At 51.9% G+C, this 65,715-nt stretch overlaps 2 protein-coding genes across 5 annotated transcripts; one reads left to right on the top strand and one right to left on the bottom strand.

Annotated features, from left to right (window-relative positions):
* Positions 1–3,202: 3,202 nt before the first annotated feature.
* On the bottom strand, positions 3,203–16,087 carry PIF1 (PIF1 5'-to-3' DNA helicase). 4 transcript variants are annotated; one of them, XM_032297176.1, is made up of 13 exons: positions 15,468–16,087; positions 10,719–11,295; positions 9,444–9,576; positions 9,232–9,357; positions 8,643–8,796; positions 8,443–8,557; positions 8,256–8,362; positions 7,001–7,140; positions 6,620–6,726; positions 5,754–5,841; positions 5,443–5,588; positions 4,152–4,343; positions 3,203–3,938 (listed from the first exon to the last, which is right to left on the bottom strand). In XM_032297176.1, exons 2-13 carry the CDS (start codon positions 11,274–11,276, stop codon positions 3,879–3,881), a joined length of 1,926 nt encoding a protein of 641 aa, XP_032153067.1. In that variant the 5' UTR covers positions 11,277–11,295; positions 15,468–16,087; the 3' UTR covers positions 3,203–3,878. The 4 variants fall into 4 exon arrangements, with proteins under 4 accessions (XP_032153067.1, XP_032153066.1, XP_032153065.1 ...); XM_032297175.1 differs by lacking the exon at positions 15,468–16,087 and adding an exon at positions 12,318–12,994; XM_032297174.1 differs by lacking the exon at positions 15,468–16,087 and adding an exon at positions 12,375–12,994.
* Positions 16,088–21,606: 5,519 nt separating this feature from the next.
* Positions 21,607–49,526, top strand: PLEKHO2 (pleckstrin homology domain containing O2). The gene is made up of 6 exons (XM_032297172.1): positions 21,607–21,746; positions 28,490–28,639; positions 35,851–35,967; positions 41,406–41,510; positions 43,282–43,380; positions 46,477–49,526. The coding sequence occupies exons 1-6, from the start codon at positions 21,735–21,737 to the stop codon at positions 47,464–47,466; spliced, it is 1,473 nt and encodes a 490-aa protein (XP_032153063.1). The 5' UTR covers positions 21,607–21,734; the 3' UTR covers positions 47,467–49,526.
* The last annotated feature ends 16,189 nt before the right edge of the window (positions 49,527–65,715 follow it).

Here is a 65,715-nt window from a genome sequence, read left to right as displayed (position 1 = left end):
CCAGGATGGTCTCGATCTCTTGACCTCGTGATCCACCTGCCTGGGCCTCCCACAGTGCTGGGATTACAGGCTTGAGCCACCGCGCCCGGCCTTTTTTCTTTTTTTGAGACAGAGTTTCACTCTTGTTACCCAGGCTGGAGTGCAATGGCGCGATCTCGGCTCACCGCAACTTCTGCCTCCTGGGTTCAGGCAATTCTCCTGCCTCAACCTCCTGGGATTACAGGCACGCGCCACCATGCCCAGCTAATGTTTTGTATTTATAGTAGAGACGGGGTTTCACCATGTTGACCAGATGGTCTCGATCTCTTGACCTCGTGATCCACCCGCCTCTGCCTCCCAAAGTGCTGGGATTACAGGCTTGAGCCACTGCGCCCGGCCAATTCTGAGTCTTAATCCAATTTTTTGAGGCCCTCTTTCTGTGGGGCAGATTAAAAATAAATAAATAAAAAATAAACAGCCACGTTGTTCACACACACACACACACACACACACACACACACACACACGCTGCCTTTATTCACTGAAGTATTGCTTGTAAGAGCAAATACTGAAAACAACTGAAGTGCACATGTATAAGGAACTGATTCAATAAAATAGGAGGCAGCCATAAAAAAATAAAAATAAATAATAAAAAAATAAAGAAAAACCAGGTCTATCTCCTGAGCCATAAACATTGGTTGAATTTTTCACAGGCTTTTGCCCTGCCTCCTCCTCCATGAAGCCCACAGTGAAGGTCTGAGCCCTGTGGTCCCACCACAGCACAGAGCCCCTGTGGTCTCTACCATTTAATCAGAAATTCCCTGAGCCCTCCCTCCCTATGCACCGAGGCCTTTGCTGGCTTTTGGGAGACTGGGATGAGCCTCTGAGCACCTAGATTTTGTCCCACAGCAAGGAGCATGATTTTATTATTCTCAATAATTGGTGATTTTACATTACCATTGCTCTCTTTTTTTTTTTTTCTTACACATTGCTACAAAGACGTGTCCAATCTCTCTCTCTCTTTTTTTTTTTTTTTTTTTTTTTTGAGAGGGAGTTTTTCTCTTGTTACCCAGGCTGGAGTGCAGAAAGCATGATCTCGGCTCACCGCAACCTCCGCCTCCTGGGCTCAGGCAATTCTCCTGCCTCAGCCTCGTGAGTAGCTGGGATTACAGGCACGCACCACCATGCCCAGCTAATTTTTTGTATTTTTAGTAGAGACGGGGTTTCACTATGTTGACCAGGATGGTCTCGATCTCTTGACCTCGTGATCCACCCGCCTCGGCCTCCCAAAGTGCTGGGATTACAGGCTTGAGCCACCGCGCCCGGCACCTCCCAGGTTTAAGCAGTTCTCCTGCCTCAGCCTCCTGGGTAGCTGGGATTACAGGTGCCTGCCACCACACCTGGCTAATTTTTGTATTTTTGTTAGAGAGGGGGCTTCGCCATGTTGGCCAGGCTGGTCTCGAACTCCTGACCTCATGATCCGCCCACCTCAGCCTCCCAAAGTGCTAGCATTACAGGTGTGAGCCAACCCCTCCTTAGCTGATTTTTTGTATTTTTACAAAAAGTAGTAGAGACGGGCTTTTCTGTATTGGCCAGGCTGGTCTCAATATCCTGGCCTCAAGTGATCTGGCTGCCTTGGCCTCTCAAAGTGCTGGGATTACAGACATCAGTCACTATGACTGGCCCTCTTTTTGATTTTTTTTTTTTTTTTTTGAGCCAGAGTCTGCCTTTATCACCCAGCCTGGAACGCAGTGGCACAATCTCACTGCAACCTCTACCTCCTGGGTTCAAGCGATTTTCCTGCCTTAGTCTCCTTACTAGCTGGGATTACAGGCACTCACCATCACACCCAGCTAGTTTTTGTATTTTTAGTGTAGATGGGGTTTCACCATGTTGGCCAGGCTGGTCTTGAACTCCTGACCTCAAGTGATCTGCCCACTACTTCCTCCCAAAGTACTTGGATTATAGGCATGAGTCACTGCACCAATTTTAGTATATGTGCTGCCAAAGCAAGCACTTTTATATATGTGCATACACACATATATACACACACATGTGTATGTGTGTGTGTATGTGAGAGAGAGAGAGAGAGACAGAGAGAGAGAAAGAGACAGTCTCCCTCTGTCGCCCAAGCTGGAGTACAATGGCACGATCTTGGCTCACTGCAACCTCTGCCTCCTGGGCTCGAGTGATCCTCCCATCTCAGCCTCCCAAGTAGTTGGAACTACGAGTAGGCCACTGTGCCCAGCAAATTTTTGTTTTTTGGAAGAGACAGGGCTTCACCATGTTGCCCAGGGTGGTCTTGAATTCCTAGGTTCAAGCAATCCACCTGCCTTGGCCTCCCAACATGCTGAGATTACAGGTGTGAGCTACCATATCCGGGCATCTTTTTTATTAATCTGACACCAGTAGTTGCCAATGCATGCCTCCACCATAACCTGTATTTACCACCCAGAACTGATACCTTTTCACTCACAAAAAGAGGGTCTTAGTTTTAGCTAGCCTATGAAGACCCCTGGGCAATTTCCATCAGGCATTTTGAAAAACTGAAGTTTGTTTGTTGATGATCAGAAAGTTCAAGCTGGGGAGACCAGCAAGGCTCAAACTGAGAAATTTCAACCAAGGCTCCTAGCAAATGGAGCAACGCACAGCTGCCCTGTTTGTTTCCCACCATGTGAATTCTCTAGTATGTCCTTGTCTGACTATTGGGTGATAGTAACTCACCTTCACCAAATGACAAAGTAATTTCATTGCTAGTCAGCAACATCAGATAACTCAGTTTTTCAAATGACCAGTGATACTTTTTTTTTTTTTAAGAGATGGGGTTTCAAAAATAAAAAAGTTAAAAAAAAAAGGCCAGGCATGGTGTCTCACACCTGTTATCCCAGCACTTTGGGAGGCGAGATGGGTGGATCATCTGAGGTCAGGAGTTCGAGACCAGCCTGGCCAACATGTGACACCCCATCTCTATTTAAAAAAAAAAAAATAGAGATGGGGTTTCACTATGTTGGCCAAGCTGGTCTCGAACTCCTGACCTTGTGATCCGCCTGCCTCGGTCTCCCAAAGTGCTGGGATTACAGGCGTGTGTCACCGCGCCCAGCCTATGAGCAGTGATACTAACCACCTCACAGAAGGGTGCTGTGATCTCAGCCATTGTGGTCTAAACAAACACCTGTGTGCACGTGCACAAGTGAGAGGGAGAGAGAGGAGGCAGGAAGCACAGTTCTTACCAATTCACTGGTTTATTTGTCCAAAATAAATACAATCTGAGAACACCCATTTCAATGTCCCCAAACACTATTCATCCCCTGAAAAAGCAGCTTAAAATATAGGTGCACATTTTGCAGCTTATGTTCTCAGGTTAGGCTCGGAAGGGTGTTTGCTCTGGGCTGGGCTGGGCTGGGCTAGGCTGGGCTGGGCCTACCTGTGGAGATGCACCTAAGTTCCATTCTCTGTTTGGAGGCTGTATCCAGCCTGAGTGCTCCCCAGGTCCCCTCCAAGAGAGGCGTGATTCTACTTCTGGAGCACTCGTTTTCACTACCTCTCCCTTCTGCAGCCTAAAAGGAGGGGTGTTCAGGACTCTGCAGCTCTGTGTCCAGCCCTTACAGAGAGCTTTGTCCTCTGACACCAGCTACCACACAGGCTCATTCTCAACTGGCACAGAAAGGGTTACTTCTGACCCTGAAGCAGCTCACCCAGGGAAAAGAGAGAGAAACTGAAACACAGCTGGCACATGGGTGGAAAGCACTCTCCATTTAACCCTGCCAGGAAACTGAGAGCCCCTAAAAAATACAGAAGGGGACACTGGCTGCCTCCTCCAGTTACTCCCTGGGGCCCTGGCCCACTAGGGAGCAGGAGGTCGGGGAAGCCACCCTTTGTCTTCTCTTTGCAGGTGAGGCTCAGAGGTTTGGGTCCACGTTCTCCTGGTCTGAGGCTGCCTCGTCACCATCTGGGGACTCCTGGATCAGAGCCAGAGAAGCCCAGTCATAGGCTTGTGCTATTCTCCAGGGCCACAGCCTCGGGGCCAGCATCTCTTTCCTTTTGCCCTCAACCTCAAAGGAGCCAGCAGAGGGCTCCCCTGCCCCCACCCCAGGTCCCACTGGGCCCTCCCTCTGTCCTTGTTCCCAGCCAGCCCATGGTCACAGAGCTTAAATTAGATAACTCCCTCTCACCAGACTGAGGCCCCTGCCTCGCTGCAGGGTGGCATAGAAGTGCAGCACACGGGGGTCACAGCGAACTGCCATGGGGTCAAAGTCCAGCACACGTAGGCCCTGCAGGCTGCGGGCCCGGGAAAGTGCCACGTAGGCCTGGCCACTGGCAAACACTCGGCCCAGAGAAATCTCCACACAATCCAGGGTCATGCCCTGGGGGATGCAGAGACAAATGGAGCCAGCTCAGCCTGAAGTCCCTTGCCCCATAGGGCCTGACCCCCTGTTTTTTTTTTTGAGATGGAGTGGCTCTGTTATCCAGGCTGGAGTGCAGTGGCGCCATCTCAGCTCACTGCACCCTCCACCTGCCAGGTGCAAGTGATTCCTGCCTCAGCTTCCCAAGTACAGTAGCTGGGACTACAGGCGGTCATCACCATACCCAGCTAATTTTTGTGTTTTTAGTAGAGATGGAGTTTCACCATGTTGGCCAGAATCCCAGCCAGGCCTGACCGTTTACCAGCCCTGCTCCTGCCCCTGTATCTCCTAGTCCAGAGTCTCTAGACAGAGGGGGAGCATGACAGCAGGTGACTGTCTGAGTAGGAGGGGACCAGGAGACATAGATCCAGGTAAGAGTTGAAGGAAAGAGCTCAGGCTGTGAGTCAGACAGGTATGGAGCTGGATCCAGGCTGCCATTCACTAACTGTGTGACCTGGGACATGTTCCTTAACCTCTCTAAGCCCTGATTTATTTCTGTGTAAAATAGGATTGATTCTTCATTATATCTATACTTTATACAATGGTTGTATACAATTTATACAATCTAACTTATCTAGTAGTGGCTTAGAAAATGGTAGGGGAGGAGTTGGCAGAGGCAAAGTGAATGTGTCCAGGAAAGGGAGAGGAGGTAGGCTGGGAAACTCACTAAAAAAAGGTTTATTCTGGGCTGGGATGCAGTGGATCAGACCTGTAATCCCAGCACTTTGGGAGGCCGAGGCGGGTGGATCATGAGGTCAGGAGATCAAGACCATCCTGGCCAACATGGTGAAACCCCGTGTCTACTAAAAATACAAGAAATAAGCTGGGCATGGTGGCATGTGCCTATAGTCCCAGGTACTCAGGAGGCTGAGACAGGGGAATCGCTTGAAACCAGGAGGTGGAGGTTGAAATGAGCTGAGATTGTGCCACTGCACTTTAGCCTGGGTGACAGAGCAAGACTCTGTCTCAAAAGAAAAAAAAAAAAAAAAAGACACATAGGCCCCAATATGCCTGTCCTCCCTCTGCCCGCCCTGTCCCCACCCCCTATACCGGTGCTCACTTGGCTCTTGTGGATGGACATCGCCCAAGCCAGCTGGAGGGGCAGCTGCTGCCGGCTAAGGAGCTGGCTCCCGGTGACCTGAACTGTCCAGCGGTCAGCACGGATGACCTCAGTGACTCCACACAGGAACCGCACCTGGGGTAGGCCTAAGGAGGGCGCAGAGCAGTCTGACTTCAGCTCTGCTTCAGGGCTCCGAGGTGAGGAGCAGGGCCCTTTGGAGCTTTCCTTCCTAACCTTTTTCTCCCTTACCATTCCCCAGGGCCATGCTGCAAAGCCCCACAGTTGGACTGCCACTTCCTCCCAACACTTACCTCTCCCTTCAGCCTCAAACCCGACTACCACCCCTCGGGCACCATTCACCAGACCCCGAGACACCGATAAATTTTTCACCAGCATCACCTGCAAGGGAGAGAGAGGAATGGACAGCAGCCCACCTACCCATGCCTCGCCTTAGCTTAGACATCGCTGTTCTGAGGCTGAGGGCAGGGAGCTGTCATGGGGACACTGAATCCCAATCTTTAGCTCTGCCACTGGCTGCCTGTGACCCCTGGGACAAGTTGCCTTATCTTCCTCGGTCCCAATTTTCCCTTATGTCAAAGAGGAATAACAGTTGCTCAATTTGCCTCAGAAGGAGGTGGTAAGGGATCAATAAGGCAACATCTATCATAGGGCTTTGAAAATGATCAACTCTGTTATAGGTACATCTGTCGACCACAAATCTTGAGGGATGGGCTCTAGGTCTTGCCACCCCTCTCAGATATGCTGTGCTTCCATTTTCCCTTTGGGTGCCCTTTGGCACCTACAGGAAATCTTCTACCCACCTCCAACATTGTGGGAAGAATCAGGACTCTCTACCACCTATGAAGTATACCACAGAAGACAGCTGCGTGGGGTAGGTATTTCATTCCCATGGTTAGGGATGAGGGGACAGAGCTTCAGCAAGGGAAAGAAACTTGCCCAAAGTAACACTGCTTGGAGGACCTCCAGGTGTAGGAAGAGGAGAACAATGGAAAGCTGAAGATGGGAAGGCGGGTGGGAACAGGAGGGAGGGAGGTTTTCAATGTGGTCAAAGCTGGGCTCATTGGCTGCAGAGTTGTCTGGGCAGAGGGGTAAGGATCAGGAAGGCCCATGCAGGACAGCCCAAGCTCCCAGGTGTTAGGCTCTGCTTCCCACTCACCTGGGCTCCCAGCTTTAGCTGAAGGAGCTGGTTAACGGGACACTGGGCATCCAGGGTACTGGCTAGCTCAGGGTTGCTGTCCACAGCCTCAAATCTGTGTACCTTACCTGGAGAAAAAGAGCAACAGATCACAAATCGCTGACTTGTGGCTCAGTGTCCAGAAAAAAACTATCAGACCAGAGCACAGGGGTATGGAGTAGAGGCTGCACAGGCCTGGGGGGCTGTGGAATTTAGTGCATCACACCTCTCAAAGTCACAATTGCATTTGCAAATATAAGAGCCTTTATGGCCATGGAGGTTGGGGGCCTAGGTCCCAGGGGGCCACATCTGCTTATAATACCCCTCCTAGCTGGCCTTGCCCAGCCCAGGTTCCCTGCTCACCTGGCAACTCCTGCAGCCGCCTCTGGTTGGTGAGGGCCACATCATCCTGGTGGGTGCAGAGCCTCGTGGCCACAATCCCATCTCGCCCCACCTTGTGGGCAGCTGTGGCCCGGAGCTGGTGGGTCACCTCATCTGAGCACCTGTGGGGGCTGGGCTGTCAGGGCAGAGCCCACCTATACGGCAGGGAAAGTGGGGAACATGGGCAGGATGGCTCAAGCAGCAGGCCATGGGTCAGGCCTTGGGAATGGAAGAGGGTACCAGGGAAGAGCTGCTGCCCCCCAAGCTGGCCAACCTGTGCCTTCCATACTTGGACCCCAAACATGGGGAATAAGCACGGGCAGGATACTGAGCTTTGATCATGGGTGAGCACGCTTCCCCGTGCTGCCCCCAGGTCAGAGCTGGCCACCCTCCCGCCCCATAATGCTCCTGGGGACGTTGGCTATGATGAGTGCGCACAGACTAGAGATCTGCAGGACCCAGACTGGCTGCCAGGGTACAATCTTCTAGCCACTTGCCTGCTACCTCGGGTGAAAAATCTAGCTTGTGTTTCTAATTTCCCCAGTATCAAGCCTTCCTCCACCGGGAAGCCTGGGTGCAGCACCAACTCAAGTGGGAGGATGGAACAGCTTGGAGCCATCTCTGCCTGTTCTGCCACTCAGCCTTGCTCTTGCCCTCCATGCATGCCAGTGTGGGCTCTTCCCCTTCCTGTCTGCCTTTACATTTCAACCTTTTGCTCTAGCTGGAGAGAGATCATGTCTGCAACCTCCCCTCCTCCACTCTGGGGTTCCACAAGCTCTAAGAGCAGAAGGAACTTGAGTTTTGGAGTCAGCCCTGGGTACAAATTCCAACCACTTACTGGCCATGACTTCAGGTGAGTCACTTCACCTCTTTGAGCCCTAGTTTTCGCATCTGTGAAATGGGCTGTTAACATCTCTGAATTCCTCCTGTGTCTGTCCTCCTTCCTTCCCTGACACCTACTTTGTGCCAGCACTTGTACTAGGTGACAGGGACCCAACCCTGAGGGAGGCTGGGTCCCAGCACTCACAGAGCGACCACCTCCTATGGGGCCATGAAGCTCTTGACTACGGTCTATCCTGAATTGCCCCGTGCCCTGCCCAAGGCTCCTTTTCCTGCATGGAGTGCCTGCTCCTGAGGGCAAGCATTCTCCCCCTTCCCTGGATGCCTCCCTGTGTTCCACTCTGGCCCATGCCTGGATCCTCATCCCATGGCCCCTTCCCCATCCAGCAGAGCTCACCTGCCCAGCCTCACGGCCTGCAGTAGGGAAATGAAGGTCTGGTCTGCCTGCCTCCACACCTTGGTCAGCTCCAGGGTCACTGGCACACACCTCTTCCAGCTCTTGGCCTGGTGGGGGCAGGGTGGGGTGGGTCGAGGAGCAGAGCAGACCCCGTCCATGGAGAGCAGGGCTAGGAGGTGAGTGGTACCTGGAAGCAGAACCTTGGGGGCTGGGAGCCCTTCGTCACAGGTGGCAGCTGCAGAAAGTCCCCACAGATGATGAGCTGGATCCCTCCAAATGGCTTGTTCTGCTGCCGGACAGCTCTGGAGAGGAGTGTGGGGTGCTTTAGGGGCACACAGAAGACCACCAGGTCCCAGTAATTACCTGGTGCCCATTGAACATACTGACCTGGCCACGGCCTCCAGTTTGTCAAACAGGTCTGCCTCCACCATTGAGATCTCGTCAATGACCAACCTCTGGCAGTTCAGCCAGCCCTGCCGCACACCCGGCCTTTGGGCCAGGGCCACACACTGGGCGAGAGGAGCCTGGCCTGAGCCGATGCCTGTGAGTGACACTATTCAGCCTGGGCTAATATCCAAACCCTCTTTCCTTTTTTTTTTTTTTCAAAACAAGGTCTATCTCTGTCACCCAGGCTGAAGTGCAGTGGCATGATCTTGGCTCACTATAACCTTGGCCTCAAGGCCTCAAGCAATCCTCCCACCTCAACCTCCATAGTAGCTGAGACTATAGGCACACACCATCATGCTCAGCTAATTTTAAAATTCTTTGTAGAGATGCGGTCTCACTATGTTGCCCAGGCTGGTCTCAAACTCCTGGGCTCAAGCAATCCTCCCACCTTGGCCTCCTAAAAGTTCTGGGATTATAGGCGTGAGTCACTGTGCCCGGCCCCCAAAACCCTCTTAATGTAGACCTCCCCTCTCTCACTTCCCAGAAGGTGGACTTGCTCTTAGCTCAAGCCCCAGGGGTTCCCACTTACCTGCAAAGGCATGAAGGGTGGTACCCCCGATGTGGCAGGCTGCTACCCCAGTGCTGGCAGTGGCCACAGTGCCTGTGGGGGGCAGTAAGCCCAGTATTCGCTTCAGCAGATATGACTTCCCTGTTCCTGGATGGGGGCAAAGTTAGATAGGGCTCCCTGTTCCTCCATCCCACCCCACCACTGTCCCCCTCCCCCCTCTCTGCCCCTACTACCTGCACTCCCAGTGAAGAAAATGCTCTGGCCTTTCAGGACGGCCCTCAGCACAGCAGCCTGTTCCTCAGAAAGCTGTGGCTTGGTGGACGGTAAGCTCAGCCTCTTCACAGGCTGGGGCCACCTTGGGGCTTCCTGGGGGGAACAGAGGTATCTCAGAGCATCTTCCCACCAGCTAAGCATTGGCCCCACCCTTCTTGGCCCATGTGCAATGCTGGGCCTGGTAGCCCTTTGTCCTCTGCTGCCTTCATTTCTTGGAGCTCTTGGGTTTGCCTGGAGAGCCTGTCAGCAACTACTGGGGTCCAGGTCTCTCTTTGTGCCCTGAAGACCTCCACTGTCCAGTCCTGGGCAGACCACCCCGTGTGGTCCAGACCCTTCCTCAATTCCTTCCCCTCGGTTCCCTAACCCTTCTCATCCTGTCATCTAAGTTTCCTTCCAGTCACCTCAGTTTCTCTTCCTATAATAAACCTGTTTCTCACCTCAAAACACCCAAGCAAAACCCTGCCTAGCCAGGGCCGCTTCTTGTCCTATCTCTGTCCTCTTGCCAGCTTAGTCAGTGTCTTACCCTAGTGGTGTATGATTCACCTACCCCAGCCCACAAAAACTGTCAAACCTGCCAGTCTTTGTTCCCCTCATCTGGCTGCCCGGGACATGAATGACCACTTTATTCTCTCCAAAAACTCCTCTCCTCTTGGCCTACGACCCTCTCCTAGCATTCTTCTGGAGTCTCCTTTCAGGTCTCCTCTGCTTTCTCTCTCTTTTTTTAGGAAGAGTCTTGCTCTGTCGCCCAGCCTGGAGTGCAGTGGCACAATCTCAGTTCACTGCAACCTTTGCCTCCCAGGTTCAAGCGATTCTCCTGCCTCAGCCTCCTGAGTAGCTGGGATTACAGGTGCCTGCCTCCATGCCCAGTTAATTTTCGTATTTTTAGTTTCACCATGTTGGCCACGTGCTGGTCTCGAACTCCTGACCTCAGGTGATCTGCCTGCCTTGGCCTCCCAAAGTGCTGGGATTACAGGCACGAGCCACCGCGCCCGGCCTCTGCTTTCTCTTTTAATGTAGCCAGATCCTATTTCCTGTTATGTGTTAGTCCGTCTCAGGTATTACACTGTAATGACCACAGGCACCGTTTCCACACCCCTGTCATACTCAGATGTCCCATGGGTATCTAAGACAACCAGCCGCGCCCTCAAATACCCACACCGGCTTCCCCCCAAACTTGGGCCTCTAGGTCTCAATGGCACATCCACTCCTAAGGGTGTTCCCTTTCCGGTCCTCACTGTGCTAGGCTCGGCCCCAGCCTGGGGCTCCACAGGCCGCTTCACCAGTGTGGTGTCCGGAACCTGGGTGGCCGCCCCGAGCCGCCGCTCCTCAGGCTGCACAGGGCTGATGGTGACAAAGTCGCGGGGCCGTGGGCCCAGCAGCTGTGCGCGGGCAGAGGCGGGCCCGGGACCCGGGGCCGCAGCCAGCTTGAGGCGCAATGTGCGCAGGAAACGGCGCAGGCGGTCCGGGGGACAGTCCGAGAGCAGCAGCTGCACCGCGCCGGCCCCCGGGGTGCCTTGAGTGGGGAGCCGCAGGGTGCTGCGCCCTGCCGCGGCGAAACGCGTGAAGAGGCGCGCGGCGCGCAGAGGGAAGCAGCGCGGCCGCCCCACGGGCCCCGGCGCCTGCAGTCGCAGCATCAACTCGCGCCGCTCGTTGCGACCCACGCTCAGCTCCGCGGTGCGCAGGGCCTGGCGCCTTCGCGGCTGCCCACTCGGGCTCAGCTCCTCCACAGCCACACGGCAACGCAGCTCCGAGTCCTCGTAGTCCCCTGCCGCCGCCTCCGTGCCCGAAAGCATCGCCACCGCCTCTGCAGGTCTGTGAAGAGAACGGAGCCCAGGGGTCATGAGGATTCAGGGGACGTAGTGGGTGTTATAGAGGACGTGACGGGGAACAGCGTCAAGGCCACACAGGATCACGAGAACTGTCACAGGTAACACAAGGAGGTCACAGAGACGGAGAAAGGACTTTAGGGCTAACCGAAAATCCACTCTTAGAATGTACCCTGGGCCGGGCGCCGTGGCTCACGCCTGTAATCCCAGCACTTTGGGAGGCTGAGGCGGGCCGATCACCTGAGGTTGGGAGTTCCGAGATCAGCCTGGCCAACATGGTGAAACCTCGTCTCTACTAAAAATACAAAAATTAGCCGGTTGTGGTGGCGGGCGCCTGTAATTCCAATACTTTGGGAGGCTGAGGAAGGAAGATCGCTTGAACCCAGGAGCTCGAGACCATCCTGGGCAACAAACATAGCAACGTAGCGAGACCCTCTAATTAAAAACAAACAAACAAACAAACATACATTTACATACATATGCATATATTATATATATGTGTGTGTGTGTGTGTGTGTGTGTGTGTACACACATCCTGCTACACTACAATTCTGGAGCTGATGGGCACCCAGGATTTGGGTGCCTCAGGTGTCCTGCAAGGGCCTCATTAGAAGAGGTTCCCTGCGCTGAAAGAATCCTCCTTCCTAGAGACCCAGGGCCAGCACAGGAATCCTCAGAGTCCTCTCCCCTGGAAGCAGAAGAATCGTCCGTGGGGAGATGCAAAGAGGGCTGCCAGGTAATAAGCGCCTTCTGCTTTGCGGGTACATTCACTGGCTTACATGCAGCAGGCAGATCTCACTATTCCCGGTGTACAGATGCGGAAACGGGCTAGGAGAGGGAAACTCACTTGCCCATCATAAGCTACAGCGGCTAGCAGTCAAAGTCACTGTGATCCCATGCCCTGGCGCTTCCCACCACCAAGGTGGGGACGAGGTGGAAAATATTCGGCTAGGGAAATCGCTGGGGACCCTGGGACTCTAGAATCCATGCTCCCTCCGGCTGACTCACTCGTCTGCACCCTCCCGGTGGGAAACCCCTGGAAGAATCAGGCTCTTTGCTCCCCACCTCCGGGCTCCGGCAGCCACTCACTCGTGTCGACACTCAGATGAACAAGCCGATCCCAGCTGGCGGATGGCGAAGCTCCGAAACTAGAAATTTTTCAAATACTAGAGGCAGGAAATCACCCAATCACCGACTGGATCTTTAAATTATCCAGCCAATCAGAGGTAGGGGAGTAACAAAGGGCGTGTCGTTCTTTGCGTTTCTACGCTGGAGCTTGGGCTGTACCAATTGCCTGCCAGTGGAAGGAGGTTTATGGTGGTGGCCGAGCGAACCAAATCCAGTGGAGGGCTGGGCGTGGTAGGAGGAGGCCGTGGTGGGCCCAATGTAATCACAAGGGAAAGAAGGAAACAGAAAAGTCAGAGAAGATATATGACAAACGAAGCAGAGGTGAGAGAGTGAGAGATGTGTAGATGTTACTGCTGGCTTTGAGGATGGAAGCAGGGGCCACAGGCTAAGCCAAGGAAGGCAGGAGGCATCTAGAAGCTGGAAAGGGCAAGGAAATAGATTATCTCCTGAAGTCTCTAGAAGGAACGCAGCTGTTGATTTTAGCCCAGTAGGCCGCATTTCAGACTCTTGACTTCAGAATGACAAGATAATAAATTTGTGTTGTTGCCGGGCGTGGTGGCTCACGCCTGTAACCCCAGCCCTTTGGGAGGCCGAGACGGGCGAATCACCTGAGGTCGGGAGTTCGAGACCAGCCTGACCAACATGGAGAACCCCGTCTCTACTAAAAATACAAAATGCCGGGCATGGTGGCGCATTCCTGTAATCCCAGCTACTCGGACGGCTGAGGCAGGAGAATCGCTTGAACCCGGGAGGTGGAGGTTATGGTGGGCTGAGATCGTGCAACTGTACTCCACCCTGGGCAGTAAGAGTGAAATTCCGTCTCAAAATAAATAAATAAATAAAAATATAAATTTGTGTTCTTTTAAGCCACTAAATGTATGATAATTTGTTATAGCAGCCATAGCAATAAGAAACATACAGTCACATAGGGAGAAAATGAAAGAGCTGGGATTATGAACCCAGGTCTGTTTCCAAAGCCTGTGTTTTCTCTTCCTACTGCCCTCTGCTTAGAATGGTCCTAGCACACTTAACAGCAGGGGAAGCCAATCCCCTAACCTGTCTTGCGTGCAATACCCCAGACTGCTTCAAGAGAAGGCACCAGAATGTCCCGGTGGATTTTCGCCCAATATGCTTTTTTGTTTTGGCTTTCAAAGATTTATTTATTTATTTATTTTAAAGATGGGGTTTCACCATGTTGGTCAGGCTGGTCTTGACCTCCCGACCTCAGGTGATCTGCCCGCCTTGGTCTCCAAAGTGCTTGGATTACCGGGGTGAGCCACCACGCCTGGCCCCCCCCCCTTTTTTTTTTTTCAATTCTTTTTCTTACTTTCAAACTTTTATTTAAAAATATTGTGGAAAAAGACACGACATAAAATTTATCATTTTAACTATTTTTAAATGTATAACTCATGGCATTAAGTACGTTTCAAATATATAACCATCACCACGATTTATTATTATTTTTTTTTCCACTTTCCCCCACAACGTAGTTTTGAATGTTTTCATCATTCCACATAGAAACTTCATCCAGGCCGGGCGCGGTGGCTCACTCCTATAATCCCATCACTGTGGGAGGCAGAGACAGGTGGATCACCTGAGGTCAGGAGTTCAAGACCAGCCTGACCAACAAGGTGAAACCCCATCTCTACTAAAAATACAAAAAAGTAGCCGGGCATGGTGGCTTAAGCCTGTAGTTCCAGCTACTTGGGAGGCTGAGACAGGATAATTGCTTGAACCCGGAAGGCGGAGGTTGCAGTGAGCAGAGAACGCACCACTGCACTCCGGCCTGGGCGACAGAACGAGACTCCATATCAAAAAAGAAAAAAGAAAAGAAAAGAAATTCCATCCAATTCCTACTTCCTCTCACACCTAGTTCTCACTTTTTTTTTTTTTTTTTGAGATGGAGTTTCGCTCTTCTTGTCCAGGGATTATAGGCATGCGCAACTACACCCGGTTAATTTTGTATTTTCAGTAGAGACAGGGTTTGTCCGTGTTGCTCAGGCTGGTCTCGAACTCCTGACCACAGTTGATCCGCCCGCCTTGGCCTCTCAAAGTGCTGGGATTACTGGTGCAAGCCACCAGTGAGGCCCAATTTGTTGTTTTGAGAGAGTCTTCCCTCTGTCACCCATGCTGCAACCTCCGCCTCCCAGGTTCACCCAATTCCCGTGCCTCAGCCTCCCAAGTAGCTGGGACTACAGGCACGCACCACCATGCCTGGCTAATTTTTCGTATTTTTAGTAGAGATGAAGTTTCGCCATGTTGCCCAGGCTGGTCTTGAACGCCTTGCAAGTGATCCATCTGCCTCGGCCTCCTCAAGTGCTGGGATTACAGGCGTGAACCACCGCGCCCGACCCTATTTTGAATAAATACCTAGGTGCGAAATTCTGGGTCACAGAGTAGTTGTATATTTAGTTTTATATGAAACTGCGAGATCTTTCTCCATAGTGTCGTACTCGGTTTTTGTCTGAGCAACAAAGTCCCAGCACGGAAAGTTATCGAACATATAACTAGACACCGCCTGGCGGTGGATTAAGGGTCCTCAGGTCTTCGCTCCTCCCCGTCCTCGCGCCTTGGTCCTGCCAGCTGCATCCTGATTGGCCGTCGGCGAAGGGAGGCGGGGTCAGAGGGAGCCCTCATTCCTGGGGCTGTACTTCCTCCCCTTTGGCTTCGGGCGGGACTGGGCATCCGCCCGGCACTCTGCTCACTGCTGCCGCCTTGAGGTCAGTCTGGATTGAGTGCAATGCTGCTCTCGGATATCCTCGACCAACCCAAAGCCTGGTTTGGAGAGATCTCAGGAGGAACGGGTTTTCTTCTTTTTGAAATTTCCTCCTCGGAATATCCTTGCACACGTCTTATCTGCTGGCTCTCATTGAGAGGTCTCGGTTCAGTCCCTGGCTTATTAATAACAGCTACAATGACGTTAGCACAAAGGAGGCTACAAAATGCATTTTTGGCATTATCTCATGTGATACTCGAAAGGCCCCCTCCCCTCCACCTTAGGATCCTTTCTTTCCAAGCTTTTTGACTCACCGCTTTCCGCAGCCTGAGGCTTACAAGGGCTGTCCATAGAGGAGCTGAACGGGAAACGGTATTTATTTTACTGTCGTCCATCTTCCAGAGCGGGACCGCACCTTGCACTGTCATCACTGGCAGCGGGGCACTCATTTTGTTGAACCTTTCATACAGCTGATCCCCTCTTAACTTCCACGGCTTCACGCTCCCCTTTTACTTCCTGTCTACTGGCTGCTCCGAGTTAATCTCCTTTGCTAACACCTTTTCCTCATTAGACCTCTGACTGATCTCCCTATCTCCCTTTCTCTCTCCCTCCCTCTCTCTCTCCCTTCCGCCCTCTTTCCTTCCTTTCTTGGGTGACTCAATTATCAACTACATGATGATTCCCAATATTCCATCTCCAGCCTGCCCTTCTTCCTGGAACACCAAACAATATCTCCATTTGTCTTGCTGATATTTCCACATGGATGCCAACAGGCATGTCAGACTCCCTTTCTCCAAAACAGAGGGTTTAATCTCCTTCCCCACTACCATATACACCTGTTTTCCTCCTGTCTTTGTCATCTCAGTAAGTGGCACCACCATTTGGGGCTCAATTAAAAAACCCACACCATATCCCTGATTGTTTCTTCACCTGCCACATCCACCCACCATCGAGACCCGACATTTCTTTTTTTTTTGAGATGGCATTTCACTCTTGTTTCCCAGGGTGGAATGCAATGGCATGATCTTGGCTCACTGCAACCTCCACCTCCTGGGTTCAAGTGATTCTCCTGCCTCAGCCTCCCAAGCAGCTGGGATTACAGGCGTGCACCACCACATTTGGCTAATTTTGTATTTTTAATAGAGATGGGGTGTCTCCATGTTGGTCAGGCTGGTTTCAAACTCCTGACCTCAGGTGATCTGCCGGCTTCGGCCTCCCCAAGTGCTGGGATTATAGGTGTGAGCCACCTCGCCTGGCCTTTCTTTTCTGAGATAGGGTCTTGCTGTCACCCAGGCTGCAGTGCAATGGTACAATCACGGCTCACTGCAACCTCTGCCTCTTGGGCTAAAGCAATGCTCCATGTCAGCCCCTTAAGTAGCTGGGACAACAGGCGGGTGCCACCAGTTGTTTCTGTACCACCAGTTGTTTCAGCCTCTAATTTTTTTTTTTTTTTTTTGAGATGGAGTCTCGCTCTGTCGCCCAGGCTATATTGCAGTGGCATGACCTCAGCTCAGTGCAACCTCTGCCTCCCGGTTCAAGCGATTCTCCTGCCTCAGCCTCCCAAGTAGCTGGGATTACAGGCATGTGCCACCTTGCCCAGCTAATTTTTTTTGTATTTTTAGTAGAGATGGGGTTTCACCATATTTGCCAGGCTGGTCTTGAACTCCTGACCTTGTGATTGCCTTCCTTGGCCTCCCAAAGTGCTTGGGATTACAGGCACGAGCCACCTCACCCATGCACCCAGTTTCTATTTTATTACCCTATTTATGTCCTTTACAGAACTTAACACGATTACAGGCATGGGTCACGCCTGTAATCCCAGCACTTCGGGAGGCCAAGGTGGGCAGATCACCTGATCTGTCATGAGTTCAAGACCAGCCTGGGCCGGGCACGGTGGCTCAAGCCTGTAATCCCAGCACTTTGGGAGGCCGAGGCAGGTGGATCACGAGGTCAAGAGATCGAGACCATCCTGGTCAACATGGTGAAACCCCGTCTCTACTAAAAATACAAAAAAATTAGCTGGGCATGGTGGTGCGTGCCTGTAATCCCAGCTACTCAGGAGGCTGAGGCAGGAGAATTGCCTGAACCCAGGAGGCGGAGGTTGCGGTGAGCCGAGATCGCGCCATTGCACTCCAGCCTGGGTAACAGAAGTGAAACTCCGTCAAAAAAAAAAAAAAAAAAGACCAGCCTGGCCACCATGGTGAAATCTCATCTCTACTAAAAATACAAAAAAAGAAAAAAAATTAGCTGAGTGTGGTGGCACATGCCTGTAGTCCTAGCTACTGGGGGAGGCTGAGGCAGGAGAATCGCTTGAACCCAGGAGGCAGAAGTTGCAGTGATCCAAGATTGCACCACTGCAATCCAGCCTGGAGGACAGTGGGAGACTCCATCTCAAGAAACAAAAAACAAAAACAAAAACAAAACAAAAACACATTGAGTTGTTAACATGTTTATTTGTTTACTTGCATGGGGTCTTTTAAGATGTATAAATCAGATTTTGCAGCTGTAGTTAAAAACCCTCAATGCCTCTCTAAGACTATTCATCTTAGAATAAAATCCACATCCTTACCAGAGCCTGAGGTCAATTTCCCCTTCCTTGAACTGTGACCTCAAGCCTACTGCTCTCCCTTGCTCACTAAGCTTGTCACAGTGGCCTCCTTGATGTTTCTTAATACCCAAAGCCCTTTCTTGTGCCAGAGTCTTTGCACTTGCTCTTTCTTTTGCAGGAAGTGCCCTCCCCCTTCCTCCCCACCTCTTTGTGTGGCTGTCTTTTTTTGTCATCGTTTAGGTCTCAGCTGAAATATCCACTCCAGAAAGGCTTCCCCCACCATGCATACCATATCTAAAAATGGGCTCCCCAGTTTCATTTTTTTCTTTTTTTTTTTTTTGAGACGGAGTCTTGCTCTGTCACCCAGACTAGAATACAGTGGCTCAATGAAGGTTCACTGCAACTTCTACCTCCTGAGTTCAAGCGATTCTCCTGCCTCTGCCTCTGAGTAGCTGGGATTACAGGTGTGCGCCACAATGCCTGGCTAATTTTTGTATTTTTAGTAGAGACAGGGTTTTTATCATGTTGACCAGGCTGGTCTCGAACTCCTGACCTCAGGTGATCCGTCCTCCTCTACCTCCCAAATTGCTGGGATTGGCGTGAGTCACCATGCCCAGCCACAACAGGTATTTTTTGAATGGATGAATCAATGAATAAAGAAATCATTCCAAGTCCTGATCCCTCTATCTCTTTTCTAGCTCTTGACTCTATCCTCATCTTCTTCATAACCACTGCCCTGGTTCGGTGGTCCAGCAAGTTGCATTGCCTCCAACCTGGATTTCTGGAACAATCTCCTACTCAATGGACCACCCTGTCTTTCTTGCCCAAATTGCAGTCATGAAAATGAGCTTGTAAGATGAAAATGAGATTGTGTCATACCCTGCTTCAAGCTTCAGTAGCCCCCTACTACTTGGAGGAGGAATTTCAATCCCTCAGGTCAGCATTCAAGGCTTTTAAGCTCTGGCTCCTGCTGCCTCCTTGGTGGCATCTGACTGAATTCGTCTTCCCCATCCTGCCTGCCACATATATGACCACATAAAAACTGCCTACAATTCCCCTAACAAGTCAGGATATTCTACAAGTTCTCACTTCTGTGAAATGTTCCCTTATCCCGAACTTTCCCTCTGCCCCCATCCAACTAATCCTGCTGGAATACAACTCAGCCCCTCCTCTGGGAGCCACTCGTACCACACACCCTGTACTCTTTCATCAAAGTCCTTATAAAGGCTTAGTACCATGTCTGAGGCCAGTAATCCCAGCACTCTGGGAGGCCGAGGTGGGAGGATCACTTGAGCCTGGCAGGTCAAGACTGCACTGAGCCGTGATTGCGCCACTATGCTCCAGCCCGAGTGACGAGTGACGGAACAAGACCCGTATTATTTTTTTAAGTGCCCTTATCAGGACTTGTCTAGCCTCCTGCTGGTTTGGATCATCGGCAGAACCTGGATTTTGGATCCAAGGCAGAACCTGGATCTTGCGTGGCGTGGTCACATGATGCTGCCCAAAGGAGTCATTTAGTAGGGAGCGTGGACCGTGGAATCCTGCAGGCTTTGAGTTCAGTCATTTGGCTTTAACCAGGTCATCTAACTTCTTCAAGCCTCAGGTTCCTGATCTGTTCAATGAGGATAACAACTGTATCTATTTTATGGATACTTTTGTGAGGATTAAAGGAGATACAGGGAGAGTTTAGAATAGTGAGTAGATAACAGGGAGTCCTCACATTCTTTGAGTGAATAGATAATTTCAGGATGATGCCTTAGAAAGCGGCCCCACTGAAGGGGCACTCAATATACTTTGTGGAATGATTAAATGGTACACATGCAAAACAGACTCTGTCACTCCCACACCCCAAAACCTTCAATGACTTCCCATTGCCCTGAGGTTAAAATGTCTCCTCCATACAACCTACAAGGCCCTCTCTGCACAAAGCTGTCTGCTTTTCCAGACTGGCCGCCCTACACACATGCTGTGCTGTTCATGCCTCCATGCCATTGCCTACACACTGTCCCCTCTCCCTAGAAATCCTGTCCTACCCCTTTGTCCTGGTTCTGGTGCCCCTCCGCTGTGCATTTACCCTCTCATTTAACACTTGGCAGTCTCATCTGCTTACATGCCTTTTTCCCCAATAGAGGACAGGGATACTGAGTCCTGCCATTGTCTCCCAGCCACTATCATGGGGCCTGACAATCAAAGAAGATAAAATATTTGTGTTGAATGAATGTGCATGGTATAGAGGCAAAACCAGAGGGCCAGCATGAGCTGGATGGGGAAATTGAGATCAGAGTCGTTCTCAATGGCTCATTCCCCAAAATGACAGAATTGTTTGGATGTCAAAACTGACCTGACCTCACTGCTGTCTCCACTCCTCTCTCCCTATGCTGCTTCTGCATAACAACATGAATTCCCCAGGGTCTCCTGTAGAGCATGAATTTCCAGATACAAGGTCTTCTGAGTCCTCAAGCATTGGAGTACAATGCTGCACAGCTCTGTGGATTGAGGGAATAAAACCATGTGGTGGCTGAAAGACTACATACACGGACTTTCTCAGATCCTCAGCCTCAAATTTCCTTCTTCCTTTTCTCTCTCCTTCCTCCTTTCCTTCCTTTCCTCCCTCCTTCCTTCTTTCCTTCCTTTCCTCCCTCCTTATCTCTTCCCTCTCCTTTCTTCCTTCCCTTCTTCCTTTCTCTCTCCTTCCTTCTTTCTTTTCTTTCTTTTTCTTGACCAGTGTGATAATAGCCTCAATTTTCTTCATCCCTTTAGATAAAGGAACCCGGGCCCAGGCCTGTGGGAAAAGTGTACCTGCATCTCTTTCCCCCTTGGCCTGGAAGCCCCAGGCTGCTCTTTTCCATACAGGGCTGGAAGTGGCCTGGGAGCCTGAGTACTGACAGAAGGCACTGAAAGGGAGCTTGGTCACTGGCACAGCCGCTGCTATGGCAGCCTGAGCCGAAGAAGGTCACCATTGATCTCACATGCACTTACTTTTTTTTCCCTTCCTTGGCATGGGACAGGGTTGACCAGGAGAGCTGAGGGGGAGTGTGTGTGTGTGGGGGAAGCGGTGCTGCAGCCTGCAAATGCAGCCGGATACTTTCTCTGGGCCTCAGTTTCTCCAGTGTAAAATGAGGGCGCACGGTATAACTAAAATCATTACTCTCTGCTGGTCCCCACACTTCACTTTCCAGTAAGGCTGTCAGGACTGCAAGATCACCGCGGAGTGGGGATGGGGGGGAATGGTCGACCCTCAGGTACCGGAAGAATTGAGCGATGCCCAAGGAGGGCAGGAAAACACTACGCTTGAAGACCACTGAAAGCCAGGGACAGGCCGCCTCCTAAAGGGACCCTGGAGTCGCGACTCTCAGCTCCAGTTATTCCCGTGACACCACCCTCCGGACAGAGACCCAAGCTCCAGGCCCGGCCCCGCCCTGAGGTTCCAGGGAGAAGACCAAGCCGTCGCCCACTGCCCGGCGTCGGGGAGGAAAAAGGAGGAGCCTCTGTGAGCCCACATGTTCGGCAGCCCAGGGCCGCTCGGCTCGGTCTCGCAACCCCAGCCCACTGGGTCAGGCGACCTCAAAGGCTCCACCGCCAGCGCCCCCAGCGCTCACGCCGCGCGCCGCTCCCGCCACCCTCGTCTCAGTCCCCGGGCCGGAAGCCCCCTCCCCTCCCCCGCGCAGCCCCTCCTAGTCCCTCTCCCTCCTCGGGTGCAGGAAACCTTCTCCGCCCCGTCCCGCCCTCTTCCTCCAGCGGCAGCTCTGCCCGGCTCCTCCGTCCAGTCCGCAGCCCCCGCCCCACCCCACCCCGCCCCACCCATTTCCCGCCCCGGCCCGGGCCCCCGCCCGCTGCCCCCTCCCCGGCCCCGCCCCGGCCCCCGGAAGCCTCTCCCCGCCCCCGGCCCCGCCCCCCTGAAGTTTCTTGGGCCCCCGGCGGCTGGCGGGACAGAACGCCGAGTGTCGCCGCCCGGCCGGGCGTGGACGCGGTGGCCGAGCCCGCGGGGAGCCGGGAGCGAGCGGCGGAGCGGCGGGACCTCGGCGGACGCGCCATGGAGGAGGAGGTGAGGGCGGGGCTCGGCGGGGCGTCGGGCTGGGGTCCTCGAGCCCCTCACGGGGATTGCGGTCCTGGGCTCAGGCCCTCGTTCCTGTCCGCCCCACTCCCGCCGGTCTCACCCCAGGAAGAGCCTGGGCAGACGGGGCAGGGGCCGGGGGCCGGATCCGCATAGGGCACTTCGCAGACCGCGTCCTCCTTCGTTCTCTCTGACTTTCTTACCAGTTGTGGGGCGTAGTGATTGTTACTGTTCCCATTGGATCGACCAGGAGACTGAGACTCCAGCGAGTTTGATGACTTGCCGAAAGTGGCCTGGGTGAACCGCGGTTACCGTTGACTCCTCGTACTGGCCAGGTCGGATCCTGACTGCGTGCGCGCGCGCGTGTGTGTGTGTGTGTGTGTGTGTGTGTGTGTTGGGGGGTTCCCGTCTCAAGGATATGACCATGCCTTGGTGGCATGAGGACTGAAGAAGTTGCTTTCTTCTCCCTGGTATAAGTCTTTGTATCTCCTTTTCACCCCCACTCTCCCCTCTCCACATCCATCTGAGCTGCTGTAAGGAAAGAATCGGGAGTCAGGCCCACCTAGGTTCTGATCTTGGTCCCTGCCTTCCCCACCGGAGGACTGGATCAGCTGTGTCCCTGGACCCTCCTTCTACTCACTCAGAACACTCTTGGTCTTTCCCCTGCCCCTGCCCTTTACTTGCAAACTCAGTTCTCCCAGCACCCCCATTATCTAAGGGTCCAGCATGCTGCAAGCACTTAATATATGTCTGTGGAATGATTACGTTAGAAGGAGGGGCCTGTAGGGTCTAGAGGAAGGTCAATTTGTTTCTTATCCCCTGAGGGGGTCCCAGCTTCAGCCCCTCCCAGCCCAAGGAAAGAAGAATGTCTTTGCCTCTATGGATGGGGAGGAAAAATGACTCCCTCTGCCTGGGAGGAACCCTGGCTACCTGGGAAGCCCTGAGTGGACTGGGTTTCTGTGTCCCCTCAGCGCCCATCTCCCACTTCCCTGGGCCATGGATAGGAGCAGCTAGGCGGTCCAGACTCCCTCTAGGCCAGGCCCTGCCTTTCTGTGGGATGGTAGATAAGTCACTTCCCCTCTCAACCTTCATTTCCTCTTCTACAAAATATAGAGCCTGTCCTCCTCCTCCTGGCCTGACAGTATGATTGTGGCCCCTTCTCTCAGTGGGTGAAGGTAGAGGGCAAAGTCAGGCCTCTGTGATTTGCTGCCCTTTCTTTCTTGCTGTCGGGTGGGGCTGCCATCTGCCTGCCCCAGGCCCCTGCTGCAAAGTCTGGGCTCTCTGGCCAGGGCCCCTCCCCTGCTCCCAGAGGATGTGGGTCAGGATTACTCCATCTCCTGATCTGCGCTGGCCCCTGATTAAGGGAAGTTCTCTGGACACCTCCTGGGCCTAGCTCAGCTCTGTACTCCCCTTGGTCCTGAATCTCTCCCATTGCCACTTTCTGACTCCCAGATGCCCCAAGCTCTCTGAATACCTGGGCCATCTAAGGTCTTGCCCACTTTATCCCCTAGCCCCTGCAAGCTTTACCCCCATGGTAGGGGCTCCCTATCCCTGCTCGCCTTTGACATCCCTAACTCTGCGCTCGCCTTTGACATCCCTAACTCTGCGTTCCTCCCATTTCTCACAGTAGCTTCCCTTTGTTGCACTAGGCCTCAGTGCCCATCTTTGTTTCTCTAAAACACCTCTTAGGTCACAGCCACATGCTCTGCCCCGTGATCCCAGGCCATCTTCATCAGCCCACTTTCACAACTCACTTTCAGCCCTCCTGTTAGCTTTCAGCTTCCTCCTTGTGCCCAGCCACCCTGGGCCAACGTTCCGTGACCTCCTCTGTGCAATGGGCTGGTAGCTCCTGTCAGACTAAGGCTTGGGGAGGAGCCACTGGTCTGGGCACTGGGCATCTGCCCACCTGTGTGCTCCTGTGTGCCTCGGTTCCTCATTTGTAAAAGGAGAAGGGTGGGTAATTGAGCACTGCAGTGATGTAAATGCAAGAGCTGGGAAAACCGTGAACATCAGTGCAGGCATTATTGCTGCCACTGCAGTAAGGGTGGAAATCCTGGACCTAGGCTTTCCCATCCCTGCTCTGGGGCTCTGTCCTCTGCCAGCAGTCATGCCTTTCCCTGGCTTCTAGGCTGTCCACTTGCCCTCACCCATCTAGAGACAAGTAGGGCAGTGTCCTGTCCCAGTACTTTTTGTCCCACGGAGTAATCTCTTGTCCTTTCTGGGCTGTATGTTCTCTTTCTATAGTAAAGAGGTTGAGGGTGCAGGGTCTTTGAGAACCTTTTGTGCCTTGCCTTCTCTGGACCAAGGTACGTGTCTCTGCCCCTCCTCAGAGCTCTACCCAAACCCTACCTTCTTCAGGGGTCTCCCAAACTAACCCCAAGCACTTACCTCATCAGAGAGCTAGGACCGGTGCATCTGAGTAAGTGCTATGTTTCTGCCAATAGGCTGGAGCCTCGCAAGCAGGAGATTCCCCCCTCCACACCAGACAGGGGACTTTTGTTATGCAGGGTCTCTGTTACCCCTCTCAGACTGGAAGGTGCCCTGGGACAGAGCCTGTGCTTCCTCTCTCTGAATGCCCCAGCACAGGACTCTGACATGGTGGGTTCTTAGTAGAGTTGGGTCAGAATGTCACTGGGTTTAGTCAAAGAACAGAAGTTGTCATATTCTTCCTGGGATGTGAGGTGCCAACAACGTTTCTTCTGGTCTCTGTCTCTCGTAACCTGTATTGTGGTTCCATCTGTCCCCTTCTGTGTACAGGGTCGAGGTAACCTAGCTTTTTTTTTTTTTTTTTTTTTTTTAAATGAGTGATCCAGAGGAGGCAGGCTGGTGCCCAGGGGTGCCTCGGGAGCTGCTCACAGTGGACAGGAAAGGGCCTGGGCGAGAAGGGATGGGAGGGGAGAGGGCAAAACAGGAAGAACAGTGGTCAGCTGCTCAGTGAGGAGAGGAGGCAGAGAAACTGGGCTGAGCAGGACAAAACCTCCCCTGTGAACCCTGCCAAGAGGAGGGGCCCCTTATTAAAACTTACTGGGGCATAGCCAGGCCCCCTGGAGGGAGGGGGTCTGAGGGGGCAGAGAAGGGGGCTGGGTGGAGGCAAGTAGGACTCTGGCCTCCAGCCAGGCCTCCCCTGGGTGGCTGTTTCTGTGGCTGGGCTGTGGTTCACACCATCTGCAGCCCCTCGGTTGTCTCTTCCTCCATCCCAAAGTTCTGTCCCGCCTAGTCCTGCTCTGGTCCCACCCATCATTCAAGGACCTGGACTTGCTTCTGTAGTTCATCCAGTCATGTTATTCTCTGGGCTACACCAGCCCAGAAGTGACAGTGATCTAGGCACAGGTTCCAGCCCTGGCCCTAGGGAGCTTCCAGAGGGTGGAAAGTTTTCAGGAGAGGTCACTAGTGGAAAGAGTTTAAAAAGGGTGTGAGGGGCCGGGTGTGGGGGCTCATGCCTATAATCCCAGCACTTTGGGAGGCCAGGGCGGGTGGATCATGAGGTCAGGAGTTTGAGACCAGCCTGGCCAATATGGTGAAACCCCATCTCTACTAAAAATACAAAACTTGGCTGAGTGTCGTGGCGGGTGCCTGTAGTACCAGCTACTCGGGAGGCTGAGGCAGGAGAATTGCTTGAACCTGGGGGGCGGAGTATGCAGTAAGCTGAGATTGCACCATTGACTCCAGCCTGGGCAACAGAGTGAGACTCTGTCTCAAACAAAAAGAAAAGAAAGGGGTGAAATCCCATGGGGTGGTGGTTGGGCCCCCTGAAAACAAGAGGCAAGCCTAGAGCTCAGAGGTGGGTGGTAGGCAGCAGCTTCACACTCCACAGACCTCACTGCCTTGTTTAAGAGAAACCAAGAGTCTGCCCATCAGGTGGAAGGCCTGGGAGGAGCTAGTGGTTCTGTCCTTGCTGTAGCTGTTGGGGTAGGAGGGTTGTCAGTGTGAAATATGGGGGTGGGTTTCCCATTTCCCTATCTTCCCTTCTAGTCCTGGGCCTGTGACAGCCTGCAGAGGTCGATGGAGGGGTTAGGCCCCTGAGGATGTCAGTGGTGTGATGTGGGGAATGGGAGTCGAGTGCATGATGGAATGGGAAAGCCTTTCCCTTCTTGTCAAAGGGTGCTGAAGAATCCCTCTTTTCCTGGACAGGGTGGCTCCTAACCAGCCAGCCTCCTACTTCCTTGTTCCTATATCCGGGAAGACTTTCTTTTTTTGAGATAGGATCTCATTCTGTTGCCCAGACTGGAGTGCAGTGGTGCGATCTTGGCTTACCACAACCTCTGCCTCCCAGGCTCAAGGAATTCCTCCTGCGTCAGCCTCCCAAGTAGCTGGGATTCCAGGCACGCGCCACCACCACCTGGCCATTTTTTGTATTTTTAGTAGACACGGGGTTTCACCATGTTGGCCAGGCTGGTCTTGAACTCCTGGCCTAAAATGATCTCCCCGCCTCAGCTTCCCAAAGTGCTGGAATTAAGGCGTGAGCCGCCATGCCCGGCCCTGGGAAGACCATTTGGGACCACCCTACTTCCCCATTTCTCTTACCATCTACAAGTTAGGGAGAGACCCCGAGGGGGGACCCCACATTCCTAGAGCTCCTGGAGGTCTGAGGCCAGCAGCTATAGACCAGAAAGGCCTTGTTTTGACTTGGGAACTGGGCCCAGGGAGAGAGTCCCTGAGAGCCAGAGGGGATAGCAGTGACAATAGTAACAATAATGACAGCTGCCATTTACTAGGCTTAGGGTATCCTGGGAACTGCCCTTTATGCCTTGTCTTTATGCAGCAACAAACGTTTATTGAGCTCTTATTATGTACCAGTCACTGTCTAGGTACTGAGGGTACAGGAGTGAACAAAACAAAAATCCCACCTTCGCCGGGCGCGGTGGCTCAAGCCTGTAATCCCAGCACTTTGGGAGGCCGAGGCAGGTGGATCACGAGGTCAAGAGATCGAGACCATCCTGGTCAACATGGTGAAACCCCGTCTCTACTAAAAATACAAAAAATTAGCTGGGCATGGTGGTGCGTGCCTGTAATCCCAGCTACTCAGGAGGCTGAGGCAGGAGAATTGCCTGAACCCAGGAGGCGGAGGTTGCGGTGAGCCGAGATCGCGCCATTGCACTCCAGCCTGGGTAACATGAGTGAAACTCCGTCTCAAAAAAAAAAAAAAAAAAAAATAGCTCCATTTCACAGATGAAGAAACTGAGTCTCAGAGAGGTTAAGTGGTTTGCCCCAGTCTGCATAACTGCAGCTTCTAAGCCCAGTTTCCCCAGCACCAGAATGTGCAGTTCAAAAAGGAACTGCACAGTGAGAACCAGGCTGGGGCTCTTCTGCCATGACAGAGACCAGGGAAGCCATGTCTGCCCAGCTCCTGACAGTGCACCATGTTTACATCTGTCTGGGCTTGTTCTTCCAAAGGCAGCTGTGGCCACAGGATATCCCTGGGGAGAGGCACACCTCTTTTAATTGGGGCGTCTTTTTTGAATTTTATGTAAATTATAACGCAGTCAAAATTAGTCTGTGCTAATTTCCTTCTAGCAGCCTCTAGATTCTGACACATTCTTGATCCCCTCTCCTCCCCGCACCCCACCCCGCTTCACACTAACTACTCTGGGTACCAATCAGTGAAGCAAAGTGGTTAGCAAAGGGGATGTATTTTTATTTTCATTTCACAGATACCTCTTGAGCACCCGTTATGTGTAGCAGAACAGGGCTGGGTGCTGGGGACCCAGAGGTGGATCTGACCCCAACCTCATCTGGTAGGCATGTACCTGGTACCCAGCCACCCAAGCAGGCAATCAGTGGGGCACAAGATGTCAGTGGCTGGCCCCAAGGCTCCAGGGAGCCTACCCAAGTCCAGGAGAAGGGCTCAAATTTAACTCATGTGCTAGCCTTTTGTTAAAGACGGAATCTCTGGAACCCTCACCAGATGCAGATGTGGTGGCTACCCTAAGGTCCTTGCCTGGGGCGGGGAGGAGGGGAGAGGAGCCTCCTGCTTTGGGTGGGAAGTGGGAGGGGCTGCAAGTGGGTTCTCTGGAAGCCTAGGGGTGGAAAGGCAGATTGCCACTCAGCCTGCCTATTCTTCCAATCTTTGTTCTGGGTGGCCTTCCTGGGCCACCCCAACCTGAACCGGGTCTCCCACTGTCCTCTTGCTGCCCCTGTGTGTTTCCTACATAGGATTTCAGATGGGTTAATGGGTTTATGCCTGGGTATTTATTTGTTCAAGTCCTATTTCCCTGGACTGTGAGCTCTGTGAGGACAGGCTGCCTTACTTTTATTCTCCCGTGATGTTGTAGGCACTCAGTGCATTTGTTGACTGATTGAATGAACACATGGAGGCAGAATGGTGCAGTGGGAAAAACGTGGGCTCAAAGAGATCTGCTTTGAATTCTGGCTCTGTCCTCTAGCCGTGTGACTCTGTCGAGTCATGTCTCTATTCTGAGCTTTAGTTTGCTATGACATGTACATAATGAGGCTACCATCTTGAAGGTGAGTTGTAAGAGTTAAATGAGACTATGTGTATCAAATGTTATACAGTGGCTCAGAGTAAAGTGGCTGCTGCTATTACTGCTGTTATTAGCTTTGATCCTGGGTCAGGAATATCTGCCTTGGGGGTTGTGGGGAAGCTCACATAGGATGATGTCATTAGGTACTTAGCATAGGGACATATCCCTTGTGTGACCTGTGAACCTGTGACCTGTGATGTGTGTGGCCCCATGGTAGCAGTCCTCATAGCATGTCCTGGTGCTGTGTTACAGGGTGTGAAGGAAGCGGGTGAAAAGCCTCGGGGAGCACAGATGGTGGACAAGGCTGGCTGGATCAAGAAGAGCAGTGGAGGCCTCCTGGGCTTCTGGAAAGACCGATATCTGCTCCTCTGCCAGGCCCAGCTGCTGGTCTATGAGAATGAGGTGAGGATCTGCTTGGCCCTGGGGTTGGGGGTTCTGGGACAGGGCAAAGTAAAGGCATCTCAAGCTAGTAGGAGGACCTTGGGTCTGGGGCCAGAAGACCTGCTCCACTTTTGCCATGTTGCGCAACCTTGAGCGATCACCTAACCCTCTCTGGGTCTCTGTGTGGGGACAATACCTCCAGGAGCAAATCTAGGGTTTCTGGATGAGAATTCTCTCTCTTTTTTTTTTCTTTTGAGACCTAGTCTTGCTGTGTCACCAGGATGGATTTCAGTGGCACAATCTCACTTCAACCTCCACCTCCTGGGTTCAAGCGATTCCCCTGCCTCACTCAGCCTCCTGAGTACAGGTGCGTGCCACTATGCCTGGCTAATTTTTATTTTAGTAGATACCACGTTGGTCAGGATGGTCTCAATCTCCTGACCTCATGATCCACCCATCTCATTCTCCCAAAGTCCTGGGATTACAGGTGCGAAGCACTGCGCCTGGACTTTTTTTTTTTTTTTTCGAAATGGAGTTTTTCGGCCAGGTGTAGTGGCTCATTCCTGTAATCCAAGCACTTTGGAGGCCAAGGTGGGCGGATCACCTAAGGTCGGGAGTTCAAGACCAGCCTGACCAACATGGTGAAATCCCGTCTTTAAAAAAAAAAAAAAAGAAAAAAAAGAAATGGAGTTTTGCTTTTGTTTCCCAGGCTAGAGTGCAATAGCACAATCTCAGCTCACTGCAATCACCACCTCCCAGGTTCAAGAGATTCTCCTGCCTCAGGCTCCCAAGTAGCTGGGATCATGTGCATCAGCCACCACACCCAGCTAATTTTGTATTTTCAGTAAAGACAGGGTCTCACCAGGTTGGCCAGGCTGGTCTCGAACTCCTGATCTCAGGTGATCCACTCGCCTTGGCCTCTCAAAGTGCTGGGATTATAGACGTGAGCCACCACACCCAGCCAAGAGCTCTTTGAATTGTATGTGCACTTAGTGTGCAAGTCTTTTCCTGTCCCTGGGCAAGGTTCCATATGAGTGAATGTTGTAGAAAACTGAAGCCTACTCCACTCAGCCGTGGTAGTAGGAATAATAATTAGTAGGCCATGCTCGGTGGCTCATGCCTGAAATCTCAGTACTTTGGGAGACCGAGGTAGGCAGATCACTTGAGGCCGAGAATTCGAGACCAGCCTGACCAACATGGAGAAATGCTGTCTCTACTAAAAATACAAAATTAGTTGGGCTTGGTGGTGGGCGCCTGTAATCCTGGCTACTCGGGAGGCTGAGGCAGGAGAATCACTTGAACCTGGGAGGCAGAGATTGCAGTGAGCCAAGATCGCACCATTCCACTCTATCCTGGGCAACAAGAGCGAAACTCCGTCTCAAAAGAAAAAAAAAAAAAAGAAAAGAAATAAATACTAATTAGCACTCGTACTTGTTCGGAGATGTTCTCTTACATATCTCCCTATGACAATCACAATAGTCCCATGAGAGTGGTCATCATGTTACATTTTACAGCAGAGGATACTGAGTCTCAGGGTGACAAGATGACTGTTCAGCATCTCTCAGTGAATGGAGGAGTTAGGTCTAGAATCCAGTTCAGTGTGCTTTCCACCAAGAGACACCAGCGAGTAACTCCAAAGCTTATTTCTGCTGGAAAATCTCTAAAATAGGGCCGGGCGCGGTGGCTCAAGCCTGTAATCCCAGCACTTTGGGAGGCCGAGGCAGGTGGATCACGAGGTCAAGAGATCGAGACCATCCTGGTCAACATGGTGAAACCCCGTCTCTACTAAAAAAAAATACAAAAAATTAGCTGGGCATGGTGGTGTGTGCCTGTAATCCCAGCTACTCAGGAGGCTGAGGCAGGAGAATTGCCTGAACCCAGGAGGCGGAGGTTGCGGTGAGCCGAGATCGCGCCATTGCACTCCAGCCTGGGTAACGAGCGAAACTCCGTCTCCCATGCCCAAAAAAAAAAAAAAAGAAAATCTCTAAAATATGTTAAATATTCTCTGCTTTCTTCAACAGAAGATGCTGGCTTAAATAAAATCTTTTTCTGGTTGCTCAGTGTTACCTGTCAGACCCATCTGCAGAGTGGGTTCTCCAGAAGCACAGGGGCAGAGAGGAAGATTGCCTCTCTGTTTTGAACTGGCAGGCTATACTTCTCAGCTTTTCTTTCTCCTTTAACATCGAGCTGCTGGTTACCACTTCTTTTTTTCTTTTCTTTTTTTTTAAGATGGGGTTTCACCATGATGGCCAGGGCTGGTTTTGAACCTCAGGTGATCCACCCACCTCGGCCTCCCAAAGTGCTAGGATTACAGGCGTGAGCCACCGCGCCCGGCCTTTTTTTTTTTTTTCGAGATGGAGTCTTGCTGTGTTGACCAGGCTGGAGTGCAGTGGCACCATCTCAGCTCACTGCAACCTCTGCCTCCTGGGTTCAAGTGATTCTCCTGCCCAAGTCTCCCTAGTAGCTTGGGCAGGTACATGCCACCATGCTTGGCTAATTTTTTGTATTTTTAGTAGAGATGGGGTTTCACTGTGTTAGCCATGATGGTCTCCATCTCCTGACTTTATGATCCACCCGCCTCGGCTTCCCAAAGGGCTGGGATTAAGGCGTGAGCCACCGCGCCCGGCCTGGTTTCCACTTCTGCTGTCCTTGTGCCTCTAATAGTCCTCACATCTTCCCATTTCAGATGCTTGTTCCCCTTCTGATTTCAGCAGGCATGGGATTTGGATAACCAAGGATGCTAAGCTTGTGTGTTAAATAAAAGTTAGTAAAGATATAGGTGAAGACTTGAGGAAGAAAAGAGTTTTTTCCTTGTCGATGCCATTTGTGTGCTGTGGTTGAGGCTGTCAGAGGGCCCATCCACGGAAAACAGTCCATCCACTGAAAATGCCTTTGACAGATGAATACCTGGGGAGGAATTGACCTGGGGGCAGAAGAAGGGGGAGCCTGCCTCTTCCTCATCAGCCTCTCCCAGCCTGCCTCAGGATATCTTGGCAAATTCACAATTGTCCCAGGCCAAGAAAGATTGGGCAACCTGGATCTAAGTGTTTAAAGGAGCTGCCTTGGAAAAGCACCTAGCCTGACCTGCCTGAGTCACTGGCTCATGGAGTTAGGGTGTCAGAGAAGCAGTGGAGGAGGGCAAGGGAATGAGGGTGTGTAGACAGCATCCCCATATGTTCTCTACTGCGGCCCCCACCAAAATACGATGTGCCACAGTTGGGAATGAGGCAGTAGAGGGATATTTTTACCAATAAAGGAGGTTGTCACAGCTTCTTCCGGTGCCAGCTGCCATGAGTTAAGTGACAGGCTTTCACTGTCAGCCTGTCAGTTACTGTCAGACTTGTCCTAAACTGCCTCTCCACATCTGGCCGCAGCTGGGAAGCAGGAAGGATTTTACATCTCCCAAACATGAAAAATCCAATCACGCCTTTTTTCCTTTTTAAAAAAGATGCTATTAAAAATGTAAATGCAGTTTCAAGAACTTAGCACTCGGGGGTGGGGGAGCTTGGCCTGGGAGTAGGAATTGAGAAATGCTTATTAGTTCAATTCCTCTTTCTGAGGTAGGGAACTAGGCGAATGCGAATAGCTCTTGGTCGTTTCTTTGCCATCAGAGAGGCTGACATTCCAAAGATGCTTCCCTTACCCATTGCCTGCTGGTTTATCCGTTTTTCTGAGCTGCAGAAGAGCTGGGATGATTCAGCATCTTGGGTGGGGTGGAGAGGAGACCCAGGACAGGCAGCTGTTTCGAGCTCAGTGTTGGAGGTGGATGGACTTTGTTTCCAGGCAGAGGAGGGTGTATTTGGGCCAGTGGTGGTTCAGTTAGCGGAGGCCTGTGGACACAGGGCAGGTAAGCTACTCTCTTTCAAGCAAGGATTCTTCCCTGGGCAGTTTCCCTACTCCAGATTCCCAGGGAGGAGGAGACTTCCTGGGATCTCAATCTGGACTAGGCACCCAGAAAACTGGTCCTATAGGCTGGGTGCAGTGGCTCATATGCCTATAATTCCAGCACTTTGGAAGGCTGAGGTGGGCAGATCACGAGGTCAAGAGATCAAGACCATTCTGGCCAACATGGTGAAACCTCATCTCTACTAAAAATACAAAAATTAGTTGGGCATGGTGGCATGAGCCTATAATCCCAGCTATTCGGGAGGCTGAGGCAGAAGAATCACTTGAACCCAGGAGTTGGAGGTTGCAGAGAGCTGAGATCATGCCATTGCACTCCAGCCTGGGCCACAAGAATGAAACTCTGTCTCAAAAAAAACAAAGAAAAGAAAAAAGAAAACTGGTCCTATCTATGTTCTGCTTGAGGGCTGCTGCTGCTGCTGCTTCTTATTTTATTTTATTATTTTTTTTGAGGTGGAGGGCTCGCTGTGTTGCCCGGGCTGGAATGCAGTGGCTAGATCTTGGCTCACTACAATTTCTGCCTGCTGGGTTCAAGCGATTCTCCTGCCTCAGCCTCCTGAGTAGCTGGGACTACAGGCCTGTGCCACCATGCCTGGCTAATTTTTGTATTTTTAGTAGAGTGGGGATTTCACCATGCTGGTCAGGCTGGTCTTGAACTCCTGAACTTATGATCCACTGCCTCAGCCTCCCAAAGTGCTGGGATTTCAGGTGTGAGCCAATTGCGCCCGGCCAAGGGCTGTTCTTGTAGGGTGCAGTTGGGGAAAGAGAACGATGAGCAGATACATAGAGAATGGGGTGGAGACAGACGGCCAAGCAGGGAGTCAGGACTGTGCTTTCCCATGGCAGGACTCTGCTGCTAGCACCTTGTGGGGTGCTTGCATCTGGCAGGTGGTTTGTAGATGTTTGCATGCCCCTAGCAGTAAGTGATGGTACGGAGAGCACCCAAGTTCAGGGTTTCATGGTTAGGGGCAGGGGAGCTTCTCAGAGCAGGAGGATTCTTCTGGCCCATGTGTTTAGTTTGAGGAATCTGGAAGGTATTGGAGGCTAGAGATTGCAAAGGGATGTATGGATGGAAGCAAAAATGAGAAAAGGTACTTGATTGAACCTGGTTGGGAGAGAAAAGGCCACCTTGGCCATCTCTTCCGCTTTCGCTGAGGGGCTGATGAGAGAGTAGATTAGTGGTTATCTACATTAGATGTATGTTGCCCAGGCTGGTAGCAGTGATTCTTAACTGTTCGCATCCAGGCCTGGCACGGTGGCCCATGCCTGTAATCCCAACTCTTTGGGAGGCTGAGGTGGGTGGATCACTGGAGGTCAGGAGTTTGAGACCAGCCTGGCCAACATGGTAAAACCCCATTTCTACAAAAATTAGCCAGGCTTGGTGGTAGGCACCTGTAATCCCAGCTACTTGGAGGCTAAGGCAGGACAATTGCTTGAACCCAGGAGGCAGAGGTTACAGTGAGCTGTGATCATGCCACTACACTTCAGTCTGAACGACAGAGTGAGACTCTGTCTCAGAAAAAAAAAAAAACAACCCCCCCCATCCATCAAAATCCCTCAGGGCAATTTCTCAAAAGACCTACAATAAAAAAGAAAAAAAGAAAAGAAAATCCCTCAGGGCTAGTTAGACCTCAGATTGCCAGGCCCACTCCCCTACCCTAGGTTTATGATTGAGTGGGGAGGAGTTTGCATTTCCTTTTTTTTTTTTTTTTTTTTTTGAGATGGAGTTTCGCTCTTGTTACCCAGGCTGGAGTGCAATGGCGCGATCTCGGCTCACCGCAACCTCCGCCTCCTGGGTTCAGGCAATTCTCCTGCCTCAGCCTCCTGAGTAGCTGGGATTACAGGCACACGCCACCATGCCCAGCTAATTTTTTGTAATTTTAGTAGAGACGGGGTTTCACCATGTTGACCAGGATGGTCTCGATCTCTTGACCTCGTGATCCACCCACCTCGGCCTCCCAAAGTGCTGGGATTACAGGCTTGAGCCACCGCGCCCGGCCAGGAGTTTGCATTTCTAACAAGCTCTCAGGTGGTGCTGATGCTGCTGGTCTAGGTCCCACCTTGGAGAACCCCTTGTCCAGAGCAACCTACTGCCTGTGACTGGAAGGAGTGTGCTGTGCTGGAAAGGGCCCTGGCCTGGGAATCAGAGGCTGTGGTTTGAGTTGGGGCCCTGCTCATTATATTTGGGTCTGTGCCCCTAGGGCAAATCCCTTCACCTCCAGGCCTCATTCTTTCCTTCTCTAAAATGAGGCAGATACAGGGCTCCAGGCTTTCAGGGTTATTGTGAGGTTCAGGAGACTCAGGGATTCAAAAGTGCTCGCTATGCATGAGGCTTCTTCTGTTATACATCAGCAAGGGGTTCCTTAACTTTTTGGCCAGTTCCAGGGTGGCGTACCCTCCCCTGGCCAAAGATCTGCTTCTGCTTCCCTGGGCTTTCCTGGATGAGAGTGTGCCACACCCAGGAAGTTGTTCCAATTGCATTTTCCCTGGAAGAGGTGCAGGTGACCACCATTAAGGGAGGAGCTTTTTCCAGGCAGCTTGCTGGAGAGGCACCTGATAGGTACAGCCCATGGAGAAAATGCTCAAATGTCAGGGGTGGTGGGCAGGAAGACAGCCTGGCTAGTGTCCAGAGATGGCCTGGAAGAGGCTGGGCACTGTCCTGGCCACAGGCCCTCCTAATGATGAGGCCTCCTAGTGGTGGGGTGGGGATTGGTATGCACTCGAAGGAGCCCTTGGCCTCTTGCTTGCACATAGCTTGCAGCCTTGGATGAGGTGTTGCTCTCCCAAGCCAGGGATCAGCAGAGGATAATGCTGAGTGAGGAACACAACTCAGGAATCTCTGTGCTGAAGGCAGGGCATGTAGCCCCAAATGTGCCTTGTTCACACTTCCCTCTGGCTCTTCTGGAAAGTCATTGTCCCCTGCCCCCCATCCCACTCCCTGCCTGCCATTTTGTGGCATCCTGCATTCTTCTTCTGGCTGTATCTCTACAGATCTCTGCCTGGCCTCTGGGCCTGTCAGGACCCCAGACACCCTTTTCTTACCCTCCCTAGCTTCCCCTCTGTCTGCTCCTCTGGCTTAGGCACATACCCACCTCTGGGCTATATGCCCATCTTCCATCTGGATGGGGAACCTCATGGGCATCCCTCCAGCCAGCACACACTTGCCATGGTCTGGACACCACATCTTGGTTACTGATTGGCAGCTTGAGGTCCTCCCTCAGAACAAGTGATGTCCTTGCTGAGTGGGATCAGGGTCTGCGGCATGAGTGGTTGAGGGTGGTGGTGGGTCTGACTATCACCAGCTCATGTCCCTTCTGTCTCCCTCCCAGGATGAACAGAAGTGCGTGGAGACCGTGGAGCTGGGCAGCTATGAGAAGTGCCAGGACCTTCGTGCCCTCCTCAAGCGGAAACACCGCTTTATCCTGCTGCGATCCCCAGGGAACAAGGTAGGGAGATGCCTGCTGCTGCCCATCTCCCTCTAGGCCAGAGTCTGCTTGGGAGGCCTAAGCAGGTCTAAGGCAGAGTTGGCCCCTTGAAAAAGCCTGTTTTCTGTTGCGTGTGGCTGAGGCTCAGCCCTAGCAGCCACCATAGGTCAGATCTTTACTCATTTTGTCTTGGAGTCTTCCGAGCCCCTAGTTGATAAGAGATACACTTAGGGCTCTGCTGACAGAGCTCTGCTCCCCTCTTCCCCTTCCAGGCATGGGGCCTCCATCTCAGGCTGTAGTTAGAAAGTAGCCTTTGGAAGGTGGGGCACTTGGCCCTGGGGGAGGCCCAGGGCTCAGGCAGGAGAGCTGTGGATGAGGCCTCCACCCAAGCAGGCCTCAACACCCTGACGTAGCCTGGGGCAGATGGGGAGGGTGCGGCCTCCCTTCATCCCAGGCCTTTCTGGGTGGACCCAGCCTGGATTCAGGACTAGGAGGCCTGGAGCACCCCCAGCCTTCCTCCCTTGCACTTTCCTTTCTTGGCTGTAGCTGGGGAAGGTCCCTGGCTTGAGAGAGTTTTTCCCTGGGACTTGTTGCGTATGCAGATGAAGTTTGCTGTTTGCACCACATTTGTCTGGCAGGGAGTCTGGTGGGTGTTGACACATGGTGTAGCTTCACAGATGTCAGGAGTGAGTTCAGATTCCAGGCTGGCGTGCACAGCACCCCTCACCAGCTTGCATCCATCTGCAGCTGGGCTATTCCTTGCCTTGTCCTCTGCATGTCATGTGGAGCCTCGCAGAATAGGGCTGAGTCACAGAGGTTGGGGGTTGGGGAGCGAGTCTGGTCTGGGCCTGCTGGAGGCCAGTCTGTTTCTTCCTCAGCTTTAGGGGCTGGGAGCCCAGTCCTCTGCAGTTCCTGAAGGAGACCATGATGCTTTATTCATTGACTCTTTGTCCTACTCTGCAGGGAGTGGGAGCAGAGAAGCAACCAAGACAGCAGTGGTGGGCTGTGGTCACTAGGGAGCTGGAAGTGTGTCCCAGGGTAGGGGCTGGTTTATAGTGTCATGAGGGCTCATGGGACTGGGCCCAGGTTTCACTTGACATCTGCTGCTTAGGGATGTGACAAAAAGAGTCACATTTTAATATTTCCAGCCCTGGAGCCCCTATCCTGTTCTGGGGAGCTCCTGTCCCGTCCTAGAGACCCCCTTCCTTCCTGAGTCGGCACTGTGTATGTGGATGTGTGTTTGAGAGAGATGAGATGCAAAGTATGTTCTGTGTGAAGATCTGCCATCTATGTGTCTGGCCCTTGTGTGTGTACCTTTTTTTATGCAGGTGAATGTCCACCTGGCTGTGTGTCTGTCTGGGTGTGTGTCTTAGTGTGCTATGTGGATGTGGGGTGGAGGGGGACCTAGCCTCTCTAGCCTCTGCTGGCGCTGTTCTGTGGGCCATCTCTTTTCCCCAGCTCTGAGAATCAGCTGGTAGTAGACTAGGTAGGCCAAGCTCAGCTCGGGGTGGGACTTCACCTTCAGAGAAGCCTGTTTGTGCAGCTGTGTTCTCAGCTGCTTCAACCAACACCCTGCCTCCCAGCCCCCAACCCTGTAAGAGTTTAGGCTGGCTCTGAGAATAGGACAATTAGCCGGGAGATGGGGCTGTGAGCAAGTGGTGGGTGCTACGGATAAAACAGTGCAGCTTGGTTCTAGTTCAAGGGCCCCTGACCCTCCCTGCCCGAGAAGCTCACACAGATCGGGGCTCTCCAGAGGTCAGTTGGTGGATCTGGCCCAGAGCACCACATTCCCACATCCTCTCACCCTCCTTTCTCAGCAGCCTGGGTGTTCCCCATCCTCAGTGAGGCCTCCAACCCGGCCAGGAGGTCACATGACCCTGGCTGTCTGGTCCTGAGGCCGCCTTTTTTCCCCTCTAATCAAATAAACAAAGACTCCAATGTCTTACATGCCTCTCTCCCCCTGCTTCTCCAGCCCCACATCCCTGCCCATGAGGTCACAGGCAGACGCTGCCAGGAAGCAGGGTGGCCACTGCTGGGCCATGCTGCCCTGCTGGTCTCAGGCCGCTTGGCCCTTTCCTCTTTCCTGCCTCGTCTCTTCCCCTCCCACTTTTTTCCTCTCTGCCATTTTGTCCTTCCCCTTTTCCCAGGCCTTGTGGGCCTAGTCTGTGGCCAGACCTGTTAGCATCTAAGCTCCTGGCAGTGCCTGTGTCCCTGGGGCTTCTTGGAAGTTCTCAGGGCAGGGACCTGTACAGCCTGTGGCCCTTCAGAATGGCTTGTGGGGAGAGGTGCAGATTTTTGGTATTCCTTTTTTTTGAGACAGGATTTCACTCTGTCACCCAGGGTGGAGTGCGGTGGCATTATCTCAGCTTGCTGCAACCTCTGCCTCCTAGGCTCAGGCGATCCTCCCACCTCAGCTTCTGAGTAGCTGGGACTATAGGCATGTACCATCGTGCCTGGCTAATTTTCATATTTTTTGTAGAGATGGGGGTCTCACTGTGTTGCCCAGGCTAGTAACTTCTTGGTATTCTAATTGTCTCTATTCTGGTCATCCTTGTGGAATGCCTGGCTCGTTTAGCCAGATATGGGATTCTTCAGGGTGGAGCTGGAGCTGGGTCCTGTTTAACTTTGCCGGCCTTCTTCTATGGGAGCCTTTTGGCTTGCACAATAGATCTTCTCTGAGGCCATTTCTGCTTCTCACATGGGAGCAAAAGAAAGCTGAGGCAGCCTGCCTCAGTTGGGCCAGTGGGGAAGGAGCTGCAGTTTGGGCTGGGTCCAGTGGTTCTGTTCTTGTCCCTTTGAGGTCCAGAGTAGTGAAGAGAGTAGAGCTTGGTGATCTGACTCCCAGGCCTGCTCTTCTCTGGCCTCCTGTTGTTCTGTTGGCTCCTGAGTTCGATTGTACACTTCTCAGGCTCCCTGGATGCTAAAGCCTGCACCATGCAGGGGGCCCACCAGCTCTGAGCCTGTGAATAGGAGCAGCAGCTGGGTAGAAGGGCTGGCCCCAGACTCCCTTTCTAGCAGGCCCCATCAGAGTTGGGTGGCCTTTGCGACCCCGGATGCAGTGTGGTCTGTCCCTGAGTCCCTAGCGGCTCTGATGGCTGGTCTGAGGCAGTTGCCAAGGTGCCCTGGGATTTGTGACTTAACTGAAGATCTGCTTCCAGGATCGAATTTACCCTGGTCATGCAAGTGAGCATTTGGCTGTATCTGGTATGGTGGGGGTGGGACATAGGCCCTGTATGAGGAGGAGGCAGTGGCAGCCAGGAGCAAATTATATAATGAGGATGCTGAGGGGGGCCAGGCTGACCTCGGTGTTACATAACTGGAGAGTGGAGGGAGGGGAGGCACTATCTAACACCAGGGCAGAGGATGGGCAGGCTGGCAACCGCCAACAAAGAACTAGGGCATCTTGGGGTCAGAGAGTAGGCAATGGTCCAGAAATGGTGAAGGAAGGAAACTTGGGCCAGTTCATTAATTTTTTGGCTCATTAATTGAAGAACTATTTACTGAGTACTCACTATGTGCCAGGCCCTGCTTTTTTTTTTTTTTTTTGAGACGGAGTTTCACCCTTGTTACCCAGGCTGGAGTGCAATGGCGCGATCTCGGCTCACCGCAACCTCTGCCTCCCGGGTTCAGGCAATTCTCCTGCCTCAGCCTCCTGAGTAGCTGGGATTACAGGCACGTGCCACCATGCCCAGCTAATTTTTGTATTTTTAGTAGAGACGGGGTTTCACCATGTTGACCAGGATGGTCTCGATCTCTTGACCTCGTGATCTACCCCCCTCGGCCTCCCAAAGTGCTGGGATTACAGGCTTGAGCCACCGCGCCCGGCGGCCCTGCTTTTAATCATGTTTAATTTCCTCAGCATTGCTTGGTAGTAGGCAGTGTTATCCCAGCTTACGGAAGAGGAAACTGGAACTGTTTTGTCCAGAAGGAAGGCAGCGGTGCTGATTCCTATTACTGAGTATTCACTCTGCCCACTCCAGATTTCGTACTTTAGGTACATCTTTTTTCCCCCAATTAAAAAAAATTGTGGTCAAATGTAATGTACATTAAAAAAAAATGTACTGGCCAGGTGCGGTGGCTCATGCCTGTAATCCTAGCACTTTGGGAGGCTGAGGTGGGTAGATCACGAGTTCAGGAGTTCAAGACCAGCTTGGACAAGATGGTGAAACCCCGTCTCTACTAAAAATACAAAAATTAGCCGGGTGTGGTGAGAGGTGCCTGTAATCCCAGCTACTCGGGAGGCTGACGCAGAGAATTGCTTGAACCCAGGAGGTGGAGGTTGCAGTGAGCCGAGATTGAGCCACTGCACTCCAGGCTGGGCGATAGAGTGAGATTACGTCTCAAAAAAAAAAATTACATTTTCACCAGTTTGAAATTGCACAGTTCAGTGGCATTAAGTATCACGATGTTCTATAGCCATCACCACCATCCATTTCATAACTCTCCATCGTGTAAAACTAAAACTCTAAGCCCATTAAATAATAATAGCACATTCTCCTTCTCCCCAGCCTCTGGCAACCACTACTCTCCTTTCTGTCTCTGTGATTTTTGACAACTCTAGGTACCTCATATAGGTGGAATCATACGGTTTTTGTCTTTTTGTCTCCAGCTTATTTCACTTAGCACAATGTTTTCAAGGTTCATAGCTGTTGTAGCATGTGTCAGATTTTTCTTCCCTTTTAAGGCTGTATGATAATCCATTGCACGTATAGACCACATTTTGCTTATCCATTCTTCTGTCGATGAACACTGAGGTTGCTTCCACCTTCTGACTGTGAACAATGCTATGAGCATGGTTGTACAAATTGATTACATCATTTTAAAAATGATTTTCATGGCTCCATGAAGCAGGTTCTGGTGGTATTCCCTTTTATAGGTGAAGAAACCGAGGCCTGGGGTCAGACACCTGTAAGTCGTAGACTGTCCCACTCAGAGGCCCTGCTGCTATGTCCACTGCACGAGGCAGCCCCTCAGTTTCCACGGCCTCACTCCTTCCTCTCATTTCCTGTCTGGCCATTGGGCCTGGCAGGGTCAGGCTTCTCTGAGCCGCCCTCTGATTCTAACAGGAGCTCAGAGGTCCTACCTGAATTGGGAAAGGACCCATGGGTGGTGTGGGGTGGGTTTGGATGTAGACTGGGGCTATTTCTACTTTACAGAGTAAGTGGAAGCCCAGAGCCCACGCAGCTGGCCTGGGCGAGTCCTACAGAGCAGGACCAGATCCGGGCTCTTTCCACAAGAACAGGCTGATTCGAATCCATACCCAGCTGCATGCTGGTGGGCAGTAGGAGGGCTTCTCTGTGAGATCTTTCCCTTTCCTTGACCAAAGCCCCAGTGTTGTACTTATTGTGGGGACATTTTGGTTTGACTTTGGGATCTAGGTTAGGAAGCCTCCTTAAGATGCCAAATGTGAGCTTTGTTAAACATCTGCCATCTATCTACTCCATCCATCTTGCCCGCAGGTCAGTGACATCAAATTCCAGGCACCCAGCGGGGAGGAGAAGGAGTCCTGGATCAAAGCCCTCAATGAAGGGATTAACCGAGGCAAGAACAAGGCTTTCGATGAGGTGCGATGCAGTCCACGGACAGTTCTGCGTCTCCTCTCCCACTGCGTGTGATCTAGAAGAGGACCCTGCCCCTCCTCACCCCAGACCACCCCTTGATTATGTCGCTGCTATGGGGCATTGTTGCTACCTTCTTTAGTCCTCAAGACAGCCCTCCATAGGAGGGATGCTTCCTTGTTTTATAGATGAAATGGAGGCCTAAGGAAATTTAGTAACTTGTCTTAAACTGAAAAGCAGTTAAGTGGTGGGCTGGAACTGGACTGGTGGCAGCATGCATCCTTTCTAAGCCTGGCCTTAGCCGGAAGGAGCAGGTGGGCCCAGGCCAGAGAGTGCTACAGGGTGAGCTGACAGCTCCCTTTTCAGTTTCCCCATGAGGTCGAGGCCAGGCTGGCTCTCAGTTCTGGGCCTCCCTGTCTGTCTGCAGTGACCATTCAGCCCTGCAGGCCTCAGCCCCCTGTCGGGTACTGGGGACTGTGACAGCAGTAGCCACAATCTGGCTTGGGACAGGAAGAACATCCCATGGGGCCGGATCTCCTAGGGAGATTTGTCTTTGACATCATGGATCCTTGGTTATTTGGGCTAAAATGGACCTGGGGGCCACCTACAGTGATGCCTTGGATTATGTCAAGGAGCAAATCTTCCCAAGCAAGTCCCCTCTTAATACGCAGGTCCCGGCCGGGCGCGGTGGCTCAAGCCTGTAATCCCAGCACTTTGGGAGGCCGAGGCGGGTGGATCACGAGGTCAAGAGATCGAGATCATCCTGGTCAACATGGTGAAACCCCGTCTCTACTAAAACTACAAAAAATTAGCTGGGCATGGTGGCGCGTGCCTGTAATCCCAGCTACTCAGGAGGCTGAGGCAGGAGAATTGCCTGAACCCAGGAGGCGGAGGTTGCGGTGAGCCGAGATCGCACCATTGCACTCCAGCCTGGGTAACAAGAGCGAAACTCCGTCTCAAAAAAAAAAAAAAAACGCAGGTCCCCAACTCCAGCCCATAGCTCCTGTGTCACGTTCTGTGTGACATGTTATGTTCAGCCCTTTACTACCTGGGGAAAACTGTCCCCGTTCCGTGGGAGAGGGATGATAGGACATATCATAGATATTGAGGGAGGCCACAGGAGCCATAGGCTGGGCCTCAGCCCGCAATCCGCTCCTCCACTGAGGGACAGAGACAGTTGGAGTCGCACATGGCCCTGAGTCCCCATTCCCCATCATAGGGGCAGGCTACTCCAGGGTTCGGAGTCCGGACCTCCCATGTGATCCTTGCTCTGAGGCTTCCCAGCCACTCCTGACTCCTTTTTGTTACCCTCAGAGAAAAGATGCTGCCCTCCAGGCTCCTAGGCTCAAGGGGCAGAGGCCCTGCTCTCTCCTAGGTTCTCCCTAGAGGTCCTGGGAGAGTGGCAGAGGCCAGGGCAGACCTTTTCCAGAAACCAGGTACCAAGGGAGCATGGGCTGCTTTCTGCCTTCTCTCCTGGATAAGCCCCAAAGCCACCTCAGGGCTGCTTAGATATTTGTGATAGACTTGGGCAAGAGCTGATGGCCCATATTTGGGCAGGAAGACTGAGGCAAATGGCAGCTGCAGAGAGGGAGAACCTCAGACTCTGGAAGAGACCCCAGGGGCATTGCAGAGTCAGAGAAGCAGAGGCCATAGTAGGGAGATGCCCAGAGAGGGCAGTGGTAGGGCACTGCCCCTGCCTCTGAGCCAGGTCCAGCCTGGGTACTTCCCACACTCCCCAAGGCTTGGGGGGGGCTGATCTGGTTCCTCCTCCCTCCAGGTAAAGGTGGACAAGAGCTGTGCCCTGGAGCATGTGACACGGGACCGGGTGCGAGGGGGCCAGCGGCGCCGGCCACCGACGAGAATCCACCTGAAGGAGGTAGGGCCTTGCCCAGTTTGAATGGGGGAGGTTAGTTGAGCCTGGGACCTCAGCTCCTTTGGATGGCAGCCAGGCTTGGGGCCACATTTTTCCCAAGGACACCTGGAGTTGGGGCTTCCTGAGGAGTAGACAGGAAGTGATGGGGCACCTATGTTAAACGTGCTCAGGGTGTGGACGTCCCTGAGCCTCTAGACTTTTTCATTTGTTTAATCCACACACAAATGTTGAATCTGTCCTTAGCCAGAGTTGGTGCCAGAGGGAACCTGAAGCCCATTAGGCCAGTCCCTGCCCCTCAGAGCTCAGCTTCCAGCTGAAAAATAGGCCTGTCCCACAACTGCTCCAAGCAGAACTGTGTCTGATTTTTGTATGGAGGAAGACTCTGGGAGGACCACAAGGAGCCTCTGGCATTTGAGCTGACCCTTGAAGGATGGGAGAGGTTCAGTTGGTGCACTTGGAGCGAGAGGATTCTCTGTGGAGGGAGAGCTATGAGCCAAGGTACAGCAGGAGGGTTTGAGGTACAGGCATTGATCGACTTACGACCTATGCAACTTACGACCATTCGACTTTACAACCACAATCGCTAGCCACGACTGCTCTGCGTCTGGCAGCGCAAACATCGCCCAGCTGGGCGTGCGACAGTGCGGACCAGCTTCCTGCAGCACTACCATCTCCGCGTGCATATAGCCTACTCAACTTACGACCAAATCGTGTTACGACCGGTCTATTGGAACCAATCGTGGTCGTAAGTCGAGTACTAGCTGTTCACCCAGAGAGTGGCTCCCTTTGCTTGGGAGATTGGTCTGAGAAAGGGACTGCAGGGAGGGAATTGTGGAGGCCTTGGATGAAGAAGCTGGAGACAGGAAAGGAGGGTGCATTGCAGAGGTCTGTTTGAGGCCCTGGGTAGGATGGGTTGGGTTGAGAGAGGGAAAGGCAGGGGCCTGGAAGGAGGTGGGGGAGGCGGCTCTCCAGGCCCCTGGAGGGGATGAAGCGGGGGGTTGATGGGAGGACATTAGGAAGCCAGAGCCACCTGGGTTTGTGATGGAATCCAGGGATTGGACAGAGGGAAGGTTGTCCAAGGTGCCCCAAGCCTGGAGACTGGAAGCGTGGGAGGGCCTGGGCACAGGAAATTTGGAGAAGGTCTGGGCAAGGGGGAGGGGGGAAGGGAAGAGCCTTTTAGACCAGTGGAACTAAGGCTTCGGGGGAGGATCCTGGAGGCCAGGAAAGAACCTCAGCAAATGCTACATTTAGGGATTGGTGGGAGTTCAGCCAGCAGCAGGGAGCCAAGGAAGAGGAAGCCAGAGGCAAGTGGTACATCTGGAGAGGGATGAGCACCAGACCTGGTGGGCATCGGCCAGGTTGGCAGCCACAAGTCACGGGCAGGACCGAGATCAAGACAGGCAGTGCCATTTGCAGCATATTTTCTAAAGGAAGGAGTTGGTGTGAGCTGTCCTGGGGTGCAGGGCTGGGTTTGCCGGAGGGAAGGACCCAAGGTCACGGGAGGTTTGTTTTTGAGATGTGGCAGCCTGTGCCTGTCTGTCAGCTGAGGGAAAGGAGATGGCAGAGGGAGCACTGAGGACGGGTGTGGGGAGGGCCAGCCTTGGCCCTCTGCACAGAAGAGTTCAGGGAGGCAGCTCTGTGTGTGTGTGTGTGGTAGTGTGTTGGGGGTGACTTTCTGGTGGTCCCAGTGCCTAATAGCATGTGTCAGCCAGATCCTGTATATGTGTAAAAGGGATTGAGAGCAACAAAGGAGACCCCCCTCTCTACTAACAAATAAAAAATTAGCTGGGCATGGTGGTACATGCCTGTGGTCCCAGCTACTCTGGAGGCTGAGGCGGGAGGACTGCTTGAGCCCGAGGGGGTCAAGGCTACAGTGAGCTATGATGATGCCACTGCATTCCAGCCTGGGTGACAGAGTGAGACCCTATCTCTTTTTTTTTTTTTTTTGAGATGGAGTTTCACTCTTGTTGCCCAGGCTGGAGTGTAATAGCATGATCTGGGCTCACTGTAACCTCAGCCGCCTGGGTTCAAGCAATTCTCCTGTCTCAGCCTTCCGAGTGGCTGGGATTACAGGTGCCTGCCACTACATCCAGCTAATTTTTGGTATTTTTAGTAGAGACGGGGGTTTCTCCATGTTGGCCAGGCTGGTCTCGAACTCCTGACTTCAGGTGATCTACTCACCTCGGCCTCCCAAAGTGCTGGAATTACAGGCATGAATCACCGTGCCCAGCCAAGAGACTTCTCATCTCTCAAGAAAAAAAGGTGGTGGGGACAGTAAAGATCCCAGCCAGGACCCCCACCATCTGAGGGACCTTGGGACTGCCTGGCCCTGCTGGGGCCTCTGAGGCTCCCCTGGGAGGGTCTTAAGACTATGGGGCTCCTGGATATCCCTGCTGGACCCTGGAGCCTGGTGGGGGTGGGTAGCTACCTGCTGGTGCAGCTGTTCTCTGGCAGTCAGCTGTGGTCTGGGACCACATCTCATGACATGAGGAGAGTGGGCACAGGCTGCTGAGCAGCTGGACAGCAAAGGCTGGAGAGAAGCTGGCAGGCGGAACAGAGGTCTCCGGGAATGGCAAGCAGAAGTGAGCGAGCTTGAGACTAACTGGGAGAACTCTATTTGAGTCCTGGTCCTGTCTCTGGCTGACGAACTGGCTGTGGGGATCCTGGGTATGGTGGCAGGTAGGTGGGTTACAGAGAAGGGAACCTTTGAAGGTCATACAGCTTAGTAGGAGTTAGATACAGGGCTGGGACTCTGTCTCCTGCCACCCAGACCAGTATAGTTGCCCCTAAAGAGTCTCTCTCACCAGCTGGAAGAAACCAATCTGGGGATCCAAGAGGACGCTGGCTGTGACTTTCCTGGCCTGTGATTCTAAAACAGGGAATTCTTTGGCTGTGAGGGAAAGGAGAGGGAGATTCATCAAGAAATCAATTCAGCCTCTAATCAAGTAGCCCCCAGAAGTCAGGACAGAAGGGATTGGGGGCCCGGGGCTGGGGGCCTAGACAACCTGGATAGGAGAGTGTAAGAATGTGTGTCAGTAGGCACACCTGACCCAATGGCTCATCAGCCAAGATGATGCCCATATACTATTCCCCCACCAGGTGGCCAGCGCAGCTTCTGACGGGCTTCTCCGCCTGGACCTCGATGTTCCGGACAGTGGGCCACCGGTGTTTGCTCCCAGCAATGATGTCAGTGAAGCCCAGCCTCGGGAGATATCCCGGGCCCTCATGCCTCCTACCAAGCCTTCCCTAGCACCGGAGACCACCAGCCTTGGTGACAGGGTAGAGACCCTTGTAGGGGAGAGAGCCCCAACCCCTGTCTCAGCAAGCTCTGAAGTCTCCCCTGAGAGCCGAGAGGACTCAGAGACCCCAATAGGGGAGGACAGTGGCTCGGAGCAGCCTCCCAACAGCATCCTGCACGACAAACTGAAGGTGAGCTGGGAGAACCCCAGCCCCCAGGAGCCCCCTGCTGCAGAGAGTGCAGAACCCTCCCAGGCACCCAGTTCTGAGATGTCTGAGGCTGCCCCCAGGGAGGGTGGGAAGCCCCCTACACCCCCACCCAAGATCTTATCGGAGAAACTGAAAGTCTGCATGGGTGAGATGAAGGCTTCTGGGCCACCTGCTCCAGGCACAGCACAGGTCTCAGTGAATGGCGTGGATGAGAGTCCTGAGCCTACCAAGCCATCCCAGGCTGAGGGCACCCCAGAAACCCCCACAAAGGATGCAACAACGTCCACAGCACTGCCCCACTGGGACCTGCCACCTCAGTTCCATCCCCGCTGCGCCTCCCTTGGGGACCTGCTTGAGGAAGGCCCTCGGCGTCCCTTGCAGCCCAGGGAACGGCTGTATCGGGCGCAGCTGGAGGTGAAAGTGGCCTCAGAACAGACAGAGAAACTGTTGAACAAGGTGCTGGGCAGTGAGCCGGCCCCTGTGAGTGCTGAGACATTGCTCAGCCAGGCTGTGGAGCAGCTCAGGCAGGCCACCCAGGTCCTGCAGGAAATGAGAGATTTGGGAGAGCTGAGCCAGGAAACACCTGGGCTAAGGGAGAAGCGGAAGGAGCTGGTGACCCTCTACAGGAGAAGTGCGCCCTAGGGCCTGCTGGGTGGGAGGTGCCATCCCTCCTGGCCATCCCATCAAGTCCATCCAGGCCCAGCCCTGCTGAGAAATGTGCTTCTGCCTCTACAGCAATGGCTGCAGGAGGGCCATTGGGCATGTCAGCATTTGGCCATGACCTGAAGAGACTCCTGCCATCCTTCCTACCCTGCTCTGGCCAGTAGCCACCCAGGGCTACTGTCTGGCTATCTGGCCTGGCCTCTGGGCTGGGGCTGGGAGCACACACGCTGGGACCTATGCGTTTGTGCGGTGGTTCCAAACTGCCCCAGGGCTTTGGGGGCGGCACTTGGGGTTTCTGGGAGTGACATCATCTCTGTTCCCCATCCCCAGTACTTTACATTCCTGACTTCTGAATAGAGCACAGCTGAGCCCCCTGCAGCCCCCATCTCCAGATATTTCCAGGCAAAGAGCCTAATGGCTAAGGCAGCCTCAAAGCTAGCCCCCTCCCATCTATTCTGAGTCCCTGCAGAGGCCTTGGGTCCAGGCTCTAGGTTCATCCCTCAGTTGGGGGTACATAGGACCCAGCTGGAACCTCTTGAGGCAGATTAGAGGACTCTTTGTGAGGAAGACATTTGCTGTGTGGCCTCTCTCTCTGGCCCTGTTTCCTTTTTTTTGCAAAACAAGGGCATTTTCTGCAGCCCCTTCCTCTCAGGTGAGCTGTGATTAGAGGGCTTAGGTCTGGAGGATTCAAGAGTGGAAGGGGAACTTAAAAGGTCTTCTAGTCTAGTCTCTGCCCCTGGATAGTGTCCAGCCTTGTACACTTCGGAAGAGGTGAGTCCCAGAATGGCCCTGATGTCCACATTAGAAAAATGTAATTATCATGTCAGCCTTCAGAAGAGAATCCCCACCAACTTCTGTGCCTCCTCAGATGGGGATTTATCTGGGTCTCTGTGGTTTCTTCTCAGCTCAAACAGGTCCAGTATCCCAGTCATTTCTTCAAATGCTGATGGGGGTATGTTGGAATCTGAAACCACTCCCTCCACCTTCAAGCCCCATATGGGCTGCTCTCCTGTAACTTCCTAGGAGAAGAGACATTTTCTCCTTTCCTTTTCCTGGTCCATCCCTGCACCCTGGTCCTCTCCCAGCCCCTCCGCCACATTGTTCCTTGCTCTAGGGGCCACATCCAGTCTCCATGGTGCTGCAGCAGCTGAACTGAGGCAGAGCCTCTAGGTGCAGAGGCCCTGGCTCCCTAGTCCAGCCACTCTCCCTGGGGCCTGTGGGGTGGGAACAGCTTCTGAGGGACCTGCCCAGATTATTGCATGTGCACTTTTGTTTACTGAAAGAGAGAAAGGGAGGGTACAGCCTGCTCTAGCCTTTCTGCCCCCTACCCCGACCCAATGAGGCCTGCTGCACAGGTCAATGCCTTTGTTATTGTACTGTCACTTTGTTTTTGAGAGTAGTAGTCAAGGATCAGGAGGGGCAGAGGTCCACTCTGGGCTGCATGGGGCAGGAGCAGAGGTGAGCAGCAGTGTGCTGGCTCGGGAACCCCCATTGGACTCCTTGCACAAACGGCCCCATGCCACAGTCTGCCTTTCCCTCCATCTGCTCCAGGACAAGAGCAAGAAGGACATCAGGTTCCCAGTGATGTGACCCCCGCCATCTTCCCTTAGGGAACAGCCTCTGCCCACCAGCAGCCACGGCTGACTGGGGCTTTAGCCAAGCCACCTACTGCCAGGAATTGGGGCCTTAGTTCCCTCCTCTGTCAAGTAGGTACTGCAGCAGCTGGACTGAGGGCAGTCTGTGGGTGCAGAGAGCCTGCATGTAGGTCACAGGTGTAGGCCTAGCTCCCCAGGCTCAGCCACTGTCCCTGGGGCCTGTTGGGTAAGCATGTAGCTCTGGGGCCACCTCAAGTGACCAAATGCTATTAATTTCCATCCCTTAGCAGCCTGGGCCCTAAGCAGGAAGCTGGCTTTCAAGAGAGAAGGAGAGAGGATGTACAGAGCCTGTCTAGCTTGCCTTCTTGAGGAGGGTGGCATTCTGTGTCTTCTGCTTATGAAGCGCCTTTCTTGAAGTTTGGCAATAAATCCCTTTTTATGGAACTCCACCGCATCAAGCCTATTTGTTATTGTGGGTGCCAGCTCCAGGGCTGCCCTCCAAGATAGCAGTTGGTGATTGGCATCACCAGTCCCCCAAACTTGGTAGTAGGGCCCCCATTCCATAAGCTGGCCTGGGACACTGCCTGCTCCTGGTGCTCCATCCATTATTGCTTATTATTATTATGAGAGATGTAGTCTCGCTATGTTGCTCTGGCTGGTCTCGAACTGCTGGCCTCAAGCCATCCTCTGGCCTCAGCTTCCCAAAGTGATGGGATTACAGGCATGAGGCACCTTGCCCAGCATTCTGTCCTTAATAAACTCAGGCCCTTCTGATTTATATCCCTACCCCCCATGTTTCTATGGCTGGGGACTAAGCGTCAAAAGGAACAATACTTTTCAAAAACCAAACTTTTCAGCCAGGCACGGTAGCTCATGCCTGTAATCTCAGTACTTTGGGAGGCCGAGGTGGGAGGATCACCTGAGATCAGGAGTTTGAGACCAGCTTGACCGACACGGAGAAACCCCATCTGTATTAAAATACAAAATTAGCCAGGTGTGGTGGCATGCCTGTAATCCCAGCTACTCAGGAGGCTGACGCAGGAGAATTGCTTGAACCCAGAGGCAGAGGTTGTAGTGAGCCGAGATCATGCCATTGCACCCCAGCCTGAACAACAAGAGTGAAACTCCATGTCAAAAAACAAACAAACAAACAAACTTCATTTTGGAACTATTTTTTTCATTGGCTCACACCTGTAATCCCAGCACTTTGGGAGGCTGAGGCAGGCGGATCACGAGATCAAGAGATGGAGACCATCCTGGCCAACATGGTGAAACCCCGTCTCTACTAAAAATACAAAAATTAGCTGGGTTTGGTGGCACGTGCCTGTAATCCCAGCTACTTGGGAGGCTGAGGTAGGAGAATTGCTTGAACCCAGGAGGCAGAGGTTGCAGTAAGCCAAGATCTCACCACTGCACTCCAGACTAGCGACAGCGATATTCTATCTCAAAAAAAAAAAAAGAAAAGAAAAAAAATACCTTTTTTCCCATTGCACTTGGCAGGAAATACTTTTAAACTTAGAGAAAAATTGCAGGAATAAGAATAGTACAAAGGGCAGGGCATGGTGGCTCATGCCTGTAATCCCAGCACTTTGGGAGGCCAAGGAGGGCAGATAACCTGAGGTCAGAAGTTCCAAGATGAGCCTGGCCAACATGGTGAAACCCCATCTCTACTAAAAATACAAAAATTAGCCAGGCATGGTGGCACATGCCTGTAATCCCAGCTACTTGGGAAGCTGAGACATGAGAATTGCTTGAACCTGGAAGGTGGAGGTTGCAGTGAGCTGAGATCACACCACTGCACTCCAGCCTGGGCAATAAGAGCGAAACTCTGTGTCAAAAAAAAAAGAATAGTACAAAGAACATACATTTACTCTAGCAAGATTGACCTGTTTTCTCTTTTGAGCACTTTCTCTTTTTCACATATACACATAATTTTTTTCTGAATCATTGGATAGTTGGATATCATAGCTTTTTTTTTTTTTTCTGAGATGGAGTCTCATTCTATTGCTCAGGCTGGAGTGCAATGGCACCATCTTGGCTCAGTGTAACCGCTGCCTCCCAGGTTCAAGCAATTCTCCTGCCTCAGCCTCCCAAGTAGCTGGGATTACAGGCACCCACCAGCACGCCCATCTAATTTCTGTATTTTTAGTAGAGACGAGGTTTCACCATGTTGGCTAGGCTGGTCTCAAACCCCTGACCTCGTGATCCACCTGCCTCAACCTCCCAAAGTGCTGGGATTATAGGCGTGAGCCACTGCACCTGGCTTATCATGGCTTCCTATCCCTAAATATTTAATACTTTACTGTGTATTTCCTAAAAATAAGTATATTCTCTCATGTAACTGTAGTACAGTTATCAGTAAATTTAGTTTACTTTCATATTCCCATTTTGTCATTTAACCCAATAATATCCTTTATTATATTTTTCCTCTGGTTAAGGGTCAGGTCAGGCATACAATTGTCATCTCTCTCTTTTGTCTCCTTCAATCTGAAACATTTCCACAGCCTTTCTTTCTCCCTGAGGACATTGACATTTTTGAAGAATACAGTCCTCCTCTTTCTGATTCCTTGTTTGGGGTTTGAGGTTTCCGCCTGCTTAGATTGAAGTTATGGATTCTCAGCTGGAAAACTGCACAGGCTTTGGGTCCTTCTCAAGGTATCACTTCTGGGATGAACTACATGCATCTGGCCCTCATTGGTGATGTTCATTTTGATTACTGGGGCCAGGTGTCTGATTTTTCTACTGTTAAAGTTTTTGCTTTTTTCTCTTGCAACTAATAATCTGGGAGACAACTTAAGATCATCTAAATGTGTTGCACCTCACCACAAATTGCCCCAGATTTAGTATCTACTGATGATTCTTGCTGAACAGGTGCTTCCTATAATGGTTCCAAAAGGTCCAGGCATAGTGGCTCATACCTGTTATCCCAGCACTTTGGGAGGCCGAGGCAGGCAGATCACGAGATCAGGAGTTTGATACCAGCATGACCAACATGGCGAACCCCATCTGTACTAAAAATACAAGAAATTAGCCAGGCATGGTGGCACACACCTGTACAGCTACTCAGGAGGCAGAGGCAGGAGACTCGCTCAAACCCGGGAGGCGGAGGTTGCAGTGAGCCGAGATTGTGCCACTGCACTCCAGCCTGGTGACAGAGTGAGACTCCATCTCAAAAAAATAAAAAGGTTCCAAAAGGATGATTCCAGCCGTTATTTTACTGTCAGAGCCTGGTAAAGGATGAGCCTGGGTCCTGTCTTAGGCCCCTGACCTCCCGACACAAACAAAAATTCAGCAGAATTCCAGGGCTTCCCTGAACACTCTTGGGAAGGCCCTAGACCAGTAGACAGCTCCAAACCAGGCTGCCAAGGTCCACCAAATCTCACCCAGGGACCTTGGTTGAGTCTCAGTTTCAGAATGCCGCAGTTTCCTCACCCACAAAAGGAGATTACAGTCAGGCTCTTCGCCTCCCCCCGCGCCCCCATGTGGGAAAGCACCACTATGCTTACCAAAGGCTAGCTCCCTTCCTCCTCCTCTGTGAGAACCATAGACAGACCCCGGGGCCAACACAACAGGAAACACCTGAACCGGGGCCTATCAACTGTGGCAATGACCCTCGTGTCGCTCCTGAATTCCCCTGCCACTGGCCTGGCGTGTGACAGCCATACCGAGTGAGTGGCCAGCAGAAGCTGAGGGACCTCAGGTGAATCACACCATTCTCCCAGGCCCCCTCATCATAGAGGAGTCTCTTTTGATGGCAGAGTCCCCTCTGGAAGGCACTTTGAAGGGAGCGGCTGCTGGGATGGTGTTGGCTAGCCATGGGGAAGGCGGTGGTAAAGCGCCCTTCCGGCTGGGATTGGTGACTCATGCCTATAATCCCCACACTTTGGGAGGCCAAGGCGGGTGGATCATAAAGTCAAGAGATCCACACCATCCTGGCCAACATGGTGAAAACCTGTCTCTACTTAAAATACAAAAATTAGCTGGGCATGGTGGCACATACCTGTAGTCCCAGCTCCTCAGGAGCCTGAGGCAGGAGAATCGCTTGAACCCAGGCCATTGCATTCCAGCCTCCTGGTGACAGAGTGAGACACCGTCTCAAAAAAAAAAAAAAAAGCACCTTTCCCTCTGGTCTTGGGGCTGACGGCCTGTGCAGAGAAGGGGAGCCCTCCTTTGAACACAGACTTCCATATGTCAGTGACCTGAAGTCCTGTAGGTCGTTACAGTGTGGGATTTTTTTTTTTTTTTTTGAGATGGAATCTCACTTTGTCATTCAGGATGGAGTGCAGTGGCACGATCTCAGCTCACTGGAACCTCCACGTCCTGGGTTCAAGCAATTCTCCTGCCTCAGCCTCCCGAGTAACTGGGATTACAGATGCCCACCACCACACCTGGCTGCTGGCTGATTTTTCTTTTTTTAGTAGAGACAGGGTTTCAACTATGTTGGCCAGGTTGGTCTCAAACTACTGACATCAGGTGATCCACTTGCCTCAGCCTCTCAAAGTGCTGGGATTACAGGCACGAGTCAGAGCGCCTGGCTGGGATTTTTTTTTTTTTGAGATGGAGTCTCACTCTGTTGCCAGGCTGGAGTGCAGTGGCACAATCTTGTCTCACTGCAACCTCCACCTCCCAGGTTCAGGCAAATCCCCTGCCACAGCCTCCTGAGTTGCTGGGACTACAGGAACGTACCACCACACCCAGCTAATTTTTTGTATCTTAATAGAGACGGTGTTTCGCCATGTGGGCCAGGATGATCTTGATCTCCTGACCTTGTGATGCACCCCCCTTGGCCTCCCAAAGTGCTGAGATTACAGGTGTGAGCCACTGGGCCCGGCTGGATTTTTTTTTTTTTTTTTTTTTTACCCAGGCTAGAGTGTAGTAGCGCGATCTTGGCTCATGGCAACCTCTGCCCCTGGGTTCAAGTGATTCTCCTGGCTCAGCCTCCAAGTAGCTGGGATTACAGGCACGCACCAACGCACCTGGCTAATTGTTGTATTTTTAGTAGAAATGGAGTTTCACCATGTTGACCAGGCTGGTCTCGAACTGCTGACCATAAGTGATTCACCTGCCTTGGCCTCCCAAAATGTTGGGATTACAGGTGTGAGCCACTTCGCCCATCCCAGTACAGGGTTTCACAAATCACAAGGGGGCTATCATAAGACAGGACCCAGGACAGGGGGAGGGGAAACCAGATTGCCCCTTCCTCTACCCCTGCCTACGCCCTAGCGGCATCCCGTCTCAGGAGTCATTGTGTTTTGTGCCCTTCACCAGGTCTTGTCTTCCTGCCTCCCTACCCCACCCTCATGTCCCAGACAAAAGGGCTGTCAGAAAAGACGACACAAACTCACTCCACAGAGGTTTCTATGAGTGAGGAGGCTCTGTGATGGAACATGAAGGGTGGAAAGGTGATGATGGAAATTCCACCATGTTGTCATAATTTAACAAAATTCCTAGAGGAAACATCAGGATGTAAGTATACTAAGCATGACTTCAGGTTTGGAGGTGGACACATGTGGATTCAAACCCCAGGGGTAGCCAGGTGCAGTGGCTCACACCTGTAATCCCAGCACTTTGGGAGGCTGAGGCGGGCGGATCACCTGAGGTCAGGAGTTCAAGACCAGCTTGGCCAATAAGGCAAAACTCTATCTGTACTAAAAATATAAAAATTAGCAGGGCGCGGTGGCTCATTCCTGTAATTCTAGCATTTTGGAAGGCCGAGGCAGGCGGATCACCTGAGGTCAGAAGTTAAAGACCAGCCTGACCAACATGGAGAAACCCCGTCTCTACTAAAAATACAAAAATCAGCTGGGCATGGTGGCACATGCCTGTAATCCCAGCTACTTGGGAGACCGGGGCAGGAGAATCACTTGAAGGAGATTGCAGTGAGCCGAGATTGCGCCATTGCACTCCAGCCTGGTCAACAAGAGCAAAATTCTGTTAAAAACAAAAAACAAAAATTAGCTGGGTGTGGTGGCAGGCGCCTGTCGTCCCAGCTACTTGGGAGGCTGAGGCAGGAGAATCACTTGAACCTGGAAGGCAGAGGTTGCAGTGAGCTGAGATCGTACCACTGCACTCTAGCTTGAGTGACAGAGCGAGACTGTCTCAAAACAAAACAAAACAAAAAAGCAAACAACAAAAAAAACCCAGGGGTGACCTCAGGCAAACCATGCCTCGGTTTTCCTTGTCTGTAAAATGGACTGATTTTCCTTCCTTCACAGGGTTGCCATGGAGTACTACTGAGCCGGCTGTCTGCCTCATAGAAAATGCTTAATAGGCCGGGTGTGGTGGCTCACGGCTGTAATCCCAGCACTTTCCGAGGCCGAGGTTGGTAGATCACCTGAAATTGGGAGTTTGAGACCAGCCTGGCCAACACGGAAAAACCCCGTCTCTACTAAAAATACAAAATTAGCTGGGCGTGGTGGCGTATGCCTGTAACCCCAGCTACTCAGGAGGCTGAGGCAGGAGAATCGCTCGAACCTGGGAGGTGGAGGTTGCAGTGAGCCAAGATCGTGCCATTGCACTCCAGTCTGGGCAACAAGAGTGAAATTCTGTAAAAAAAAAAGGAAAAGAAAAATTCTTAATAAACCCCAGCAGCCTGGCCTCACAGAACACCTGCTGTTTGCCAGGCTGTTATCCTCTGACAGTCACCACAGTGGCCTCACAAGGAAGATGTAATGTCACTCCATTTTACAGGCTAAGAAACTGAGTCTTAAGCAACTTACCTAGGGGACCAAAGTTAGTGTCAGGACCTGGGATTTGACCCTCCTGGGCTTTTGGGCTGGGGTCACAACTGACTGCTTTCTGCTGTTTGTCTGGAGAGCCCGTGATTTCAGGAGGCTCAGTCCAGAGTCCTTGGGGGACCCCCACCTTTCCTGGCACCGGGAGGATACTCCAAGGCCTGGCCAGGTTCTCCACCAGCTGGCTATGGCCCAAGGGAGAGGCTCGGGAGGACTTTCCCTTATAAGGACAACAGCTCAGCTATGATGAAACTTCTCAGCCTCCCAGCTGGGGAGGCGGGGGAGGGGAAATGACTGTGGCTCCAAGGGCGACAGCTGAGTTTGAGCCTCCACAGGAACTTGCCCACAAGGCCTCTGCTCTCTGCTGTCATAATTTTATGGGAGGAGGGGCCAGGCAGAGATTGGGACCAGAGAGAGTGGCCCACAGAAGGGAAGATGGCTACATGAGGCCCAAGGAGGAGACAGGACCTTTCAACACCCAGCAGGAACTGTGCAGGTCTGAGCTCCAAGCCATAGGTCTCTCTGGCTTCAGACTCAGACTCAGACTCAGACTGGGCAGGACTATCAGAGGGTCCAAAAGGTTATTAAGCAAGTAGTCCCATTCTCCCTTTTTTTTTTTTTGGAGATGGAGTTTCACTCTTGTTGCCCAGACAGGAGTGCAATGGTGCGATCTCGTCTCACCACAACCTCCGCCTCATGGGTTCAAGCAATTCTCCTGCCTCAGCCTCCCGAGTAGCTGGGATTATAGGCTTGTGCCACCATGCCTGGCTAATTTGTATTTTTAGTAGAGATGGGGTTTCTCCATGTTGGTCAGGCTGGTCTCGAACTACTGACCTCAGGTGATCTGCTCGCCTTGGCCTCCCAAAGTGCTGGGATTATAGGCATGAGCCACTGTGCCAGACTTTTTTTTTAATTTTTAAAAAAAATTATTTTACTTATTTTTTTTTGAGACAGAGTTTTGCTTTTGTCACCCAGGCTGGAGTGCAATGGCACAATCTTGGTTCACTGCAGCCTCCGCCTCCCAGGTTCACGCGATTCTCCTGCCTCAGCCTCCCGAGTAGCTGGGACTACAGGCGCCCGCCACCATGCCCAGCCAATTTTTGTATTTTCGGTAGAGACAGGGTTTTGCCATGTTGGCCAGGCTGGTTTTGAACTTGTATCCTCCCACTTGGGCCTCCCAAAAGTGCTGGGATTACAGGCGTGAACCACCTTTCGGGCCCCTTTCTCCCTTTGGACCTCTATTGTGGAGTCCTAAAGAGCAGGGTGGGTGGGGCTGGTCGGCCTGCAATACCACCCAGCCTTCTTCCCCCTGAAGCCTGTGTCCCTAGGGGACTGCTCTCCCCAACACAATTGGTCAGTCCACCGTCTGAGAAACTATCCCATTCATGGAATCACAGGATATTAGGGCTGATAAGGATCTTGGAGATATCTAGTGTTACTTGCTGGTTTCAGAGAGGAGGAAGCAACTGCTCAGAGGGGTTGGGCGAGGTGGTGGCTCATATCTGTAATCCTAGCACTTTGGGAGGTGGAGGCAGGCGATGTCTTGAGGCCAATCCTCAAGGCTTGAGAACAGCCTGAGAAACATGGTGAAACCCTGTCTCTACAAAAAAATATAAAAATTAGCAAGACATGGTGGTGCGTGCCTGTAGTCCCAGATACTCCATAGGCTGAGGTGGGAGGATTGTTTGAACCTGGGAGGCGGAGGTTGCAGTCAGCTGAGATTGTGCCACTGCACTCCAGCCTGGGCGACAGAGTGAGACTCTGTCTCAAAAAAAAAAAAAACAGAAAAAAAGCTCAGAGGGGACCTGAACTTGCCTATCTGTTTTGTTAAAAATATATATGTGTGTGTGTGTGTAACTTTCCCTTAGTTTCCCATTAAGACTTCCTTTTTAGGAAATCCCAACTTAACTGAATAAAAGGATAAGGAGCTTATTCTTTTCTTTTCTTTTTTTCTCTTTTTTGAGATGGAATCTGGCTCTGTCACCCAGGCTGGAGTGCAGTGGCTCCATCTCAGCTCACTGCAACCTCTGTCTCCCGGATTCAAGAGATTCTCCTGCCTCAGCCCTCCAAGTAGCTGGGAGTACAGACGCCTACCACCACGCCTGGCTAATTTTGTTGTTGTTGTTGTTATATTTTTTATTTTTGTTTTTCCTTGAACATCTGACTCCATGTACTTTTTGTAGAGACGGGGTTTCAGTTTCACCATGTTGGCCAGGCTCAAACTCCTGACCTCAGGTGATCCACCTGCCTCGGCCTCCCAAAGTGCCACACCTGGCAAATAAGGAGCTTTTTCTACACTCAGTTCTAGGGGTCATTGTTTCCCTGAAGACCTGCCTGGGGTTGGCAGCAGCGTGAGGCAAGATCCCAAGGGAGAGATAGGTGTGGCAGATGGAGACTGTCTCTGATAGTGCTGTGCATAAGCTGTAGCACCTGGAGTGGCTGCTTAGCCTCTTGGAATTGCAGTCTCATCTCTTAGGGGAGACAATCACCCTGTCAAGGAGATTCTGAGGATGAAATAAGATAATTTAGATAAAGCTAATGCTTTACTGCCACATAGCAAGGGTTTAGTAAACGGGTCATCATACCGTGCATTGGGCACCTACTCCATGCCAACATTACATTAGGTGCCATGGATTCCAAGTACAATAAAATGGGATCTTTCCTCAGGTTGCTCACTGCCAGTCAGGGAGCCAGACACTCCAACTCAGCAAATGCAATGGGACAAGCTCTGTGTTAGACCCATGGGCAAATTCTGTGGCAGCACAGAGCAGACATCAACGGGCTGTGTTTGCTGAGGGAATCAGTCAAAGCCTCGTGGAAGAGGTGTTTTTGCCTGGGCCTTGAAGGAGGAGTTAGAGATTACAGAACAGAGGTGGCAGGGAAGGACATTGGAGAAGGGAACAGAGTCACAGTGGGTTACTGGGTTACTGGAGCCCCGGGCCAGTTCTTTGTGTAGTCTCCTGTTGGCTATGAGGAAGGGGTGGGGGACTGGGAGACGAGGTGGGGGAAGGCAGGGAGCATGCTGTTCACCCAGAAAGCTTGAACTGTGCCTTAGAGACGAAGGGAGGAGGGGGCGTTTTGGGAAAGGGGGGTAGGTATGGGCCATGGGGTGGAGACTGGAGGCAGGGAGGGTAGTTTCCTAACTGGTGGTGACAGTGGACCAGGCAAGGAATGGTGAGGGCCTGAGCTGTGACAGTGGCATTAGGGGTAGAGTGGAGGAGAATCAGGGACTTTGGGGCATTGTGGATGTGGGAGAGATGGAATGGGAGGAAGGGAATTCAGAGATGATTCACAGAGTTCTAGGGGAGTGGGGGTGCCTTTTCTTGAGATAGGAAGCCCTTGGGGAGGGGCAGGATGGGGAGAGGACAGTGGCCATGTGGAGAGGTCTAATGAACTACTAGAACTGAGCTGGGGCAAAAATTGACAATCACAGGCATCGAGACGCTGGGTCATTGAAACCACAAGCACTGCTGAGTTATATCTTGTATGTTACTTAAGATTAGATTTGACTATGACAGACAACAGAACATGGTGTCAGAAGAGTTCATCAGAGGCTAAACCTTAGCTCTGGGGTAGTTAGGCCAAGAGAGCAGAGACACAAATTCATTTCTCTTGCATAAATTAAGTCTGGTGCTAGAGGCCATCTCTATCATGGCACTCCATGGTCATCTGGGACCCAGCCTCCTTCTCTCTTACTCTTCTGTCATCTTAGCCCTTGACTTTTTTTTTTTTTTTGAGACGGAGTTTCATTCTTGTTGCCCAGTGCGATGGTGTGATCTCGGCTCACCACAACCTCCACCTCCTAGGTTCAAGTGATTCTCCTGCCTCAGCCCCCCGAGTAGCTGGGATTACAGACATACACCACCACACCCCGCTAATTTTGTATTTTTAATAGAGACAGGGTTTCTCCATGTTGGTCAGGCGGGTCTTGAACTCCCAACCCTAGGTGATCTACCCGCCTCAGCATCTCAAAGTGCTGGGATTACAGGCGTGAGCCACCTCGCCCAGCTAGCCCTTGACTTTGACTTCTGGGCCCATGAGGCGATTCAGCTGCAGCCCCTACATATGTGTCCTCACCCGTGGGAAGCAAGAAGGGGGACTGGATGCATACCTTCCCTTTAGAGGTACTTCCTGGAAGTTGTACTTCTGCCTCACTGCCAGAGTGGTCTTGCAGTTAGCTTCCTGGTGTTTCTTCCTGTTGACTGTGTGTCAGCTGAAAATAAAAAGTCTTATTACTAAAAAAGAAGGGAGAGAATGGAGCCACAGCAGTGTTTCTTAACTGGGGATGATGTTGCCTTCAGGGGACATTTGTCAATGTCTGGAGATATTTTTGTCACAAATGAGGGCATTGCTACTGGCATTTAGTGAGTGGAGGCCAGAGATGCAGCCGAACACTCTACAATGCACAGGAAAGCCTCCCCGCCAACATCTTGGGGGCTACTCAACCAAAATATCAGTAGTGCTGAGGTTGAGAAACCCTGACCTTGGTGGGCAATGTGTAGTCTCTTTGCCACAACCAGGACAGGGTGAGTGGACTGGTCACCGTAGATGTGCAAAGACACCTATCCCTGGCAGACCATCATGTCAGGAAGTTCAGCAGTAGCCCAGACCCAGGCTCTGGGGTTTTATCAGATTTGTCCCGACTTTGTGGGGCTCTTAGTTTTGTTCATGTTTCTTTGTTTTATGCATTTGTTTTAAAAATTATTTTTATTTTTTATATTTTAATTTTTTAAAATTAGAGACAGGGTCTCGCTGTGTTGCCCAGGCTAGAGTGCAGTGGCTATTCACAGGCGCGATCCCACTACTGATCAGCACGGGAGTTTTGACCTGCTCTGTTTTCGACCTGGGCCAGTTCACCCCTCCTTAGGCAACCTGGTGGTCCCCTGCTCCCGGGAGGTCACCATATTGATGCTGAACTTAGTGCGGATACCCGATCGGCATAGCGCACTATAGCCCAGAACTCCAGGGCTCAAGCGATCCTCCCACCTCGGCCTCCCGAGTAGCTGGGACTACAGGCACGCACCACTGAGCCTGGTAAAAATTATTTTTATTTTTTGTAGGAATGGGGTCTCACTATTTTGCCCAGGCTGGGTCCTTGTTTTATTCATTTCTTGATGTTGAACTCTGAAAGAGAAACCTAAGTTGGAGCCTCAAGGAAGAGGCTTAAGATACAGGCAGGCTGAACTCAGTGGCTCATGCCTGTAATCCCAGCACTGCAGTAGGAGCACCTGAAGCCAGGAGTTTGAGACCAGCCTGGGCAAACTAGCAAGACCCTGTCTCTACAAAATATTACAAAGTAAGCAGCCAGGTGCAGTGGAATATGTCTGTGGTTCTAGCTACTCAGGACGCTGAAGTGAGAGGATCCCTTGAGTCCAGGAGTCCTAGGTAACAATGAGCTATGATCATGCCAACACGTTCCAGCCTGAACAACAAAGCAAGACTCTGTCTCAAAACAAACATATATGCATTTCTTTGCCCACTAGCGACCCCTGAGTTGCAGGTAGGGGAAAGAGTCTTTTTTTTTTTTTTTTTTTTTGAGATGGAGTCTTGCTCTATTGCCTCCTGAGTTCAAGTGATTCCCCTGCCTCAGCCTCTCGAGTAGCTGGGAGTACAGGTGTGTGCCACCACGCACAGCTAATTTTTTTTTGTATTTTAGTAGAGACGGGGTTTCACCATGCTGGCCAGGATGGTTTTGATCTCCTGACTTTGTGATCCGTCCATCTCAGCCTCCCAAAATGCTGGGATTACAGGCATGAGCCACTGCGCCTGGCCAGGGAAAGAATCTTACAGTCTTGGTAGCCAGGGCCAGATTCCGATTCAGTCCCACACTTACAGTGTGACCCAATCAGGACTTCCCCTCAGCCTCCTGGCCACAAGCTGGGGCTGGGTGGCCAAGGTGAGGCCCTTGTAGTCTTGAATCCACAGAGATGCCAGGGCAGCTTTGCCAGCTTTGCCCAAATTGCTGGGCTGGCCTTTATGTGCTTTTTTCCTCCCAACCAGCCTTCCAGCCTAGTCAGCTTTTCTGCGTCCCTCCCACCTCCATTTCCTTCCCAGCCTGTGGCCTTGGGTCTGAAGGGAAGCAGCCCTTCTCCAGCTGTGGCTAGTGCCAGGCCATGCTGAGGCTGAGGCCTGTGGGTCCCCAGAGTGCCCTGGGTGTGGTGTGGGCGAAAGTGTGCTGGTCAGTGGGATGGGGAAAGTGTAAACAGCTCTGTCTCTGGGGAAGCCTAGGTGAGAGAAATAGCTCCCAAACCATTCTGAACATTTGGGGTCCCTGCTATGGGTGAGCAAATGTCTCCCGAGAGCTAAATAGCCCCCTTTTCTTCTCTAGCTATGAAAAGTTTCCCCATGAGAGAAATTTGTCTCAAAATCACCCCTCAGGCTTGGGCCAAGTTCAGTCCCTACAGTGTATCTGGGAGACAGGGTTCCATGAGCTCAGGAAGTATCTTCCAGTCTGTTTCTGGAGGCCCAGAGGGTCCGTGGAGTTTTTTGGCATTTTCAAATATCCAAGATAGTCAACAAGACTAGGTGGCAGATTGCACTGGATCGGTGGCACAGACCTTGGCTCTGTGAGCTTTGACAGGTTGCCTAACCTCTGCTCCTCAGTTACCGAATTAGTTAAACAAGGGGAATTGTGCCCACCTGAGAGCTTGGAGGATTAAACAGGATCGTGCATGTGAGGCACCTGGACGACGCCCGCACAGTGCCCATGGGAGTCCCTTGGGAAGCAGCGGCTGTTGTTATCATTGTATCATCACTCAGTCTCTCAGGAGCACATTTCTTTCTTTCTTTTTTTTTTTTTTTGAGATGTGGTTTCACTCTTGTGGTCCAGGCTGGAACACAATGGCATGGTCTTGACTCACTGCAACCTCTACCTCCCAGGTTCAAGCCATTCTCCTGCCTCAGCCTCCCAAGTAAGGACAGGCTTTTCTACTCTTTTTCAGAAAGTCCCCCCTACAGCCCCCTCTTTGTGTAGCTCTGACTACGGAAAGTCTAAGGTGGAGGGACCCCAGTAACCTGCAGTTTATAGGTGGAGGAGCAAGGAAAGGGGCTTGCCTGAGGCCACATGTGGTGCCTGTGGCAGGGCATCAACAAGCCTGGATCCGCTGCAGCATTGTTCTCCCCACCCTCTTCCCATTCAGGAAACAAGGCCAGTCCTGTCAATTTGTGCTGTTGTTCCCAGACACCAAAAGGCTGTCTTCCTTTTGTCCAGCTCAGCATTGATGCCTGCAATCAGGAAGCAGTGTGATGGGAAGTGTCCTGTCTAAAGTCTTCCTGTTGGGGGACGGCATTCTCACAGGACTGGGCTTCCTGAAATATAGCTGTGGCAGCAGCTTCAGGATTTGGCAGAACATTTAACATTATTATTATTATTATTATTTGAGCTAGAGTCTCACTCTGTTGCCCAGGCTGGAGTGCAGTGGTGTGATCTTGGCTCATTGCAAACTCTGCCTCCCAGGTTCAAGTGATTCTCCTGCCTCAGCCTCCCGAGTAGCTGGGATTACAGGTGCATGCCACCACGCCCAGCCAATTTTTGTATTTTTAGTAGAGAAGATGTTTTGCCCTATTGGCCAGACTGATCTTGAACTCCTGACCTCAGGTAATCCACCCTGCCTTGGCCTCCCAAAGTGCTGGGATTACAGGCATGAACCACCTTGCCTGGCCTAACATTATTTTAAAAAAGATCTAGTATTGGGAATAAGGTGAAGAAGGAGGAGAGATGGGGAAGATGTAAGGAAACAAACTTTTCCAGCAGAGAATAACTAGAGTTACTCTAGAAATGATAACTCAAGAAATAGAGCATGAGTGTGTTATTTGCAGTCAGGGAGAGGATTCACAACAGTAAAAAATTATTCACTTTTTTTTTTTTTTTAAGTTTCTTACACTACATGGATGTAAAAATCATTCACTATTAACATAGTTATTTCTGGGTAGTGATTCTGGAGGTGGGATAATTTAATTTTTAATTGGATACTTTTCTCTTTTTTTTTCTTTTTTCTTTGAGACAAGGCCTCTGTTGCCCAGGCTGGAGTGCAGTGCACCATCACGGCTCACCGCAGCCTCCACTTCCTGGGCTCAATCGATCCTCTCACCTCAGCCTCCCTAAGAAGCTGGGAAATAGGCAAGTGCCACCACATCCAGCTAACTTATTGTATTTTTTGTAGAGATGGAGTCTCGCCATGTTGCCCAGGCTGGTCTTAAACTCCTAAACTCAAGCAAGCTGCCCACTTGGGCTCCCAAAGTCCTGAGATTACAGGTGTGAGTGACCTTGCCGAACCAACAATTGAATCCTTTTCAGTACTCTTTGAATTATTATTATTTGCCATATAGATATGTTACATCTACAATTCTTTTTTTTTTGAGACAGAGTCTCACTCAGTTACCAGGCGCCAGGCTGGAGTGCAGCGGCACAATCTCGACTCACTGCAACCTCTGTCTCTCAGGTTCAAGCGATTCTCCTGCCTCAGCCTCCTGAGTAGCTGGGACTACAGGTGCGTGCCACCACGCCCAGCTAATTTTTGTATTTTTAGTAGAGATGGGGTTTCACCGTGTTGGCCAGGATGGTCTCGATCTCTTGACTTCCTGATCCTCCCACCTCGGCTTCCCAAAGTGCTGGGATTACAGGCTTGAGCCACCTTGCTTGGACATGTTATATTTATTAATAAAATAGTCAGTAGGCCGGGCGCGGTGGCTCATGCCTGTAATCCCAGCACTTTGGGAGGCCGAGGCGGGTGGATCACGAGGTCAAGAGATCGAGACCATCCTGGTCAACACGGTGAAACCCCGTCTCTACTAAAAATACAAAAAATTAGCTGGGCATGGTGGCGCGTGCCTGTAATCCCAGCTACTCAGGAGGCTGAGGCAGGAGAATTGCCTGAACTCAGGAGGCGGTGGTTGCGGTGAGCCGAGATCGCGCCATTGCACTCCAGCCTGGGTAACAAGAGCGAAACTCCGTCTCAAAAAAAAAAAAAAAAAAAAATAGTGCTGAGCTTGGAGGCAGGCAGGGACCACTTTTGTCTCTAGCCAAGTTGAATATGACCCTACCAGGAGGTCCTTGGTCAGGCTAATAGGGAATTCTGTGTCAATCAAATTTCAGCTAGACCCTCCTCCTGTTTCCTCAAGACCCAGTAAAGATTGGCTCAGGCCTGTAACCCCAGCACTTTGGGAGGCCAAAGTGGGCAGATCATCTGAGCTCAAGAAGTTCAAGACCAGCTTGGGCAACATGGCAAGACCCTGTCTCTACTAAACATTAAAAAAAAAAAAAAAAAAAAAAAAAGCTGTGGTGGTGCATACCTGTGGTCCAGCTATTCGGGAGACTGAGGTGGGTGGATCACCTTACCTGGCGGGGCCAGAGGCTGCAGTGAGTGGAGATCACACCACTGCACTTTAGCCTGGGTGACAGAATAAAACCCTGTCTCAAAAAAAAGCCTGGTGCAGTGGCTCACGCCTATAATCTCAGCACTTTGGGAGGCCAAGGCGGGTGGATCATGAGGTCAGGAGTTTGAGACCAGCCTGACCAACGTGATGAAACCCTGTCTCTATTAAAAATACAAAAATTAGCTGGGCGTGGTGGCGGATGCCTATAATCTAATCCCAGCTACTTGGGAGGCTGAGGTAGGAGAATTGTTTGAACCAGGGAGGCAGAGGTTGCAGTGAACCGAGACCGAGCCATTGCACTCCAGCCTGGGTGACAGAGCAAGACTCTGTCTCAAAAAAATAAAAAAAGATTGCCTCCAGAAAATTTTTAAAAAGTGGCCCTTGGCCGGGCGCGGTGGCTCAAGCCTGTAATCCCAGCACTTTGGGAGGCCGAGGCGGGTGGATCACGAGGTCAAGAGATCGAGACCATCCTGGTCAACATGGTGAAACCCCGTCTCTACTAAAAATACAAAAAATTAGCTGGG

Source organism: Sapajus apella, unplaced genomic scaffold, assembly GCF_009761245.1.
Source record: "Sapajus apella isolate SASKATOON/1434 unplaced genomic scaffold, GSC_monkey_1.0 scaffold37, whole genome shotgun sequence".
Lineage (NCBI taxonomy): Eukaryota > Metazoa > Chordata > Mammalia > Primates > Cebidae > Sapajus > Sapajus apella.
This window is presented reverse-complemented; position numbering and strand designations above follow the sequence as displayed.

Excerpts from the sequence above, each read along its gene's own strand:
- PIF1 (XM_032297173.1), bottom strand. The coding sequence starts at position 11,324 with ATGACCCCTGGGCTCCGTTCTCTTCACAGACCTGCAGAGGCGGTGGCG. Across the intron at positions 9,577-10,718 it reads CTGGGGCCGAGCCTAGCACA|GAAGCCCCAAGGTGGCCCCA; the intron begins GTGAGGACCGGA and ends TGTTCCCCCCAG. Across the intron at positions 8,797-9,231 it reads CACCCTTCATGCCTTTGCAG|GCATCGGCTCAGGCCAGGCT; the intron begins GTAAGTGGGAAC and ends TGTCACTCACAG.
- PLEKHO2 (XM_032297172.1), top strand. Across the intron at positions 28,640-35,850 it reads TGCTGGTCTATGAGAATGAG|GATGAACAGAAGTGCGTGGA; the intron begins GTGAGGATCTGC and ends TCTCCCTCCCAG. Across the intron at positions 41,511-43,281 it reads AGAACAAGGCTTTCGATGAG|GTAAAGGTGGACAAGAGCTG; the intron begins GTGCGATGCAGT and ends TCCTCCCTCCAG.